The sequence below is a fragment of the Lagopus leucura genome, unplaced genomic scaffold (genome assembly GCF_019238085.1).
Source record: "Lagopus leucura isolate 7727_CA_CO unplaced genomic scaffold, USGS_WTPT01 Super-Scaffold_100159, whole genome shotgun sequence".
Lineage (NCBI taxonomy): Eukaryota > Metazoa > Chordata > Aves > Galliformes > Phasianidae > Lagopus > Lagopus leucura.
The window spans coordinates 12,643,588-12,713,264 of NW_024962335.1; the positions used below are offsets into that span (position 1 = coordinate 12,643,588).

A 69,677-nucleotide genomic window follows, 5' to 3' on the forward strand; every position below is an offset into this window, starting at 1 on the left:
GTATAAATAAATAAGAACGAGAAAAGGGGGAGGGGGGGGGGGCAGGAAGGCAAGCAGAACTTGCAGGTGGCGGCCGAAGGGGGTATGAAGGGGGGGGTCCCACCGCCCCGGGGTAACTCCAACGGGTGCTGCGCGCACCGCTCCCCCCGCCCCGCTCCGCTCCCCGCACCGCCCCGCGCTCACTCACTCACCCCCGCCCGGCGCAGCGGCGGTGCCCGCCGGGCCCCCGGCGGGGCGAGGCTGCCGCTCGCCCCCGGCCCGCCCGCCGCCCCCCGGCATGGCTCGGCGCCGGCACGAGGCGAGGCGAGCCTGCAGCCCCCCGCCGCCTTCCTCCTCCTCTTCAGCCCTCCGCCTCCTTCTCCTCCCGCTGGAACGGCCGCGGGCAAAGGGATGCGGAGCCGAACCCCGCCGGCAGCGGCGGGCAGAGCTGCGGCAGCCCCTTTTGTGCCGCCCTCCCCGCCTGTCTCCTCCCCCGGCGCGCCCGCCCCCCCCCCCGGGTTGCCGCCGCCCGCCGCCCCTCGCCTCCCGCACAAAGCAGCGCGGAGCTCCGCCGATGGGCTGGGGGAGGGCAGCGGGGCGGACCTGCGGTGCCCTGCTCCCCCCCGCAGCATCCCTGCACCGCCGTTATGGTGAGATGCGCCCGGCGACGTGCAGGAAGTTTGGCTGCGGTGCCAGAAATAGAGCTTTGCGTCTGCTGACTCTCCATCCCGCGCCCCGACCGCAAAAGCTGCCTTTACTCAGTTCAACTTTTCCCTGCGTTCTTCCTCATTCAAGGCCGGTTTGGGGAACGGGAAGCAAAGCCAGGCAGAGCCCGAACAAACCTGGCTGCAAATACAGCGAAACATGGGCGTGGGATCGCACCCCTTGCAGCCGAGAGCTATAGAGGTCAAAAGGAAGCAACACTAGAAAACACCCTTCCTTGTGAGTTGCTGGGAATTTAGAACAACAGCGTGTTCAAAACAAAGTATTGGTGCCAGTGCCCCTCCAACTCGCCATTATCTGATGACTGAGCCATGCTGTGTGCCAGTACAGGTGGCCCTGACACCATTCTTATGGGAACTCATTGAGGATCTACAAGAGATCAGAGAATTATGGAATCGCCAAGGTTGGAAAAGACCTCCAAGATCATCGAATCATAGAAAGGCTTGGGTTGGAAGGGACCTTAAAGATCATCTAATCTCAACACACCTGCTACAAGCAGGGTTGATCATCAAGTCCAACCTTCAGCCCATCCCCACCATGCCCACTGACCACATCCCTCAGTGCCACATCCACACGGTTCTGGAACACCTTCAGGGACAGTGACTCCACCACCTCTGTGGGCAGCCTGTGCCACTGCAGCATCACTCTTCCAATAAAACCATTCCACTTTAACGCTTAACAGAAAGAGGCATCCGGTGGCAACCAAGTACTAAGACAACCCAAGAGGTTCCTCACCTACAGGGCTCAACACTCAGCATCCATATGGATAACAGCAGTCGAAGGGCATGAGGAAGAAAAGGCCTAAACTGTTCAGCCAGCACCAAAATCTTCCTTGCCAAAGGGCTGTCCCAGTGCTAAGGCCAATGTTGAGATGGTCCTGGAGGCAAAGAGCACAAGTGAAGGAGAACTTTCCCCTCTACAAACTCAGCTGGAGGATGACTGAAGGCACTGGGGGGTGAGCTGGGTTCTGTAAGACTCAGTGGCTCTGCAGAAGTGCTGAGAGAAAGGAATGAGGCTGGAGGAGGAAGGAAATGGTACAATAAGTAAAGTTCTTGCCGTATAAGAAAGGTGATTTTGTGGCAGAACTCAATGCCACACTAACCAAGTCCTTGAGGAGCAGCACATTGGTGAGAGCACACCTCTGAGGTGACACCATTTCCATCCCCACGTTTGGAATGACATCGCCCGTCCACTGGAGGATGCTCCTGAGGACAGCCCAACTAAGAGCTGGGCTTGGATGGGCAGCTGAATTTCCATCAGATCCATGACAGCTTTGAGTGATGGCAAGGGATGATGCTAGTTTCGCTTGCAAGGGTGATTTCAGCTCTGAGAGTACAAAGCCCATTAGGGATGGGCAGCAGTCTCCCATTCCTTTCCCACAGCCAGCGAACACCCATCACAGAAGGGGAGGCTGGCACTGATGGGAAGAGAACAATGCTGGTACCCTGCTCCCAAGTGGGACCTAGCTTCCAAACCCCTGTGGTTCTGGGTTTGTGGACCCAGAGAGCAGAAAAATCTTTGTTTTTTCCTTTATTATTTTTTCATGGTCTTATGTGCTTTGATGGCAGCAGACTGAGGCTCAGATGTAGCATCCAAACGCCTCCTGGTTTTTAATTTACGTAGCCACCGTACCCTCTCCCAAAGGTAAAACCCCCAAACCTTTAGCTCTATTTTACATAAAAGCAACTGAGGATTAAAAAAAATTATGTGATTTGCTGGAGGCCAAACAGAGAGTCTGTGGTAGGGTTGAAATTTGACTGTGGCTCCCAAATTAGCATCACAACCATTGCTGTTCACTAGCGTTTTCTCTCTGCTTTGCATACTTCAGTCTGAGACATGCTGGACAAGCTGCCTTAGGATGAGGAGTCATTTTTAGCCATGTTTCTGCAGAAATGAAACTCTCACCATCACGTTGTCTATCTGCCTGTCTATCAGCCACCCACGGCATGGTGTGAATCCACTGGCCAATTCCAACCATGCTGCAGGGAATGGCAGATCTTCCCACATCACCACTGGGATGCACTCGTCTATAAGTGGTAAGAGGAAGGGAAAGCAGAGGATGCTCCACTGGAGATTGGGGTGCTGAGCTCCAGGCATGATACTCAGGGCTGGGAAGAGAGCTGGGACATCCAGCAAGCGTGGTCGTGAATAAGACAGGGAATGTTTGTCCCACACTCACAAAGCAAGTTTTTTTTCCCTAACCCCCAAGGGCTGCTCCTGGGGGAAGAAGGCAATGAGTTCACCTTAAATGGTCTAAAACCCAAACCTCTGTAGGCAAATGAATTCTGATGAGATGAGCGAGATGAAGCACTGCCAACCCTGGCTCAGCTCATTGGCTACCGAACACTGACAGCAGTCCATGCTCCTTGGCAATGCGTTCAGCCCCACAAACATTTCTGCCTTCCCCAGCCCCATGCTACAACCTCGCCAGGTGCAAAGCTTTCAAGCAGAACCATTTCTGGTTTAGGTGGCCCTGGTTTCTTCCCCTTGGGCAAGGGGACGGGGCCTGCTTCTTCGCTTCTAGGGTTGGCCTTTTACAGCAATGCCTAGCGCCCATCACCTTGCAAAGAGGAATTACGAGCGCTTTCCTCCCCATCACTGTTACACAAGCATTTTCTACCATGGGGCCATTGCTGATAAGGGCTGCTCTTGGGCTCCACACATGCAAAGAGCCTAACGCTCGGTTAACTCCTTCCCACTGACCCACAGAGCCCTACTAATGACCCAACTTTCACTGCATAATGTCTCAGAGAGGTCGCCTCATTTCGCCCTTTGGGATTCCAGCCCTTATAACGCCCTTTCCAGTCTGACTCTGCAAACAAAGTGCTCCTTTGAGCAAGGCGCTCCTGAAATCTGATGCCCTTATTCGTATTGAGCTGCTGGTGGCAGGGTGGAAAACAACAAAGTGACATTTCTATTGCTGGTCACCAAGAAAGTGGGGTAGGACAAGGGTATTTCTCTCTTCCTCAGATCTGAAAAAACAACAGTCGCTGGCAACTGCCGTCGCTAGCAATCAGGGTACAGCAAGAAAATGAGATGAATAAACCCCTGATAGAATGCTCAGGGACCAGAACTAGCAGGACCCACCCAGAAACAATGCTTCATGCACGGGGGAAACAAACAAATGCCGTTTAACTCTGCTGTGAAGTAACATAAAACTCTGCCAGATAAGGATTGTTTGCTCTCACTGAGGGCAGCCCTGCTCCCTGGGCTGTTTGCTGAAATGCATTTTTTTTGTTTTGATTTGGCTTGGTTTAATATTCTTTTCCTATTGGCGATGTTAAAGACAGAAGTGGGGTTTCATAAAGCACTCACAGATCATAGAATCATACAGTCATTAAGTTTGGAAAGACCACTAAGATCATCTAGTCCAACCATGATCCAACCCATCAACCGTCACCCCATCAATCCAACTGTGAGCCCATCAGTTCAACCATCAGTCCAACTGTTCTCACCCCATGAATCCAACCGTCAACCCAACAGTTCCACCATCAACCCATTAATCCAACCATCAGTTCAACCATCAACTCACCACGAGCACCAAACACTGCAAGTCCTGATGTTACTGGGCGCTCTTACTCCCAATAGCCTTTTCTGAGTATGACAGCCAGCCCCACAAGGGGAAAACCCACGTGTGCACTCAGGCTGGCAGCTCTGCCACCACATCATCATCTCACTGGCCTTTGTCCCATCCATCCCCTCCTGCCTGAGCTCCAGTGCCACCTGCAGGGTGACAGCAGCTCCTTCCCCTGAGGGCCTGTGGAGATTTTTGAGTTAAAGCACTCTGGAGCGAACATATCCACTAGGGTCGTATCAATTTCCCTGGCCCCTGTGAGTGATACAGCATGTCCAGATGGGGAACTGGAAAGAAAACAGCCTCAAAACCAATTTCATTGTAATCGGCGCCAGCTGCGTGTGTTGATAAGGCCCTGATAACACTGCAGAGACGAGATATCGATGTCAGACAGCCTCACAGCTCTGCTTCTGGCTGGAGGCAGGTACCAGTGAGTGCCCCAAAATCATCCCCCACAGTAGTGGCCAGGCAGCCAGGAACTGGTGGGAGCAGAGCCTTGCAAAGAGGCTTCAGCAGTTATACATGCCCAAGAGTGCAAAAAGGCAGCAAAAAGAAGCCTCCTGTGTCGCAACGTGTGCTGGAGCAGAAGAGGGGCTGCTGTTGTCTCCAGATAGAACTTTAGCTTCCAGCCATTCCTATTTGTCTTTGCTCCTTGCATGTTGTGAATAGATATTAGCTCGAGCTCAATGGGCTCCACGCAGGTCTTGGAGCCAGATGATTCAAGCTGGGATTTGTTCCACATCTCGGGTTTCGCGTGTTTTCTTTAGCTGCATTTTAATTGTGGGGTTTTCCTTTTCATTCGGTGAGCCGTGCAACACAGGCGCCGCTGTAAATATCTCAAATAAACGCTATGCTCTGCTCACGGCAGGGTGGGCAAGAAGTGCCCTACAACAGGACAGGTTGAGTTTTTATCACAGCTCTTTGTCTGGAAGGCCATTGGGAATGTGTCCACACAAAATGCCTGATGCTGGTCTGGAAAACAGTGCATAATGTCAGAAGAGAGAGGAGTGTAACTGGTTAAACAAAGCCAGGCTGGGCTTTAGCTCACCTTCACTTCCACCTTGAAGCTACAAACCTACGAAAGGCAGCCCAGCTCAGTGCCCAGGGAGAGAAAATTATTGCTTCCCATTATTGTTCAGTGGTCAATCCCAATAGGCTGCGTTGCATCTTGAGCTGGCTGCCAAAAGTGAGGTGCTCTCATCCAACACGGACCCACCAAACTTCATGCAACCGATCCCCATTTCCTGCTGCTGAGATCCTACATGGATCCACCAAACTGATCCCCATTTCCTGCTGCTTCCAAGCACTGGACAGCTCTGTGCTGTGGTGCCTGAGGGGCAGGAGAGGGGCTGGTGGGACGTCAGATGGGGTATGTGGGAGAGCTCCCACCCAGACCAGATATGTAGGACCTCTAGGAGGTCTGGTGCACAGCTGCAGGCGCACATTTGAGCACCATCCCCGTGCCAGTTTAAATAAATAAGTGGCTACGAACACTTCGCCTGGCTTCTTATTCAGCCACTCAAGCATCAAATACCTCCGGGATTCTTCGGGTCTTAATTTGCAGAACTATTTCCTTTCTGAGTGCTCTTTTATTTTCTTTTATTTTCCTTTTTTTTTTTTTTTTTCTTCTCATTCAAACCTGTTTTTCCTGTGGCGAGCGATCCTTGTGGGTGAAGGGAGGCGGCGGGGCTCCGGTTAGAAAAGGGTTTTGGTGGCTGCTGCTTCACTGGGGACGAGCGTGGGTCTGAAATACCACAGATGCCTCAAGGACGGAACAAGCTGGGGCCTGATGGAATGGCCTCACACGTCAGCATGAGCGGGGAGGCAATGTGCAGCCCCCCCCGTGCTACCCACACTGCTTTTCAGGTTGCTTCAGGCATTGGGGGCTGCGGGGAGACGCCTGGAGAGGCCCCCGAGGCACCTCCAGGACTGCAAATGGAAGGAATGGAACGCAAACGGAAAGGAGCCAGCGTTGTTTTCTCTTTATTTTAAACCAGAGATGAGAATATTAAGGGATCTGATTCATAGTGTTTGAACACCTGGGAGTGATACATAGCACAGCCTGTTTGCAGGCACGAGACCTTCACTGGGTGTAATCTAAAACAAATGTCATCCCAGCCAATCTGTAATCAAGGCTTCGTGGATCAGTGAGTAAGTATCAGGGCTTAACAGAATCAGTGAGACCTGTGGTGGTGGTGGTGAGGACTTATGGCTGCCTCCTTCCTTCACCCACGTACCCCTAAGACAGACCTTCCCCTCTGGTCTCCATGTGTCTGCTGAAGGTGTCCCACATGGGTGCTCTTTAATATCTTCATCAATGACAGCAGGACCCTCAGCAGTGTGCAGGATGACACCAAACACACTGAGCTCCTCAGTCAGGATGTCAAGGTCTGGCTAGGTACTTCATCCCCCGGCACTTTCTTAGGCTCCACACCGTAGATAACACTCAGCCACTTATGGCGGGTTGGCTCTCCAGCAACTTTTATTCAGAGATGCTGAAATAGTTATTCTCTCTGCTGAAATATCCCATCGACCTGCCACGCATGCACCAGCCGCCTCAAAACACAGATTGTCACAACATACCCTCTTCTCATCCCTTGATGTGCTCCAATGGGGCCACACCATTTGCCTTCCTCATCAGACACAGAGCTGGAACACTTCCTTCTGCTGGAACTGCAGCCCCACGTGCTGCCTGGGTAAAGAAGTGGCTCTAATTAGAGGAAAGCACGCCGCTCCACCTGCTTGGAGAGCTGCAGGTCCCCAGCCTCCTTACAGCTCGGTGTAGGGCCATTAGCACGACAGCGCATCTCCCAGCACTGCGCACTTGCTCGCGCTCTTGGCCACCTGCCCACCAGATGCCAAGGGGAGGTGCCAAGCACAGCAATTAGCGGGCAATGTCAGCAACCGGCTGCAGGTTGAGCTCCGTAAGGGTGACAATGAGGGTCCCTTGATGGCTGCAAGACCTGCTGATGTCCCCCAGTGAAGGGCACCAGCGGGTAACGTTTGAGCAAAACTGCTGAATATTGCACCGTGCTTTGCTCTGCTCATCTCTAACTGGAGCTGCAGGCAGGCAGCAGCCTCACCCAGGTCCCAGCAGGGAGCCTGCTGCCATCCTCGTTTGCAGCACGGGTGCAGCCGAAAGCTGCTCTATTAGTCCTTAATTACATCCTCGCTATCCCAAATCCTTAAATTCACCACTAAAGGCAGATCGAAATAAAAATGTCACACTTTTGCAGCTCAGATATTTGCAGCCATGAATAATACACTCGCACACTCATTTACTAATGGATACACTTCTCTTCTAATTTCTTTTCCCCTCCAGACATTTGCAGAAGCTCTTTTCATTCCCATCACACCTTTAGCTAGCAGTAAGATATTCTCTGTTTGGTGCTCTTATCTCTTCCCTGAAAGCTTTTATTGACTGCCCGTTGTTTTTTTTCTCCTCACCTTTTCCATTTCCCATGCAGCTTTTTTTTTTTTTTTTTTTTTTCCTGTTGTTGTTTCAAGCTTCAGATCTCTGAGCAGTCCCTTATGTAGCTATTTTGGAGATCTCACTCTGCAGCAGCTGAGAGCTAACACCAGGAGCCATGAGGGAGTGCAGATCTGGCACCAGAATTTCAGGGGATTGAGGGGCTCTCAGTAGATCACAGAATCATGAAATCATGATGGTCTGAAAAGACTTCTAAGATCATAGAATCTCAGAATGGCTTAGGTCAGAAGGAACCTTAGAGATCACCCAGTTCCAATCCTCTGCCATGCACAGGGTTGACCACCTTGTCCAACCTCCAGCCCATTTCCATCATGCCCACTGACCATGTCCCTCAGTGCCACATCCACATGGTTCTGGAACATCTCCGGGGGTGGTGACTCCATCACTTCCATGGGCAGCCTGTTCCAACACCTGAGCACTGATAGATTTGCCTGTTTTCTGTCATTTCTCCAAGCACAGAAGAGGATTTAGGCATTGAAGAGGATAGGAGAAGAGCATGGTGGAGAGCCGTTACCTGCTTTGTTTCTGCGGCCAGCTGCTGTTGGCTGGAGTGAGGGACTTTCCAAGCTACTGATGCATGAAACCACTAACAGCTCAGCTTTGATCCCGCTGCTTTGAAAGCAGTCCTGAATTGGCCAACACCACCAGCTCCAGCTGTAGCTTCATGCTATGTGTTGAGAAATGTCTGGCCACTTCTAGAATCCTGGTGTTGGATGGCTGGGAACCAGCCACAGCGACAACCCCAGGTGCCTTCAGAGAATCATTATGGTTGGAAAAGACTTAATCACCTGGTCCAACCACCAGTCCATCCCCACCATGCCCACTAACATGTCCGTCAGTGCCACATCCACACGGTTCTGGAACACCTCCAAGGATGGTGACTCTCCCACCTCTGTGGGCAGCCTGTGCCACTGCAGCACTGCTCTTTCTGAGTTTTTCCTAGTGTCCAACCTGAACCTCCCCTGGTGCAACTTGAGGCCACTACCTCTTGTCCCAGCTTTGATGGCTGTTTGCTGCTCAACAACTGGAAGGTGCTTGATGGCTCCAGATCATCCTACCCAGCAGGGTGCACTTCCCCTGCAGCATGCTTGGGGACCCCTGGCTCTCATGGCTGAAAGCAAAGCAGCTGATTTGCTCTGCAGAAAGGGGCTGGTGCTGATCCCCACCACCACGCAGTTTTTGCAAGGCTCAGAAAAGCTCTGCTCAGAAGAAATGCCGAGTTTCTAGGTCATGCTGTTCTTGGGAGACAAGACAGAAAGCAGGTTAGGAGAGTCAAAACAGGAGAGGAGGATGGGACCAGAAGCCCAAGTCATCTCTTCCAACCCTGCAAACACCATGTCCAAGCCGCTTCTTGCTATGCCCAAATCCTGGTGTGGGCTCCTGCAGCAGGTGAGGAAAGCAGGGAGTAGAGATGCTGCACCCGCCCCGCCTGCCCCGTTGCTCTCTGAGGGCTGCCCAGCCCTTTGCTTTCCACGCTCTGCTGACGGCTAATCCTGCATGCCGGATCCTTTGCGCTTCCCGTGCTGATTCCTCCCGGGCAATCTGCTTTCTCTTCCATTCTGCTCGGCAGCCTGAACTCGGTTGCTCTAATCCCTCCATCTTCAGTCGCGTTCGCAGCTCCGCATAATAAATATTAACAGCTTACATGTACCTTGGGGTTCTTATGCAAGGACTCCAAACAGCTTTACAGTTCGGATGTGCATGGGGATGGCTTTATACAGCCACTGATGAGACGGCAGTTGTTTAGCAACCTCTAGCAACAACACACAATGGTTAAGACGGGAAGCGGAGATAAATATCGCATCCACTTGAAACTCCGGGAGGGGATTGGAGTTGGCAGAATATAAGCACTCGTCTTGAATTTTAGCCAGAATACTCCAAACAGCATTCCTATGCTTACAGAGAGAGCTGTAGGATTTAAAATACCTAACCCATCCCCAGTGGTTTATTTACAACTCGCATTAGCAGCGCTGACATTTCAGGATGCCGGAGATGCTCTTTGCTGGAGAGAGTTCCTCCAGCAATGAGCTGCGCTGGGTTCCTCTAACGCCCTTCTTCAGAATGTCTGTGAAGGAACAAACGGACCCTATTGGCTTGAGAGGGGTTTTTTTCCACTGTTGTTGCACAGCTCCCTAAGGATAACATTAAATCCTGACATCTGCTTCTGAGCCGCTTTCCCCCATACACACTATTTCTGTGACCTGGACTCCTAAGCCATGGTATATTGCATGAACAGAAAACCTATTTTCCTCTTCTTCCAGTGGCCATAAGGCTCTGTATGCTTCTACTTCAATTTTTTGTACCTAGAGAACCAGGATCTATGTCAAAGGAAAAGTTTGTTTTGTGTGAGCTGCTCTACATAGGGCGTTTGGCAATTCTTAAACTTGGTCTGGAGCATCTGCGTGCTGGAATATTTCCCATTTGAAGTGTTCTCAGTATAAGTTAGCAAATACCATAGATGGATGAGATAGGGCAGTAAGCAAGAAAGACTTGTTTATACAGCTCTTGAAATCCGTGTCAGGTTGGGGAACACAAAACAGGATAAAATATCTTCAACTCCATTTTAGTCTGCATTAGGATGGCACCATCCTTTTTGGGTTGGAAAATAGGAAAAACTTCTTTTCAGGAAGAATGATGGTGCAGCAGCACAGGCTGCCCAGGGAGGCAGTGGAATCAGCATCCCTGGAGGCGTCCCAGAACCGTGTGGACATGGCACTGAGGATATGGTTATGGTGGGGATGGGTTGGTGGCTGGACTGGGCGATCTCAGTGGTGGAGAAACAGAGCATCTGTGGGCAGCCCAGTAGCCCTGCTCTGCTCCCAGGGAAGTCTGCAGGGTGTGGGCAGGGCCTGGGAAGGCAATGGCAGAGAGCCAGTCGCGGATGTGCAAGGGATTCCTCCTGTACCTTCCCAGGAAGCAAGCACTTCTCACGGCTTCGACCCTGCCCACATAGTTCTCAGTAAACTCTGATCTTGCCCTGGGGCACTCCATACTATTTGATTTATGGGGAGGGAGAAATCTCCCTCCACCCTTCCAAAGCCAGCATGCCACAAGTGCCTCGAACCTGCACACACCAGAGTTCACTGCATGCTGGCTTCCACTGCAGCAATGCTCTGCTCCTTCCCTTCTTCCCTTAGTCACGCCAAAGGCTTCGCCGCATTGCTTACACCTTTCCCCAGCAAGGCAGGCTGCAGCGGGAAGCCTGCAGCAGGCAGGAAAGAGGCACGCTTGCCGCCTGCTGTCAGAAGCCTGAACTGAAGGGGAAAGTTGCTGCGATTCTGACACCTTCCCCAGCCCCTCCAGGCTAATGCTCAGCTGCACACCTTCTCTCCTTTGCTGCCCACTTCTGCTTTGACACGAGGATGAACTCCAGCACCTGTAACACAACTGCACTGCAACACAACACCTAACTTCCTTCTGGACGTTAACAAAAGCCTGTTAAGAAAGATGCATTACACTCCACCCTCTACAAAATCTGGATTTATGTTTTAGTACCAGTGCCAAAGTTTTGCCAGTAAGCATAGGGCAAAGGCTACAGAGGCTCTGAATCCACACGCAGAGGCTCAGGATGCTTCTACAACTGAAACCTGCTTGCTGCAAGTTGCATTGCTGGGGGCTGAAGGTTTCCAGTGGGAAGAGCTGTCAAACTCGCATCCTTTTGATTTAAAGAAGAGAACAAGCCACACAGGTGCCAATGAGTGTAGCTATAAGTTATTTATTCTGCAAAATAGAGGTATCTTCTATGGAGTTGAACACTGGAATCACAGCATTATGAATTGTGGAAACATTTTGACAGCGCGCACACACGCAGGCACACACGTACACCTACACACGCACACACAGCCTTTGTACAGGCCTCTACTCTTGCATTATCCAGGAGAGAGCCCTCTCTGCAACTTTATTTATGAAAACCTGCAGCGAGGGTTGCATTCAAGACCCCTTCCCTTGTTCACCGGGCTTCCAAGGGAAAGAGGTCAGTCAGGATTAGGTGCATTGCACAGGCAACACGTACGACAAGAGCACAGCAGATGCTCCCCAGCCCAGTGTTCAGCACATCCTGGATAGGAGTTAACTCTTGGCAGAACACAGAATGGAGCTGGAGCGCTCTTGCTCCCTCCTCAGTCTTTTCTCACACAGCTGAGCACCTGGTGGGTGGAGGAGGCCCATTTCCACATTAGGACACAGTCAGTGCTCCCTGCTCACCATGGTCCATGTTCCAAAGCCGGTAAAACTCTGCAAAGTCCACATAGGGCTCTACGCGCCCGTCTTCATCTGGCTGGAGCGAGTGGGAAGGGCGGGAGCGGAACAGACCCCCATCTGAACTTGAGCTGCTACTCTGTGTGTGAGTGTTAGTGGACTGGAGAGTCACAGTGGGGCTTTGGCTGGGGAGAGAGAAAGAACAAAAGCAGCTTTATTTTTCCACATCCACAACCTTGCACGAGGCACCAGAACAAGTGCCAGCTTCTTTAAGGATTAAGCTACCAGGTAAAAGAAGTTACAGATCCTTGCTCTGTCACAGCATTAGGTGTGTTGAGAACAGCACGCTACTGATGACTGCCAAAGATACCTGCCTCACCTTTAACTGGACAGCTTTAAGTACAACCAGACATCTGAGAAACAAAGGAGAGGTAGCAAAGAAAAGAAAAATAAAAAAAGAGGGATACACTCTGCTGGCTTCCTCATACCCATACAGTACGAGCTTTACAGGAAGAGTCTGGCAGCAGAAAAGCTATTCTTGCGTGACCCACACTACAGCCAAAGCAGCTCTGGTTTGTCAGCCTCATTGTTTCTGGAGCTACCAGAACACAATAAGCATAGAGCTTCTTCGCTTTGCAGAACGTACACACTCCACCCCGTGCCAAAGGCTGAACTCAAATCAGAGCCATCAGTAGGATCCTGCACAGTAGATTCACATGGGATCCAAGTCGAACCTTTATCTGTTCTTCTACCCTAACTTCTCTCCCCTGAGCAAGCTGACCCGTGCAGCACAACCTCTTCAGCAGCCTCTGTTCAATATTAAAACAAAGGGCACCCACTCTCCCTCCATGCACAGCATCCAACATCCAAAGAGCTGCTTTGGACTGCCAGTGTCCTCTGGTGACAGCAGCAGATGCTTCTCACAAGGCATGTTCCCAGAGCTGGCTTCAGAGCCGCTTGCTTTGCTCATTCCCACTCCTCACATATCACTTTCCAGCTAACAACTTATGCTGGCTGTCAATACTGCAGTCAGGAGGGCCATGCTGCAGATAAGGGAATGAGTGACAGGTGTGCCTTTGCTTTTCAACCACTTCACACAGTGTGAGCTGCAGGGGACTGCGGGATATCAAGAGAGCAGCATATTTACTTAGTGAGGGTGGGGGTGGCTTCATCCAGAGTTGAGCTGCTGTGGGCACCGTTGACCATCTGGCCTTGGGAAGGCATGACAAGAGACAGCGTGACGCTCGTTTTGCTCGTGCTTTGGGAGCTGGAATATGGCACAGAGACTGGGTAGACACGGCCCCCTGAGAAGGAAGAAAACAGAATTCCATGTGCAGGTGAGACATGAGTGACAAGGGGTGCAGAGCATCAAAGAAAGGTCAAAGGAATGGTCGAAGATCCCAAGGAAAGAATTTATATTAAGTTTCCTTTCTTAGATGCAGTAATGCATCACCAAGTTGTTAAGGACTCCAGATCTCAGAAGCCAATAATCCTCCTAATAACAAAATTCCCTCTACACTGAAGTATCTACTCTCCCAACATGAGGTCAATGCCAGATCAAGGGCTCTTATCTTCCACCCTCTATTCCATTTCCTTCTCTCTGCAGCATACCTTGTGTTGGTGTTAGTGTGGGCTGACTCATCTCACCCAAGGGATAGCCAAAATTTCTCACAAGCAGGGTCATGTCTTCATGGCGGGGACAGAACTTGGACCGTTCCCCACCGCTGGCAAAAGTGTCACAGTGGATCCGTTTCACCCGGTCCACTACAGCTTGGGCCACAGCATCCAGTGACGTCTGCTTGGCAAACTCTGTGGCTATCATGGCTGCAATTTCCTAAGCAGAGGAGGAAATAAATGGAACAATGTTTAAGAGATTCTAGAAGAAACCTTTTCCAGCCACGTGACCTAAGCTTTACCGCAATTTATCTAGCTATGGTTCTTGCCAGTCTCACTTGCTGATACGTGCTTTGCACCTAGAATCATCCCATCCTCTTTAACAGGCTCTTTTAGGCTCCTCCTAAAAGGAGGGGAAGGTACCTGGATGAACTGGCTTGGCAAACCAGCTCCCACATTGTTACTAACTGGAATGGGGTGGCATGGGCATCCAGTTCAGGTAGCACTCATGCGACAGATGCGAAGGATGGCCCATATGAGAGCAGCCAACACCCCTGAAATAAGTCAGTAGCTGAGAGAACAACTCCCATGTAAGCACTCACCTGGTTGGCCTGCCCAGGCCCGTGAGCTGCTTCCAGAGCTTTGTAGAGCCCTTCAGACATAAGCACCAAGAAGCCAGTCACTCCATCCAGTGAGTGCCCTCCGTGGATTTCAGGCTCTGCTATAATAGGCTTAGATTTAGCAGCACTGGAAAGAGACAGTGTTTTTAATAACCAGTGGTGTCACAGTGAGTGAGAAGAAAGGGTCACAAAAAAAAAAAAAGGGATTGAAACCACAAAGTTGAGCTTTCCTGACCTGAGGAGTTCAATATCAGTATAGCCATATTTGACTTTGTAGTCTCCAATGCGCCGAGTGCTTTCCTGCCCACGGATAGTTCCCACTTGTTTTATCTTCCCTGCATCCAAGCCTGCCAGATTGAAAAACAAAATGTAAGAGAGTATGGGAAACTTGAAGGACTTACCACAGTTGCGCTATCAGGAAGGAGAAACACAATATCCACAGCTGAAAAAAACCCAGCTACAGTAGGACAAAATAAGAAGCCAAAGAATCATCCTTCCTCACAGGAAGGAAAGAAAGAGCAGTTTGCTCCATTTCCAAAGGACACGTTCTCATTAGCTGTCATCTGGGAGTGAGGGAGAAGGAGCAAGATGCACACAGCTCAACACTCCCACTCTGAACGCAATGGTTGGCCCTGGGACAAAGTCCACGTCTTGGTCCAAAGCCACCGGTGGCAGCTGGCCTGGGAGCACAGGCATTCACTGAAAAGGCAGTGGAACATCTGTGCCTGTCAGCTCAGGACCATGTGATGGGAGGAGGAAAGCAAGAAGAGGGAAAATACACGTGAAGGATTCTGCTTCTTCTTCCAACGATTATTGATCCCTGTTCCTAAATTCCATATGACAATTTCAGTAATATGCTAACTTAGGAAATCAGCAAGAGGCACTGAATTTATTCAAGTGCTCAGATTGGTGCTGGCTACTCCTAAAACAAGGACAGTGAGCAAGCAGGTATTTAGTTTAAGTTTAAGAGGATAACTCAAACCTGTCAGCTGCTAGGGAGGGATCTTATCCTGAAGAAGGTCCTAACAGAGACCATCTGCAAGGGGCTATTCTTTGAGGCAGGACTCAGAGCAGATGAGTCACTTACCTGGTCTGTTCTGGCAATCCCCCCCATCCTGGTTAGATGTAGAGCTAACAGGCAGGAAAGTGTTATTTTGAGATTTTTATCTAGGGATGACTGTCCTCAGTACAAGGTGAAGGCAGAGGTCCAACTGAAACTCTCCCCCTGAGTCAAACCAAGCCTCACCACACAGATGGCTCCACACCTACCCCAGCAGTAAGATACAACTCTTGCCATCTGCTGCAGACCAAAGCTGACTCATCAACATGGCCTGGCTCATTTGCCAGCTCCTGACAGGGGGATACAAGCTAACGACAGACACAAACACAAGGAGCACACCAGAGAGCTCGTGTCTAAATCACAGTGATGGTCCAGGAGCACTGAACAAGCTGACATGAGCAGGGTGAAGAGCCAAGCAGGTGTAAGACCTCTCTCTCTCTCCCTTTCCCCAGGACAGGTGAAAGATGTATCATGACAAACACCATCCCTGTGACTTCTTAGCACTGTGCTTCAACTTGGGCCTACAATAACCTCGGGCATGGCCCCAGAACAGCCTGTACACACTAGCTTACTCCACAGGCTCTTCCTTCCATTAACATTGCCAGTAGGAGAACCACTGCTGCACGAGATGAGGAAGGTCAGCATACCTAGCAGAGAGTCCTATCCCACTATAGACCACAGCTAAATTGAACCTAGTGTTTCAGGCAGTAGAAAGGCAGTCAAAGCCTCTTTTTCCATGGATTCCTATGTCACAGCACACAACACTACAGCAGGAATAAGAAACAAAAAATAAAAGAGAAAGGAATAAAATAAGACCTAGCAGCAAAAAAAGTTATCATACTGACAGCCTCCCCAGATAAGAACACTGATCAGGTGAACCTAATGAAGAATGCCAAATTACATATACCAGAACAAAGGCACAGAATACAAGTATGTCCATATGAAGTTTGGTGTTAACAGCCACACAAGTGGCCTGGCCTAGTTCCAGACAACGAAAAAAAAACACCATGTCAAACATTGTAAAGGAAAAGGGAAATTGCCTGAAGCAGGATGTCAGTATAGGTACAGTTCAATAGTTACTGATGTAAGAGCACTAAATGCCAGAGTTTGGTCTGCCCCTGTCTGAAGTGTACTTGCTGTTTTGCAGCAGCTTGTACACAGGCAAATCAAAACCCACCATCCTCAGGGTGTGGCATCATGCAGAACTTAACCCAGACTAACCCTGGTTTGCCTCCAAAGGGGCAGTCACACTCTGCCCACCCTGCTTCTGCCCTCTGGCTGCATGTCTCTGTTCCTGCCTTCCTATCCACTCCAGCAATCACACAGCTGCAGGGCAAATCAATGACAGCATGGCAGTGGGACACAAAACTAACTCTCAAAACGAACAGAAAAGGAAGAAGAAAAGGACTGTTTTCTGTTGGTTCAGCAATCTGAACACTCTGTAGTTTGAGTGGCTAGGTATGCAGAAAAAGAACTCGTTATTTGAAACCACAGCCCACAGAGAACTTCTTTCTGTTGTCACTTATTGTTTCCAGGGGCTTAAGTCATTCCTGGTGCCCCAGGTAAACTGGGGCGTGAGACACTCTCAGGTAGGAACATGAAATTGAACACTCACCCAGCTGAGAGAAGCGAAAAAGTTCATCCTCATTCTCTGTAGTATGGTCCACGTTTAGCTGAGTCACCTGCAGCCCATCCACTGTGGACTTACACAATAGTGCACGATTGGTACCTGCAGCAGGAGTAGTGAGATGAGGCACCAGATAGCTCTGCCGTTAAGGGGAAGAACATATCCAAATGGAAAAGGAACAGGAGAGGGGAATAAGGACAGAAAAGAAGAGAAAAGCTCATGTACTCTCTCTTCATGATCTCCTAGAAGTAGACTTGCTTACAGCATACTAGGCCTGTTAGGCAGCTCTTCACTCAGCCTTGAGCCAGTACCTCACAAGACAGTTCTTCACTTCCCAGTGAACCTCCACTACCTCTCAACCCATTTTCCCCTCTTCTTTGGTCATTAAACATTGCATCAGCCAGTATCTGCAGAGATAATGACTTGGACTGATTTGTCCATCCTACAAGTAACAAGCAAATCACTCCTTGACCAGGGAAACTGTCCCCAACATTCAAATTGCTTCTGCTTCCTAGAACTTCCTAGAACTGCAGCCACCCTCACAAACACCTGAACTGGGATGCTAACAAAGAAAAACTCACCAACATTGGCAATATAGAGCTTATTGTTGAGAACAACAGCCACGATGGCCATAGCTCCTCCAGAGATCTCCTGCTCTACAACCTTCAATCTCTCCACGATCTTCTGGTATTGAGGAGGCAGCTGGTGGTGAGGAACACCCTGGAATCCAAGATTATGGAGGAGGCTTAAACACTTAGTCAACAACACTGAAACCACAGCTAGAATCAACATTTGTATAGAGAGAGAGGCCTCATTTTGACAGTCTTGCCTTGAGGCCAAGATGTGCAAGTCATACAATTATTTGTTCAATCCCAACAAACTACATGGGTTTGATAAGACTCTGGAGATGACACTCCAGTTCACCTGAAGACCAGAATTCACACCTGCCCATGTACCAGGCAAATTTGAGGCCTTGCCTACCATCCACATCATATGTCTTCGTCCTGGAAGAGCCATAAGTACAGGGCTGAGCACCTTCCCACAGTACCTTCAGTTCTTTACTAAAAAAAAGCAATGATAGCTCTGGTAGTAGTACCAGTGGGAACTCTGCAGAACAGACCATGGCACTTGCTTCATTTCACATTGGCTCCCAGGCGAGAACTACAGGAACACAGATTTCAGTTACAACCTCCTTTGGACAACACTGACCAGTAGCCCAGTTCTTAAGGCTACATTACCTCTGGCAGCTGGGACTGCAGGCTGGCCTTCTCTGCCAAAGCATCATCGATAGACTCCAAGAAACTTCTTTCTACCACATCAAAAGCCTAAAAAAGACCATAAGAAAAACTGAGCTCTTATCCTGTACTTAGAGAACTTCGAAACTACCCATCCCCACCTCCGAAGACTAGTTCATAAGAGCAGCTGATCACAGTTCATATAGATATTAAAGGATCACACATCATACTGAAATGCAATTATTTTAGTGCAATTATTCTTGTTAATAGCTTGTGAAAGCAATCTGCTAGTACTCAAAACAGGAGACAAAACACACAAGTTACAAACCCAGCAATGTCAGAGACCTATTTGATTTTGTACGTTAATTGTAAAAATACTCATCCATCACTCAAGAGAGTGAACTTGCACATGCATCCCCCCACGCCTTAATTTCTCCCTTTCACTCATTGTCATCTCCTTCTCAGGCTGACTTGCTCCTACACGTCCAGTGAAGGCTGGCTGCAAATTCCTGGAGAGCTGTCAGCAGCACACTGACAGCCAGGGAGACAGATGGGTGAGAGATGGAAGTAAAACAAGCAGCACTGCAGCTGCTCAGGATAAGTGCAATCACAACCACTGGCAGATGTTTCAATCCTCTCAGAAACCAGACGCTGCTCCCCAGTGGCAAAAAGTGAGAAGAAGCTGTTCCCAGTCGAAGCGGCTTTACCTGCAGCAGAACACGGCGCACATCAGCATCACTGTGATCTGCGTGCAGCTGGCCCAGCAGCAATTCTGCAGACAGCCTCTGGCCCACAAAGTTGGTGACTCGGTTGCCATCATAGCCATTGAAGACACCATAGAGGTAGCAGTTGTTCTCACTCCTATCAGAGAAGGCAAAAGAATTCACAGATGTCTATGATATAAAAACACACATAACAAGTTTCTCCAGAATCTTGTATGCTCTGAGTCCTCTGTGAAAAACTAAATTTCACCTGTAGACAGAGGCAGGTAAAGGAGACTGTGACCCAGGCACAATCAACCTACCTGAATTTCAACCAGTTATCTTCCAAGGGGTGACCCTCTGTACCCTTGCCATCTGCACTGTAGGAACGGTTTGGAGCTGAGCCCACCCCAGAGAGATGGCAGGATGGCAGGTCATCTGTCCAGCTGGGCTGCTGTTCCTGAGAGACACAAAGAGGCCACGTAAACCCTGAGGTGATAATGCTGCTTCAGGATGAGCTACAGGTTCATTCCCACCCTCTCTGCTACCAGGGCAGCGCACCTACCAGAGAACTTCACGTTCCCTGCTGCAGAGCTCCATCACTTACCCCTTGCTTTCCCTCTGAAGCTGAGCTCTGGCTGAACCTCCGGCTCTTTCTAACAAAAAACCAGAACTGACACTCGCACCCGAGCCTGACACACGGCACAACACTAATGGCGAGTTCGACGGACGGGACCCTCGCACCTGGAGGACACCCGCTCAGAAAACAGGGATTCGGGACTGCCAACACCGACAGAGGGCCCCTGTGCCCATACGGGCAGGCCCACAACGGCTGACCCTCACCCCTCAGGCAGGGCCCCAAAGCCCCACACAGGGCTGCGGGCCGGCCCCGGGGTAGCCGGGAGCGGAGGACACCCACCTCCCCTCACGGCGGGCACCTCCCCCTTCCCGGGCAGGAGGATGAGGAGGAGGTGCGGGTCCCTCCTCGCACACACAGAAGGAGATGCGCGAACGGGGAGAGGGGGGACGGTGCCACTCACACTCTGCAGCAGACTCCTCCTCTGCGCCGCCATCTTGCAGCAGCAGCGCCCTCCTCCCTCCAGAGCAGACAAATCTGCCGGGCAGAGCGGCCGCTCCACACGACCCCGCCCTCTTTCCCCTCACGCAGAGAGCAGCGCTTGCAGCCAACGGGCCGCTTCCGGCGGTTGCCCCGCCCACACGCGCGGTTTGGCCACGCCCCCTTCCGTCACCCCGCCCAATGGGGAGGTGGCGGGCTCGGGAGCGCGCCCGGGTGGCTGCGTTGGCCCCGCCCCTGCGCGTAATTGGGGTGATGCGGAGCGTGGCTGGTGTCCTTCAAGGCGCGGTGCCTGCCCTGCTGTAGTTTGCGGTGTTTTGGCTCTGGAGGGCACTGCGTGGTTCTTTGGGTCCACCAGAGCAAAAGATTTTTAAATTTCCTTCTCCCCACAGCTATTTTAGAGAGAATTGAGGTGTTTCTGTGACTTGTCTTGAGGCTTCTGAGAGGAAGGAGCACCCTTTGGCCACCACAGGGAGGGAAGTGTGGCAGAGACTTGAGGGATCCTATGAAATACTGTGAGCTGAGAGCAGTGGCCCTATGTTGAGATTGTTTCGTAGCACCATGATTCTATATTACGGTTCTATAAGTCAGCCCAAGTGGCCAGCTCTCAGCTGTGCTGCCAGTACCTAAACATCACAAGCCTCCTCCATATGTATCAGCCTGGAGTCTGTAGAATCATAGAATAGAATCACAGAATCACTGAAGTTGGAAAAGACCTCTAGGATCACCTGGTCCAACCACCAGCCCATCCCACCATGCCCACTGACCACATCCCTCAGTGCCACATCCACACGGCTCTGGAACACCTCCAGGGACGGTGACTGCACCACCTCCCTGGGCAGCCTGTTCATCTCCCACTGAAGTAGCCCAAGGTCTTTCCAGCCCTCCTGTGGACTACGACATAGGCCAGGGCACTGTGAATGTGCCTTCAAGCCAGTCATCACTTGAACTTTGTCAAAGAACTGTGGAATGGTTTGGGTTGGAAGGGAGCTCTGGATTCATCTGGCTTATAAGTGACATCCAGAGCAGGATGCCCAGGCCCACATCCAGGTGGCTTTTGAATACCTCAAAGTAGAACTCCATAACCTCTCATGACAACCTGTGCCAGCGCTCAAGAATCATTCCCAGCATTTTCTTACACTGTAAGTCAGCAGAAGAACCCTGCAGTTTGTGTGAGTGGCATGTCTTGCACGGTGTGATGACAGGCAGACAGGGAAGAGCACAGTTCTCCCTGTGAACCCAGGCTGAAGGAAGGGGCTCCAGTGTGAGAGATGTGTGTAGCAAAGCAGTCATGATGAGAGATGGGTACTGAGTAGTCTTGACTTCCAGCAGTCATTTGATACTCTTTTAATGACATATTTGTTTCAAACATATTAGATTCAGATGTACTTCAGAAGTAAGTGCTCATTAATTAACCTCATTATATGGAATGATGGGTTTTGCTGCAGGGGATCCTGTCCGAAGATTCCAGCTCCTTTTCCTCTAAATCCTTTGTTTATTGTTTTGTTGCTTCTCTTTCTTCTGAATCTACAAAAATTTCCCACTCTTTCCTTTCACACAAGACTGACAGAAATTCAGCCATTCTGGCAGCCTTAGGTATGCAGGCTTTTTTAAAAATTATTTTTAAAGATTATACTGTTGAAATACGGAATAAAATGCTAGATTTACAACCTCAGTCTACACACAGGTTTCTACACGTTTAGCTTTGTATCTAAGCTTGGTTTCAACAATGACATATAAAATATTCCTGTGGGTAAAACTGTAAGTCGGTAGAAATAATTCCAGGAAGGGTGTTCAAATCTGCATTAAAATTAAAAGTGGAGTGGATGGATTTTGTACTAATAAAGATCTGTTTTCTTACAGGGTCAAGAAGAATTCCTTATGCTGCTGAAATCCATGTAGAACAGCTTTGTCTGCACTGCTCAAACACAACAGGCAAGTTCATCTGCTTTAAAACACAATGTCACTTTTTCAGCATTGCAGCAAAAGCTTATGCTTATTTAATGACATTCAAGGTTGCAGTCATGCACTTTGGTGAGCTCAGGCAGCCCCTGTCCTTGCACAGAGCACCACTGATATCAGCAAGGCTTCCAGTGTGCTCAGTGACCGCCCGTGTGTATCACATTGCAGGACTGGGGAGTTAAGAGTTATTGCTGTGCTCTTGTATTGTTAAGCGTGTCCTGAGACTAACAAGAGTGGAGTCTGAACGTTTGTCCTGTTCCTAATTTAAATGTCTGGCTGCAACTCATGGTCACTGACCATTGTCATCCTGTTTTATTTTCTCCTCTGTGTTTGGGCTGGAAGGCAGAGCTGATACAAAACATTTTGTCTTGGTGAAATTATTTGTGTCAGCTTCAGGATGTTCCTGTGGCACTGTCACTGAGCCTCCACCCTAACCTTGAACAAGGCCCTTAACTACTTAGTCTGCAAAATGAGAACAGTAGGATTTGCCCAAGAAGGCGGCTTGCAATGCTGAATGCATATCTGTCCAATCTTTTGCAATCTTCCAAAGGAAAGTGCTGCTGAAGCTCGCATGCTGCCTCATGAATCCCTGCTTGCAGAGATCAACAGCTTTATGCAGCACTCACAAAATGGAATAGTGCAACAGTTTTTGCTGCTGTATTGATGGAGCTTATTTTTTTTCTCGTTTTATTTATGTTTTATACCTTCAGTAAATCTTCTCAGAAATTACTGTGCTATATTTTCATGCAGCAAAAATCTCCCCAAGCTCCGATACAGACCGATAGAGAATATTGGTCACTGAACCTCATCCATGCACCAATGAACAAATGGCATGATTCAGTGAGTACCAGATTTCTAGCTCCCTATCCCTCATTAAACTCCCGTATTTCTCATCCCTCCCTCTCTCTCTCTGTCTCTTTGTACTTATTGTTTCTCATGCTTTTCTGTTCCCAATGACAGGGATTATATGCACAGTATTTCTAGTGCCAAGCCGTACTACTGCCTTCCTGTTTTTACAAATGTTTTCTCTGCAGAAAGGGAAGAAGCATTCCACCAGTCACTCTGCTGGGTTAGCAGATAAAAGATGAGCAAACAGTATTGACCAATGTGCTGTGGAGAGCAGGGAGCAAGGTGCAGCCCCATCGTGGTGCCGTTGTAGGCACTCAGAGACTCCCCCAATAGAGAGAAAGAGCTGTCACTGCAAAAGAGATTCTGTGCAGAGCTTTAAGCTTGGTTTTGGCAACATTTGGTCTCATCAGTTGTTAACTCTTCTTGTCAAGACATTTGCCTTTCTGGGGGCATGGCATCTCTAGTATTGTCTAGAACACTTTCACCCCCAAAAGTAGGATGGTGGGAAAGAAGGGTCTTTGTCCAAAGAAAGAGTTGGCTGGGTATATCAATACATTTAGGTGTACACTTAGATGCAGCTACAGGGTGTATGTCTCAGCTGTGTACCCAAGAGGGGAGACAGTCTGGAAGACTGGATGCTGCCAGTAGATCATCACGTGCCTGTGCTTACTGTCCTCAGGCTACACAAGGGTAGGCACATTAGACATCTGGGTACTCAGGTGATAGGTGCATTAAAAGGGGATGAGAAGGAGGCTCTATCTAAGCACTGGTGAAACATAATAGTTTGAATTTTATTTTGGTCACAGAGGAAATTGCAATGATATCCTTTTCAGTGTTGAGCTATTACTGAAACCCAGTCAGCAGTGTCTTGAGAGTTCTTGTTTCCCAGTAGTTGATTATGTTTTGAAAATGTGTGCTATGCTAGACACCCAAGCAATGGTCACACAGAGATAAATAGAAGACACATCAAAGTAATAAACAGATCTTCTTCCCTGGGTGTGAAAATTGTGATGTTTATTCTGTATTCTTTCATGTCCCCCATCCATACCTTCTATGACTATAGCTGTCTCACAATAACCCCTAATGCAGTACTTCAAGCTCCTTCTCATGTTTTCCTCCTGATAAGAGACACTTGATGGTAGGTGTGATTTCAAACAAGCCAAGCAGAACAAGCCACTCTTAGCACCTCCTCAAGTGTCTCTCTCAATAAGGGCAGCTATTTAGGTCTCTCTGCACTGATTTTCACTAAACCTGGAGGACCATGTATCCTGGGTTCAAATGGAAGAAGTGTTGCATGGGCAGTCCTGTTCCTTGAGGTGCCCCAGCTTGTATCCCAGCTGCAGGAAGGCCTCCCAAGACTCTCTGGGGCTAGAAAAGCCATCCAATTGCCAAGAAAATCAAGACCAATTTTTCATATAATTTCATTATTTTGAATGTTGTAACTTTATTGAGACACCAGTAGTTACCACCTTCACTTTGTTAACCACAAATATATAGGATATTGTAAACACGTGCCGAGGTGGCGGGGTTTGCTGTAGTTGAATTTGAGGACGGACTGGGACGAGGGGAGGAGGGGTGAAGGTACACTCAGGCTTAGACAAGACCACTCAGGGGATCCTGTATGCGGCAGGCCATCCGTGAGTCATCGTATATACGTATATATGTATAGCTTTATATTATACATCTTTTAAAATATATATATATATATAATATATACTATACACAGGCAGTAATGTGTCAGGGGAAGGGGCAGGGCAGCCCAGATGGTGTGATGGATGCCACAAGGGCAGCAGGGAGGTGTCTGGATGGATGGTTTGGACTTGCTGCATGAGGATACATGCATACTTGCTGCCTCGCTGGGTTCCCTGCCTTGTACCTGCTCTGGAGAACAGAGTCAACGCTCCAATGGAGACTGTCCCACTACACTGCCTTCCTGGGTCCTCCTCAGTGCTCCTGAATGTGTGGAGACACACTGCCCTCCTGCCCTGAAGGGACTGCCAGGACTAATACAGAGGGGACGGGTAATGAGTAGTGTGTAATGAGGTGATGAACAAGATAGCAGGGACGTAGGTGAGCAGGGATGGGGGGCATGTCAGGATGCTGAAGCCACCGGTAGAGGTGGAGCAAGGTTTCATTACCCCTTTGACCTTTGCAGTCCCTGCTATCATAAAAGTACCTTATTTGGGGACTCGGCAAGATAAGACATCAAGGGGCCATTGCTCCCAACAGGGGACGCGTAATCCTCTGTAATCCGGACAAATGGCACAGCGGGGAAGAAAGCCTTCTTATCGTTTTGCTTATGCAGCCTTCCCTCTGATCTCCTAATCCCTAGAGTGGGACTGATCTCACACTCATTTAGGATTTAAAAGGGACGTGTTCCAGCCAGGTGCCCATGCCTTCATATGATTACCAGCAGCCCCTTATCAGAAGTTCCCAAGATATGATAACCAACCCCTCAGATAGGTCCATCTCCTCAGAGCCAGCCATATGCCACTGAAACTGCATTTTCAAAGGCAGTGTGCTAACCAGATGAGTACCACCCTCAAGTTTGCCACCACCAACCCTCCCTTGCAAAGGCTCAAAGGAAGTCAAGCCAAGAAGAGTACACCTTCTCCCATGAGCAAAGACAAGAAGGTGCCCAAGCATCTATTGTTACAGTGTCCCCTGCCATACCAATGCCTCTGTCATAACACAAAGCAAGGAAGAAAGAGACAAAGATGGGCAATAGCCCAGCGTGAAGCTACCTGGCTCATGTCCCACTGAAGGGTTGGCTGAGGAGGAGGCTTGTCCAACCTCAAAGCCACTGAAGCCCACCAGCTGGTTACATGAGGGAAGCAAGCAAAGGATAAAGAAAAGCTTTGTCATGATCACCCCCACATGATGTTTAGCCATCGGTGTAGCTCCGCTGGGGGAAGGGGCACTGATGATTGTTCCGTGCTACACCATCAAAGACACCCCAGGTAGACCCCCCTCCCCCGCATTCATGGCCTGTACTTCTCATGTGCCTGGACTCAATGAGATGGGACAGGTGATGGGCAATTCCCAGCAGCCCAGCAAATCTTCATGCTGAGAGCTTGTTATTTATAGCATCCTCCTCTTGGTACCCAACCCACACATCCAAAATGAAAGCATGAAGGATGACACAGATGACTCTGGGTAAGTACAACTAGTTTGTCTCCTCCATCTCACCGTTCTTTCCTTTCTCTCCCCCCGGTGAGAGAGGTGGATTGGAAGGAGCTTCCCCCACACTGAATCTCTCAATAAAGTAACCCCCTCCCAAGCCTAAATATTAGGCTGATCCCATCGAAAAAAAAGCCTGAGGGGCTTCCCTCTGAAAAATATCCCTCCTATGTACAGTATTGCTTTTGCTCAGAGCCACAGAGAAAGGTGTGGAGCAGGCAGAAACTGTGCCTGCATGCAATGGAGAGCTGTCCTTCCTTCCCCCTTGCAACCCGCAACTCTGTGTTGTCTATGTTTTCTACTCTTTCTCCATTGATGTGGGGCAGCTGTAAAGGAGCAGTGCTAGGAGGAGGACTGGTGACCTGGATGAAAGAGGACTGTGTCCTCCAGATGAGGTGTTTGCATGTCCAGACCTGCATCCTGTCCTCCTGGCTCCTAAAGATGCTACAGGGAATAGGCTGAATGCTTGGGGAAAGTACCGGTGGATGCAGGCGATGGATCTGTTCTTGATCTCTGCTTCTTGGGCCAGTGCCACGTGGACCATAGTGGCTACCCAGGGGACCGAGCTCCTCAAGACATAGCCCACTGCTTGTGCTCTGAAAGATGTCTGTGCTGAAGCAGTCCAGCTAGCTACTGCTCAATCTCTTACTTCCAGGCACTGACATTAATTCTATCCTGGAATAAATACTGTGCTTCCAGAGCTGTTTCTTGAAGCAAAATTGTGAGAAGTGTGGAGTAACGTCAATACGAGCTCTATCTGAGATACACTACTGCCACCTAGGTGAGGCTTTAAAGACATGTCAGATGCTGCAGGAGCACTAAGGTAACTAAAAGTAAAGCAGGACCAGTGTTCAGAGCCCACTGTGGCCCCAAACAATTGGAGGGTGGAAATGGAGGGAATTCTCCCATCTTTGCTGACCTTCCCAACTGAGTGGGAGGTGAAGACCACCTTTGGACTCTCCACCACTCACTGCACCCCAATGTGATGCCTGGACACAACAGCTGCATCTCTTTTTGGGGTTCCTACTCTGTTCCCATGTGCACGTTTGGCCAGAAGAAGGGAGGGTGATGTGGCAGTACCCAAGCAGTGAAAACACCTCTGCATGGAGGAGTGGCCCTCATGGCACTACCTCCCTGTTGTGCTCTCTCAAGCCCTCTTGCTTTCATCTACAGCAAAACCTGTGAAAAACACTGGATTTTGATTGTACCCGCAAATATTCCTCTTTCCTATCCCATTCTGTCTCATCAAAACTTCTCAAAACAAAGCATCCCCTGACTCACAGTGAAGAGCACTCTCTCTCCCCATCCCTCCCTCTATCCTCGCATGTCTGCATGCCAGCTCAGCCTGCCCCTTCCACCCTCCCCTCCCTCCAATTCAGATGCTCCTGCAGCAGGGAGCAGCACTGCAGCATGTAGCAGCACCACCTCGCCTATGGATATCCTGCTCCCTGTCAACTCTTCCCTTCCACCTCTGCTGTAGCTCCTCTTTCCTTCTCCCTTCCAAGGAAGACAGAGATGGGGGAAGGGGGAAGCCTTGCTCGGTGCCAGATTTTGGAACAGTTTGGTGCTGGGTAGTTCTGGGGGGAGGAAGGGGAAGAGGCGATGGGGAGCATTTTTTCTTTTTGTTAAAAACAATAAATAAAAACAGATGACCCAGAAGGCTGGAGCATAGCTGAGAGCCACCTCCTGTGCCACTACGCACGTGTCTGGCTTGTGCCTCAGCTCGCTGCCGGCAGTGGGAAAGAGGGCAGAAGGGGAAGGGGAAGGGGAAGGGGCATCGGCGGCTCAGTAGTTCTGCGTTTGGTACCCCTGTGTCTCGGTGTCAAAAGCATCTGCTGCAGGGGGCTGCTGGTACGTCCCCACCGCATCCGTCGCATCCTCCTCGTTCGTGTAGGGAGCGTAAGGCATGCCGGAGTCCTGGCTGGGGTCCATGTAGTCCTGGGAGAAGAGGGCCGAGTCGGCACCCAGCCGGAAGCGCTGATACGCCAGGAACGCCTGGCCAACCTTCAGGAGGATGGAGAGAGATGGGAGGCAGAGAGGGGACGGGAAAGAGAGAAAGGGGAACGTGCCGAGAGAGAGAAATAAACAAAGGGGAGGTTAGTCATGGTTACAGGTTAGTGTGTGAAGCCCATTTGGGAGACAATCCCACAGAAAGCACCGATCCCTTGGCAGGGAGAAGAGGAGGGATATGGGATGGGGCTGTTAGCAGGGGCACGTGGGCACTTGGACTCCAGCAGTCTTCTCAGGGCATCCCCTGCAGAGGTGAGTGGTCTGGCAGGCTATGAGCTGCCCGTGGGGGCAGGGTTTGGGGAATGAAGGCTGGCAGGAATAGAGAAGACACAGCAATGGGGGGCAGAAGGCATCTTCTGGCTGAGACATGAACAGTCATTAAAAGAAAGGCACGAGTGTTACGCAGCATTAGTTAGACTGAGGGAGAGAAGGGGCCAAGGAGGAACACACAGATGGAGCCAAGTGCTCAACAGCTTCCTCCGTCTGCAGCCCTTGTCCCCAGGCTCCTCGTCACTGAGGGGCATTAAGGCAGCAAGGATGGGGAGTTGGGGAATAGTGTGTTGTATTCTTCCTGAAAAGTAATGTCTCTAAGCCGTCGGACAGCCAGAAAGGCAAGGAAGCCCTGTGAGGAGAGAGAGGGGTGGGAGGAGGATCAGTGAGAAAGATCAGAACAGAGCATTTGAATGAAACTGAAAAACAAACACAAAGATCCAGGGAAGAGGATGCCTTCAAGCACACGCAGCTCATGTGTCCGGGAGGACCCTGCAAGTGCTGCAAACACCCCTCTCCAAAAGGGTCCTTGCACAAGGCTTGGTTCCCAACATGCCTTCTGCTGGAGCTTGAGGAATGCTGCTGCTTTCTTTGGCTCTCAAGGTGGGGGTCACACTGCTGTCCCTTGTCTCTACTGCCACCCACCTCGGTGCAGTGCCCAACTACTGCAGTCACAGGTGCAGACTGCATCCCTAGAGATGGGAGAGATGCGACTGCAGCCTCTTGTGGCCACTGAGGACATTTCATGTGAGCCCCCAGCCTGCAGCTCCCTTCTCTGCTTAGCCTCAGTGACCTACAAGTGCTGTTCAAAATCCTTCCATGGACAGGAAAATGCAATGGAGCTGCTGCCCGTGGGGACCTATGCTGGAGCAACTCCTGAAGGATGGGCCTCATACTACAGAGCCATGTTGGAGCAATGCTTGGAAAGCTGCAGCCCATGGGAAGCCCACGTGGGGTCAGTCTGGAAAGGACAGTATTCCAGGGGAAGGCCCATGTGGAGCAGGGGCACAGAATGACAATGGAGATGACAGTGGTATAGACTGACCACAGCTCCCATCCCCACTCTCTGTGCTGCTTGAGGAGGAGGAGGTAGGTGGGTTGGATTGGGAGGAAGGTATTTTTAGTTCACTTTTAGTTCTCACTGCTACAATCTATTATTAGTAGACAACAAATGCTATTAATCTCCATATGCTGAGCCTGTTCTGCCCGTGACTGTAACTGGTGAGTGATCTCCTTGTCTTTATTTCAGCCAAGCAGCTTTTTCCAATGCATTTTCTTCCCCTGTTCTTTAGAGGAGGAGAAAGTGGTATAAAGGAGCCATGCAGCCCGAAACCACCACACTAGGCTTCCCTCCTAACTGCCTCTGCTCCTCCATTTCCTTCCCCAAGGCCATGTCATTTCCAGAAGGAATCACTTATCTTGTCACCTCCCATTCCCGCCAATACAATTGCAGAAGAGCCTCAAACTGACGCTGTGGTTGCTTTACTCACCCAGGTGAAAATGGAGAAGAATGAGAATGTGATGGCTGCTCGGGCTGCATCTCCTCCCTCGTTCATTGGGTTGTCTTCTTCTTTTGAAGCTTGCCACTGGTTAGTCAGAAAGCAGAAGCCAACAAACCAGAGGAATGCCCAAAATGCTTCAGGGGACAGAGATCAAGAAGGTGCGTGTGAGCAGAACATAAACACATCACACTGATCTGCAAACTACAACCCCAAGCAACCCATCATCATGCTGCAAACTGGGCCATGTGTTGGTCATGAGGGCTTTCTAAGCCCAAATGAGCTTGCAGGTTCACTGAGGTATCATATCAAGCTGCGCTGGGTCCCTCTCCTTTTCTGCCCTGTTGGCTGCATGTGGGACTGCTAGGCTAAACATGAACCAACTTGGAAGACAGAAGTCCTTGACAAATTCAGATGCTGTGCTCTTGCTCCACTTGTGGTTCCATCACACCACTGCGGATGTAGGGATCTAGGTAAATTGAGCTAACCTTCAGGGCTGGAGAAGATCCTGCACAGCTATCAGGATGGGGAACGCCAGGGATCTGGCAGCAGCCCACCATCAGCAGCAAGACAGCAAGGAAAGGGCAAAGAAAGCCATTTGGGAAGCACACCTGAGACGCCGATATCTGAGAGCACTGCCTTCTTGCGGTCCTTGACGCTGCTGATCTGTGGGAAGTAGGCATCCAGAGCCAGGTAGAGAAGGCAGCTGAGGAAGGCGAGGACACCCACGGTAATGCCATAGTTGCAGGCGTTGCGGTTGCGGTTGAAAATGCAGTGCTCCTCTGATTCGTCCAGGCGGTTCACATACCCCTCATTGACAATGGAGCCAAACACCACGATGGAGAACACCTGGGGGACAGGCAGAGGGACATCAGCGCAGGTTGCTCTGGATGAGCTCCACGGAACTTGGGTGAGCCCCCATCCCGCTGCCTCTCCTCAACTGTGGCAGTTTAGCACGGGTGGTTTTATTTGATTTCAGAGGACTAGCTTAAAATAGGGCACATCTAGATGGAGTCTGTTCATCCATCTGATCCAAACCAACCTGAAGCAGCCTCAGCCTGGAGGAAGGGCGGCTTCCCACAGACACGCAGTGAGGCGATGCACAGTGTAAATGCAGATACAGCTTGGGTGCGGGTGCCTGCGTGCAAGGGCTCCCAGCAGCAGAAATGCGCTTAGTCTGCACTTATTTTCCCACCCACTCCTTTCCCTTCTAGGAATTCCTTGTCTCACTACACATCTACGCTCCAATTTTATCCATCTGGCTACTGTGCTCCTTTCCTTCTTCGCCTTCCCACAGCCCCAGCTCTTCCTGCTGACCCATAGGCTCCTGCTCTCCACATCTCCTCACACATAAGCCCCCTCTCCCCATTGCCCTGCTTCAGCCCAGCCCATGACACATTCTAACCTTCCCCACAGATTTTGCAGAAGCACCAGGAGTCTTCCCTACCCACCAACAACACTGCAGCAGCGCATTATGTTATATCAGGTAGAATATTTAGAAGGATGATAGGAGGATGAGGCAGAGACGCCATAATCCACACCTGCCAGTTTAATCTTTGCTCATCGAATTAGCCTTTCCTCCTGCTGCATGGCCAGCCATCTCACACAGCAGGAGGAAGAAGTAAGGAAAAGAAAGGAAGACAGAGAAAAGGAAGGAAGGAGAGAGATGAAGGCAGCATGCACAAGTTTCTCTTCGCAGAGTGTCTTGAGATCTTTAGGTCTCAAGACAACCCAAAAAGCAAAGAAGCAGCAGCTTGGTGAGTGCAGGGAAAATTAAGTGTTGATAAACACCAAGCCCATACACAGTCTCAGGCTGCCTGGAGAAGCTGTGGATATCCCATTTCTAGAAGTGCTCAAGCCCATGTTAGATGGGGCTCTGGAAAGCCTGATCTTGTAGGGGGCAGACCTGCTCAGGGCAGGGAGTGGATTTAACTTTAAGGTCCCTTCCAACCCAAACAGTTCTATGACTCAGTGATTTCCCACCGGTGGGGTGGATGTCTCCGGCCCATAGCCCAGATTTCTGCTGTTTGGCCAGTAGCATCCCTGTACTCAGCACTGGTGAGGCTGCACCTCAAGTGCTGTGTTCAGTTTTGGGCCTCTCACTACCAGAAAGACATGGAGGCCCTACAGTGTGTCCAGAGAAGGGCAGCAGAGCTGTGAGGGGTCTGGAGCACGAGTCTGACGGGGAGCAGCTGAGGGAACTGGGGTTGTTCAGTCTGGAGGAAGCTCGAGACCTCATCACTCTCTACAGTGACATGAAAGAGGCTGCAGTGAGGTGGGGTTGGCCTCTGCTCCCAGGGAACAGCAACAGAGCTAGAGGGAATGGCTTCAAATTGTGCCAGGGGAGGTTCAGGCTGGACATTAGGAGGGATTTCTTCTCTGAAAGAGCAGTGCTGCAGAGGCACAGGCTGCCCGTGGAGGTGGTGCAGTCACCGTCCCTGGAGGTGTTCCAGAGCCATGTGGATGTGGCACTGAGGGACGTGGTCAGTGGGCATGGTGGGGATGGGCTGACTGTTGGACCGGGTGATCTTAGAGGCCTTTTCCAACCTCAATAATTCCATGATTCTATGATTCCAAGAACCAGAGGAACCCTATTCACTAGCCCTGACAGCTCTCAACTGGCCACAATGCAGCTGCCAAGCTTGAACAAGTATCTACTGATTCCAGTGTTGTTTTTTTTCACCCAAAGCCTCATCATTCAGTCCCATTTGGATTGCTGACCCTGGGTGTGTTTTTGACAGCAATATGACATAGATGGGGATCCTGCTCCTAACCATTGGGACCCACATGGTTTCTTTGAAAGAGATTTTTATGCTAGGAAATAAAATGACTGATTTGCCCTCCTCCTTCTTCCATTTGAAAATGAAAACTGTTCCTTTACTCAAATCGCCATGAGAAACAAAAGTCAGTAAAAATTATTTCTTCCTGAAGCAAAGTTTTGTCTTCAAAATTTTGGTCTGAATGGTTGAGAAAGGCAGCAAAATTGCTGACAATTGCACACATGGTCTTTCATTGGAAAACCTTGCACACCTTAACTGCCAGCAGGGCTGGCTGATCTGCCTGGCATCATTTGCAGTAGTTGCTTTGTTCCTCTGACTTACAGCAGGGCCATCTCCTGGAGATGAGATCCAGGTGCTCCCAGGGCTCACATGACTATGGTAGGATTAGATGACCTTGGTGGTTTTTCCAGCCTTCATGATTTTTTATGATGCTATGACCAACTAAGGCATAAGCCTCCTGGTACTGGGGCTACAAAGTGGGTGCCTGGTTTTCTGCAGCACTAGGCAGAAAGCATACCTTCTCTTTGGAAGATGAGAACAAATTCCAAAGAGACACAGTCCGGTGTTCACTTTCAGTTTAGGGCTCAAAAACGGTGAAATGCCAATTCTCCGAGTCAGGCCAACCTTTGCAACAAGCTGCATTGAGTCTCTGCTTGTCCATTTTTGGTTGAGTGAACCTCTTACTCCCCAGAGACACTTCTGTTTACTCTGACTCTGCCTTGACACACATCTCTCCTCTCATCTTCGGGTTTGCTGCTGACCTGGAAGGGCTCTCCCTGAGCAAAAGCAGCAGAATTATTCTTTTTTGCACTTGCTCCTTCACAGCTGTCCATGTCAACACTTCCTGATGAATCAGCTGCATGCATGAGACTGAAGGGACTGGTTGGAAAAGACCTCTAAGATCACCTGGTCCAACTGTCAGCCCATCCCCACCATGCCCATGTCCTCAGTGCCACATCCACAGTTCTGGAACACCTCCAGGGACGGTGACTGCACCACCTCCCTGGGCAGCCTGTGCCACTGCAGCACCACTCCTTCTGATAAGCAGCTTTTCCTAACATCCAACCTGAACCTCCCCTGGCACAATTTGAGACCATTACCTTAAGGCCATTCCACAGATTGGGAAGAGAAGCTTGGCAAGATGTCTCCTTACCTTGGTGCCACTCCTCTGGGGACTGAATCCAGAAGTTTTACTGCACACTTAACCCCAGCTGTGTCTTTGGCACAGGTGGTGGGTGGAAGCTCACTGTCTTTGCAAGGCATTTCAGACCAATTAAATACTCAATATTTCCTAGGTTGCACAAGTTGTGCATGTGCCAAGATAATCCAGGCAGCAGGTGCAGTGTGAATGCCTGCCTGGATTATAAACAAAGCACCACAAGCCTGCAAGAATAAAGCGTTTATGTTTCTGTCATCAGCACATCTGCATCACTTAAAAAGAAATGCCAGCCACCCTCCTTCTCCTGTGCACTGCCATTCCTCATTATCTGTTGGACTACAGCACCCTCATTTTCCACTGCGAGTGCCTGGTAGCATCCAGGGAAGCCCAGAGCCAGGCACCTTGTACAGCTGACACAGACAGAGGAACCAAAAAATGAACTGCGTCCCACCATACAAAGCTTTGTTTAAATCCTGCCGGATCTGCTCTGGCTAGGCAGAACCTGCTGAGCATCATGTGAGGTCTGTGCAATGCGCCCATCCCCATCCCCAGGCATCATGTGATGTGCCCCGGCACCCTGAGGGGATTTTCCGGCACCTCCTCCCAGGAATTTGCCACAGTTTCTTCCCCAGAAGACCTATGACAGCCTGAGCAGGGACAAAGCTATTGAGTTAGGGTGTCCTCCAGCCATGAGCCCTGCTGCTTCCTCCCCTGCTTTATTCCATTAGGGAGAGGAAACAGTTCAGTGACATAACATCACCAGTGGGACTTCAAATCCAATCCACCTCAGGCAGAACAAAGCGATGACCTCTCCCATGCTGATCTGGCAGCAATGAGCAAGAATAAATCTATTTAAAAACACGAGGATGAGGAAGAGAGCAAACTGAGGAGATGATGGGGTTTTCATCTGCACTCATTCACCCGCAACACAGCTTCTGGAAAGCATCAGAGAGCCCTGCACAGACGTGGATTATTATTATCATCCCCATCGTTAAATCTGCTTGTATTTAGCTCATTTTGAAGAAAAACACACGCGGCTTTGGGTGCATGTGGGAGCAGCAGCCTGAAAGCAGAAGGCCTCTGTTTAACTCCCAGCATTCTGGTAAGCTCTGATCCCAGAGCACTGCCCACCCCTGTGAATCCCCCCTGCTTTTCTCAGCTCCTGGAGGCAGTCCTGGCCAGCAGCCATGTGGCACCCGCCTCTCAGCTGAGCTGGAGCAGGTGATGCTGGGGGGAGCAGCTCCACATCCCTAATTCCTGCCCTGGGATCAGAGCAAGGCTCTCCCTGCCAGGCAGGTTTTGTTCACCATTAACCCTTCTGCTGACCACCGTCGCCTCTCCTCCATGATGCCGGGACCACATAGCACACTTTTCTCCATCAGGGTCTGGCCCTCAGGACCCTCTGGAAGGATTCACTTTTATTTCAGAGCAACCACAGCCATTTGCTTTGGCTCCAAGATCCTTCCTGGCAGTGTTGTGCTGGGAAAAGCACTACATGCCATACTCAGCCCCAAACTGGCTGCACACATCCACCACCCTTCTGCTGGCACAGCCTGGTGCCCTATTCCCAAAATCCTCATCTCACCATGAGTCCTACCAGCACACAGTGGCCATGGCAGCCAAAGCCATCCAAGGTGCACATAGTAAGGGCAGGAATAAGGTGGGGACCGCAGTTGGCCCCAGACTCATCTGCTCCAATGCTAGGACAGCATTTCAGTTCACACTTTACTTATTTATGGAGTTGGTGCTATGTTCAAAGCCTGAGGGTTGCATCCTTCCGTTGGTGTCGAGCTGCTCTGTTGGCCAGCTCTGAGCAAATCACAAGTGGAAAATTTTGCTTAGCAGGTACTATTTTGGACAAAGTCAGCCATAAGCAAAGAGGCAGTATGGGGAGTAATGCCTTAAAAAAGCCTCCATAGCATCCAAGTAATCTGAGCTCACTGGATGGGCTCTCCAGAATTGCTAGCCTTTGCCACAGCTTAGCATCCTCCTTTCCAAATATACCCCGTCCCTTTCTCCTCTGCCAGCCCATCTGCTCCTGACCCCATGGCCCTCCACTGCTGGCAAAAGCCAGCATGGCCACCTGTTGGTACAACGCCCTACACTCATCCACACCTCGATGTCGCAACCAAGTTTGCTACAAGGCATGACCCAAGCACAGGGTCACTTCCTTGGGAAGCAACCATGGGATGTTCTGCTCCTTGTTAAAGCTCATCACATGAAAGTGGCTACATGGAGCCTCCAGCCTTGAGCATTTGAACTCCCTCCCACAGGGAGTGAGAAGGGCAAAACAACCATGCACTTGTATTTTTTGAGTGAAATTACACCAATTCATGGAAGGGCCTGGAGGTGCTCAAGAACCATGTGACACTGGTTAGTGGGCAAGGTGAGGATGGCCTAATGTCTGGACTAGGTAATCTTAGAGGTTAGAAATAACTTTAATGATTCTATGATTCTATAACGGTTCTGGTGCTAGTCACAACTTGAGACAGGACTTCAACACCCATTAGAACCCTTCATGGTCTCAAGGCTCAAAGACAAATTCAGGACTAAATACATGGGAGGCAGCTTGTGGCTCCCTGGCCAGGAAAAGTAGGTGGAGGAATCCATGGCTGGGGAGAGAAAAGGCAGATGTGCCACTCAGGACCACCTTGCCAGGTCTTGGCTGACCCACAATGGATGTGACCTCCTCAGTACCGTGCAGGGCTTGTGAGCCCCATCCTGTCCTCTGCCAAGGTCAGAACAGCAGCCATAGGGGAACGTTATGGGGAGATGCTGGTCCCCAGAACGTTCTCCTTGCTGTGGGCTCAGGGAGCACTGAGATACTCTGGAGCAGAGCAGGTGCCTAATAAAAATACAGATAACCTGCTCTCTCTCTGTCTCACCTTTGGGAAGCCAGAACCCCGCAGTGCTCGAATGAAGTCATGAAGGAAAAAAAAAAAAAAAAAAAGAAAGGCAGAGAGGGTGAGAGAGAGAGAGAGAGAGAAGGAGAGAGGAAATTCTGCCACAGAGATTAGAAGCGGGAGAGCCTTTGTAGGTCACACTCCGTCCATCATACTCGGGCAGGCAAAGGGATGGGGCTGCGCACCCCATCTCAGCCCCAAGCCTGATGTCAGTGAATCCAGACATACGGACAGATGGATAGACACCTGCATTAATGACATCCTCAGCCATCCCAGGGCTCTACAGCCACCCTCACGTCGCAGAACCCTGAGGGACAGACAACAGCCCCATACCCAGCTTCAATTCCCCATTCCCGCTTCGGTACTTATTTCATTTTATTTCATTTATTTTGCCCCGTGGGTGCCAGCACGCTCGTGCCCTCTCTCCTCCTCCCTCCTCCGCTCCCGACCCAGACCTCAATCTCTCCCGCGCCGGCTCCTGCCGCAGCTCACTGCCTTAATCCCAATGACCTTCGTACGGAGACGCGCGGGGCTGGCAGCCATAGGATGGGGGAACGCATTAGGAAGAGCAGCAGACTGAGAGGGGAAAGGAAGAGGAGGGAGCACAGACTCCCTCAAGTTCACCTCTGCCACTCTGTATACCCCAAGGCATCACCTCCAGCCTGCTGGTACCCCGCATCCCATAAACCCCCCAGCCAGGCAGGAGAACACATAAATCCCCCAAGCAGATGGAGATGGACGGAGAGCCCATCCCAGCTCAACCCATCCCTCCCCAGGGCTGCAGTAGAGCGCTCTCACCCCGCACGGCCCCATGTGTGGCCCTATTGCCCTGCACATCTGCGCACCTATGGCTGTGCATCTATGGGGCTGTATGCATATGGATGGAGCTATGTACGGAGATCGGCACACCTGGAGGCAGACGCGGGCATGCGGAGATATATGTCTATGGATGGAGACGGATCCCTATGGAGACATGCGTGTGCGCGGATATGCCTCTCCAATACATGCGGAGAGCTATGCGTGCACGCACGGATGACAAGCAATACGTGTTACAGCATATATAACATTCAAAGCAACACGATAATCTGTATTATATAACCGCACACACACGCGCGCATGCATGCGAGGGGGAGCAGAGGGCCCCGCCGCTGCGCCCCGCACCCCCGTCCCGCTCCCCCCCGCTCCGTGCCGCGGCCTCACCCAGGAGAGCAGCCGCAGCAACGTGTGCGGCTGCCGGAGGAAGGCCTGCGGATCGAAGGCCCCGCCGGCTTTCCCCGCTCCGAAGGCGCCCCCGTCCATGGCGGGGCCCGCGGTGTGGTGCTGCGCGGGGGGCTCGGCGGGGCCGTGCCGTGCCGTGCCGAGCCGGGCAGCGCCGCGCCTGGCAGCACGGCGGCGGCGGAGGCGAGCCGCGCGCTCCCGCCGCGGGGCCGCGCCGCACGCGAGCGCGCACTCCTCCCCCCCCCCCACCTCCCTCCTGTCTTGCGGCCGCGCGCGGAGCTCTGAAGCGGAGAGCTTACAGAGCAGATCCCACCTCGCCTCCCGCCGCTCCAGCCCGCGTGGGCCCGCGTTTCACGCGGTGATGCGCTCTTAGGCAGTTAGCATTAGGGTTTGGGACGCTTTTGGGGGTGTCCCCAATCGTCAGCCACCTCTGAGGGGAGTGGGAAGAGGTTTAGGCTGTTGGGGGGCATCTGGGAGATGTCACAGCTGTCAGCGAGGTGCCCGCGTTCTCCACTCTGTCATAGAGAATCATAGGATGGTTTGAGATAGAAAGGACCCTTAAAAGCCATCTGCTCCAACTCCCCTGCAATGAACAGGACACCCACAGCTCGATCAGGGTGCTCAGAGACCCTCGAGCCTGACCTTGAAAGTCTCTATGGATGGGACATCTGCACCTCTCTGGGCAACCTGTGCCAGTGCCTCACCATCCTTAACATAAACACCTTTTTCCTTTTATCCAATCTAAATCTCTGCTCTTTTAATTCAAAACCATTTCCCCTTGTCCTGTCCCAACAGACCCTGCTACAGATTCTGTCCCCCTCTTATAGCCCCCCCCCTAGATACTGAAGCATCCCTACAAAATGGTGGCAGGTATGGGGTGGCCCTTCATTGTGTGAAGACACTCTGCACCACATCTCCACTGGGCCAACCACACCTCCAGCTCTTCTGAGAAACTGAGCTCAAAGGCTGATGAAGCAGCATGACAGGTCGGACCGCTTCTGGGCCTGTCACCTCCGGCTCATGCCTGAACACAACCAGTTCCATGGGGAACGTGCTCAGCTTGCTCCAAGCATGGGCTTGTGTTTTTGGCAGAACCTATGAGCCAGCCCTGCAATGTGACCCAGCTGTGCTTTGTCTTTAGCTCTCAGAGCAGGATCTGGCTCTATAGGTCAGTGTTTGCTTCAACTCTTTAATTAATGTTTGCAGTAACTCGGGATAACCATAATGTGCAGCCCTTACAGGTGGCTTTGGCAAGAGGTGTGTGCAGGGAGGAAGTGGCTGGCCCAGGGGACACCACCAGCCTAGAGGATGCTGCCCCAGTGATCTCCCTGCAGGACACTCCTCATGTCTCAGCCACCCAGCCCCAGAATTACAAGCTTTGGGACCTCGATCAAGCTGTTTTTGTCACCTGCCCTGGAGCTCCCTACTCCCTTTGCTTTCCATCTACAGGGTAAGTGTCTTGTGTCTCAACCACGTAAAAAACATGACAGCCACACACTGACCATTGTTATTGCAAGCAGTGACTGGTTCCTTGTGCTTTTACTGTCCAGGTAGCACTTGGGATTAAAGATGACAAGCCTACAACCCCACACCAAGGATCAGAGCCACTTCAGGTCATATTTCAGCCAGAGTCATGTGTCAAATCAGTTATCCTGCAATGGCACTCACACCGTTTCAGGTCTAGGGAAGTCTGAGTTTCAGCAGCCTGGTCCTATCCGATTTCCTGGTGCCCACAGAGGGAAAGTGAATAATTTAGCTTCCATCCTCCATCTCCCTTCCTGTTCAGGTTTCATCTGTGTTTCACCCCTGTGCTGATGTTTCTGTGGAACAGCAGAGCCAGCATCAGCAGTACATGGAGCAAGAGAAATAATGTGTGTACAGTATGAATGATAAGATCTCCAGACAGGTCCCACAGTAAGCCTTATTTTTAGTTCCTCTTCTGAGGCATAACTTTAGCACTTATGTTGTTGATATTGTCTATTACTAATTCAGCAGTAGCACAGAGAGGCCCTAATTGAATTTGGAGTTGCGTTGTACCGAGCACCATGGAAATACACAGTGGGACACAGTTCCTGGAGAACACACTATCTGCTTGAGAACGTATCCCCGCGAGAAGGAATTTATTTGATCTCCCTTGGTGTTTTAAGAGATGCAAATAAGCAAAACGGGTGCCAATGTTAGCAGGAAAACCTATTTTATCTTATGAATTTTTAAATATTGTGTTTCCATTTCTTTGTTGTTCCTCTGTTTCTTCACATTGCCTAGCATCTTTTTTTTTTTTTAAAGTGTGATGAAGATTTGTCAAGCACTGTTTGAGTTACAGATCATTAGGAGATTCATTCAAGAAGTTGCAGGTGTTTTACTATATACTTCTCTTTTTTTTTTTTTTTTAATGAAAATACAACATTGTCTGTATGTGTATACACACGTTTTCAATAAATTCAGCAAGGTATTTAATTTTTTTTTTTTTCATGGTTCTGTTATAGAAGCTTCATTCCAGGAAAGACTTATTTGCTTCAACGCTTTTACCTAAGGCACTCTTCATTGGCTGCCTTGTATATTCAGTGCTGTGGAAGAAAACCAAACACATCCAAAAGTAATTCATAAAATTCAGCTAATTCATATTTCCAAGCTGGCTCAGCAAACTTTGTTATGCTGTGACAACCGTGGGTAGCTTTGCATAAAGCTTCCAGCAGCACAACCCGCCTCTGCCTTGGGCTTTCCATTCTCATGGATGCTGGTGGGCAAGTTACAAACCACCAATGCCAGCAAAGCTCCTGCTGCTCCCTGCCTCATATTCTCCCGCATTTCATAAAATCATTGAGGTTGGAAAAGACCTCTAAGATCACCTGGCCCACTCCCATGATGTCCTCTGACCACATCCCTCGGTGCCACATCCACACGGCTCTGGAACACCTCCAGGGATGGTGACTGCACCACCTCCCTGGGCAGCCTGTGCCACTGCAGCTCCACTCTTTCAGAGAAGAAATCTTTCCTAATATCCAATATGAGCCTCTCCTGGTGCAACTTGCAGCTCCACAGACTGAAAACCTCCCAGCAGTCTGACTGCTTTCTGCTCCTGACACCACCCAACGTGCGAGCAAAGGAGCAGTAGGCTGTGCCAGTGACATTCTTTTTCCAGGACACTGCTATGGGAAAGGTGAGTTGTGCATTCATGGCGGGGTCACCGTCCCTGCAGGTGTTCCAGAGCTGTGTGAATGTGGCACTGAGGACATGGTCAGTGGGCATGGTGAGGATAGGCTGGCGGTTGGACCAGGTGATCTTAAAGGTGTTTTCTAACCTCCATGATTCTGTGGATGCATATGAAGGCCACATCTGCATGTGAGAGGCTGCTACGCTTCTGTTAGGAAAATTTCTGCTGCAATCAGCTTGCTCAATCATCTTTATCAAAAAAGAGACAGAATAGAGTCTTCAGCTCTCTTCATTTGAATAATGAGAACCCATAGGGAGCATCCACTGTGTGTAAGTTTTTTTAACCAGATCCTTGTGACTGAAATTCTTCTTCTCAGCTTTTTCTTTAATTTGCTTTGCAGGGACCTCCTGTCCTTCCTTTTTTCTTCCCAAATTTTATTTGGGAGGATATTCCCGATATTTATTTGGCAAGGACACCTTCTCCTTGTTTTTCCTTCACCCTGCCAAGCCTTACTGCCGCCTGGAAAAAGCAGGTCGACGTGGAAAGAGGGACGCAGACATAGGTGCGTAGCAGCAGCGGGTGAAGAAGACGAGGTGAGCACCTAAGAAATGTCAATGCCTTCTCCGGGACAAGATGGCGCTCGCTATCCCAGTACGAGCCCGCTGCGCCTTCCCCAACCATTCTGACCCCGCTCCCCTCCCGTAGCTCTGCGTTCCCCTTGCTCTCGCGAGATCTCACACGCGGCGTGTTGCGTCACCTGGGGCGGGGCGGTTATAAATACAGCGTGCGCGCAGTACCTCGCTCCTTCCGGCCAGGCGCGGGGACAGAATGGTGGGTGTGCGTTGTGGCGGTGGCTGGGCCCGGCCTTGCAATCCTTCTGGTATCGCTGCCATCCCTGCCCCAGTGGCTGCCAGGCCCTCATCCAGCTGCCCCACCGCCCCTGCGGGAGGTGGTGCGGGTCTCATTTTGGGGCTCTGTCACCGTGGGTGGGCGAGGCCTTAGCGTGGGATCGCGGGCGGCCGGGCCTGGTGCCCGCGAGTGCGGGATTTCTGTCGAGGTGGTAGGCAGCTGTGAGCTCGTGGTCACTGGTGAGGTTTGCGTGCCTCTTTGAGAAGGGGCTGGGGTGTTTTTTCGAGGAACTGCCGGCAGTACGGGCTGCTTGCCGTGATAGCCAGGCCGCGGTGTGCTCCAAGGTCAGGAGTGCCGATGTCAGTGCTTAGAGTTGAGCTTTGTCCCTCTGTTGGCGCCTGCTTGAATGGCGTGGCTGTGGAGAGGAGCCGAGTGCCCGCATAACTACATAACGATTCCTCTTTCAGCTGTGGGATCGAATTGCATGGTGAGGTGTGTCTCTCCCATGCAGTGGTATTGTGTTGGCAGCCTTTAGTCTTACTTAAGAGTCAGAACTACATTCTGGGCCTTGCCACGAGGTTCCCAATCCCAGCAGAAAGCCCTTTTGGAGACTGATATGCTTCTTAATGCAACTTCTGTGCTGGTGCATTTTTTAAAGCGTTTTCATTATTACTGTTTGCATATTGGATATTAGTGAATCTCTGAAGTAAGCATAATATATTTATTTTCTCTTTTTAGTCTCACCGCAAATTCTCAGCTCCCAGGCATGGCTCCCTGGGCTTCCTGCCCCGTAAGCGCAGCAGCAGGCACAGGGGCAAGGTGAAGAGCTTTCCCAAAGATGATCCCAGCAAGCCTGTCCATCTCACTGCCTTTTTGGGGTACAAAGCTGGGATGACTCACATTGTCCGTGAAGTTGACAGACCTGGGTCCAGTACGTATGACTCTTCCCTTATGAATGGCAAAAGATAACCTACTTCTCATAGGTAGCTGTGAATTTTAATCCTGCCTTAGCTTCGCGCCTTGTTCAGTAGGTGATTCTGCTGAGTGGGGTGAGGTATAAAGAAAGCATCCCAAACCATTCCTACTTCATGAATGATATCTAGCAGCAAGATCTGGCACTAGTTGTCTTGTTAGTGGTCCTCTTTCTGACATGTATGACAACTTGCACAGGAGCCTCATGTTTTAGTTCAGCTGTACTCTCGTGCTATTTAAGGATTTTTCTTGATGGACAGGTCTAATTAAATCACCTGCATCATACCTTTGTGAAAGGAATTTGTCTCCTTTAAGCTTGAAACTGTCTGAGAGTGAGGAAGAGCTGCTGCTGCTGGTGTTAACCCATATTTCTGTCTCACTGCAGAGGTGAACAAGAAGGAGGTGGTTGAGGCAGTCACTATAGTAGAGACTCCTCCCATGGTCATTGTGGGCATTGTGGGCTATGTGCAGACTCCTCGTGGTCTCCGCAGCTTCAAGACCATCTTTGCTGAGCACATCAGCGATGAGTGTAAGCGTCGCTTTTACAAGAACTGGTAAGAGAGCAGGACTTTCATTCGTTGACCTATTTTTTCTTCTAGGTTGCAAATTACTGCAGTGTAGCTTCTTGATTCAGCTTTTCCACTGGTGGCATTTGGCCTTAGTGTGAGCCAGTGTAATAATATGGCATGCCAGAGCGGGGCTTCTGGGAAGGTGACAGCATAGCGTTAGTGCTATTCTTGACACGGGGTGACAATCCTAGTTTTGGCCTGAGCTCTCCTTAATAGGCTACATGTGATGATACTTCGACGGGCGGACATAAGGAAATCGCCTTTGGCGTTTGTTGTTGAATGTCGAGTCCTGACTGTAGCCCTGTTTTCTCAGGAAAGGGGAGGATGAATGTTACTTTTGATTACTGTTCCGGGCACTGTTGCTGTGATTTCAAGTATGCACAATTTGCCTGAGAGTGGCTCCAGCGTGTCTAGAGCTCACAGCTTGTTTATGAACTTTGCAGGCAGGGTAAATGTCAGAGTAGTGCGACGATTGTCTCACGGGTGTTACAGTGATGACCTTACTGTCAGGCATGGCTCAGGCTTACGGGGGGAAACTGCGGTGTTGTGTAGCAGATAGCAGTCATCTGACGCAATTGCTTTAAAGATCTGTTTTTCTGTTATTGTTCGACATCTCTCTACAGTCTTTTGTCTTCTGTACTGTGAATATTAATGTGCTTTGGGATTCATGGCAGCTCCGCTCAGCTTTGGCAATCTTGCCTTTGTCTGATGAGCTCCAGGCTCCGCTTGCCAGTGGAAAAGACTGCTTAGAAGCTGGCAATGAGCCACAACTGGCTAAGGTGGCAGCTCCTTCCGCTCGTCCCCTTTCCCTGCGGGATCGATGAAGGGCTTAGCCAAACCTTGTCTCTGCTCTGCTCCTGAAGGCACAAATCCAAGAAGAAGGCCTTCACCAAGTACTGCAAGAAATGGCAAGATGACGAGGGCAAAAAGCAGTTGGAGAAGGATTTCAATAGCATGAAGAAATACTGCCAGGTTATTAGAGTCATGGCTCACACTCAGGTAGGTTTCCAGAGTTCAGGTACACAGTAGGAACAACTGAGATGGCAAGAATAAAGCCTGGTCAGTCTCAGCAGTGAGATTTCTACCCACCCCACAGTGTAATGATAACTGTTAAGCATTGAATCCCAATGGCCTTAATTCTGTATTAAGTGTACACTCACAGTGTGCATGAGTAGCCTTGAGGGGAACCACAGACAGTCTTCTACAGCTGTGCTCAAAAGAGGCTGAACCATAATGGGCACTGCTTGGACTCGGTCCTTGTTGATGCCTGGCTCTCAATTCAGCAGCAGATGGAAATAGACCAGATACTTAACTTTGTGTGGTCATGGAGTTTGAAGCTGTTCTGCAGGGGCTGGAGTTACTCAGGCTTTCAGTGGCTTCTGTGGGGAGCCAGTGGAGGAGGTGTTTTGAATGGTGCTGGTGTCTGCCTGGCTGTCGAGTGTTGTGTCAGGCTTTCTTGAGGTGTAATTAAATCTATGAGTTAGCTATAAGCATAGTAAGATGTCTAATTACAACTTTGCTGACTTTAATAAACTAGTTTCCAATATTAGACACCAGAGACAGCATTGAAGCTGCTGTTAGTAGTCCTAGCAATCCCTCTGTTCTAAATATGGACTATAAATGTGGCTGCTGTTCAGTTACAAAAAAAAAAAGATCAGGCCAGACTGGAATGGTACTGGAATAGTTGATACAAGGTCAATCTGGAAGAACAGAAACTAAATTTCATCCTTTGTTTTCCAGATGCGTCTGCTTCCCCTGAGACAGAAGAAGTCTCACCTGATGGAGATCCAGGTGAATGGTGGCACTGTTGCTGAGAAAGTGGATTGGGCTCGGGAGAAGCTGGAACAGCAGGTCCCTGTGTCAAGTGTCTTTGGCCAGGATGAGATGATAGATGTCATTGGAGTCACCAAGGGCAAGGGATATAAAGGTAATTACATGGAAGCTCTGTGGAATCAGAGTGCGTGTTTTAATAAAATCCTGGCCTTTGGTTCTCACAGCTGAGTGGGCCAAGAGCTGAGGAGGTATTGCTGTCACAGTTCGGTGATGAAACCATGGAATAAGCGCTGGGCACAGCGCCTGACATCCGTGAGGAGTCATTCCATGCTGCCTTCCTTCTGAGAACAACACTTCCTGGGGACAGCCAGGGAGGGGACACGCACAACTTTAGGACGGTGTGCTTCAAGAAAAGCAATTCCTGGAGTGCTATGTCTAGGCTTCCCTTTTGTTGCTCAGGGACAGTGCTCAAAAGGTCTTCTGAGCTCGGTTTGAAAACTGAAGTCATCACAGCTTGACAAGAAACATAAACACTGCTTGGGTTTCTTGTTCCAGGTGTTACCAGCCGTTGGCACACCAAGAAGCTGCCTCGCAAGACTCACAGGGGTCTGCGCAAGGTGGCCTGTATTGGTGCGTGGCATCCTGCTCGTGTGGCTTTCTCTGTGGCCCGTGCTGGTCAGAAAGGGTATCACCATCGGACTGAAATCAACAAGAAAATCTACAAGATTGGCCAGGGTTACCAAATCAAGGACGGAAAGCTGATCAAAAACAATGCGTCGACTGATTATGACTTGTCTGACAAGAGCATTAACCCTCTGGTGAGTTGTAACAGCTGTGTGGAAAGAGTTGCTGTCTTCTGAGGCAATTGGGTGTGGTACAAGATGTGAAACGATTGAATGAAGAGCACTTGAGGAAAAAACTCAGCTGCTGTGGGTGGTGGTGCTGCTGAGTCATTCTCAGTATTGACTTGCGTAACTTTTGCTTACTGCATTTAATAATTGGCAGCTGTATCAAAGGATGCTAGGAATGACACATGTAAATAAGGAATAATTCAGCCATGAAAGCAGTTTTTAAAGGGGTTCTCAGTGAGTGAAGGAATGGCCAAGTTCCAGAATTGGCGCAGGAACCTCAGGCTGTGGGCACATGTAATGGCTGATCTCACTTCACGGTGTGCGCTGACTGTTTTCTCCCTATCCAGGGTGGCTTTGTCCACTATGGTGAGGTGACCAATGATTTCATCATGCTGAAAGGCTGCGTTGTTGGGACCAAGAAGAGGGTCCTAACCCTGCGCAAGGTAAGTAGGGTTGGAACAGCTTCTGTCAGCTGCATTGCCTCTGGTTCAAGTATCTTTGCTTGCTGCTGTGGGGATTCTTAAGATTCTTTGCTGGTGGGGGCTGATCACTGTTTACAAACTATGAGTTGGCTTGTTAGCAAATGCTCCTTGTGTAATAGCAGCTGAAATATGAAGTCAGAGTGACTTAAGTGATGATGAGGAGAAAGTCACCAGCTTTCTGGCAGGTTGAAAGGATGCTGCTGCTGGACTCACCTGGCATCTCTCTTGTAGTCCCTGCTTGTGCAGACCAAGCGTCGGGCCCTGGAGAAGATTGACCTGAAGTTCATTGACACAACCTCCAAATTTGGTCACGGCCGCTTCCAGACAGCTGAGGAAAAGAAGTCTTTCATGGTAAGGATATTTTCTAAAGCTGGCAAGTCTTTTTGTGTTGGCACTGCCTTGGGCTTAAAGCAGCTCCTGGTGGTAGTGTTTGCAGTGGACTGTGGGTGGCATTTCCCGTGTGGCACGCGAGGAAGTGGAGCTGTAGTCCCTGTACTTCTTCAGTGTCAGTCCTCTGCAAGGGCAGTGTGCTGGTCAGCAGCTTGGTAGGTGTACAGGTGCTTCCCCACTAGATGGCACCAATGTTTCTTAAATTTGAAGTCTAATTTGATGCAGCCTGTCAAGTTTGGCTTTCTGCTGAAGCTTTTAGCTTCCAGCAGGTGGCATCATTGAGGCATTTTATTTGTAGTAAGCAGAGAATTTATTTAAAAAAAGAAATATGATGAAACTGCAAGAAGTTAATTGGTTGTGGTTATCAGTGGAATAGACTGTTAACATTTCTTCTTTTTTCTCTTCCAGGGACCACTCAAGAAAGATCGTATTGCAAAAGAGGAGGCAGCTTAATCTGTAGAGTTGTCTTGTGTTCTGCAGCCTGTGTGCTGCCAGATCAAAAAATAAAGATTTTAAAGAATCTAACTTTGTTTCTTGGTTTACATATAGCTGCATCAAGTTGGGCACTCTGGCTGCAGGTCTTATGCATGGGATCAACTAAACAAAAACCTCCCATTCATCAATACCCCAGTTCTAACAGTATTCCTGTAATGAGTAAGGAACTGCCCATTGCTCTCCTCACCCAGAGAAGGTTTTGGTGCAGAGCAGGGCTCTATGTGGTCGTGAGAAGTAATGTAGAATACCTTGGTAGCTGCAAACACCAATCCTCTGTGTGGCAGCTAGGGCTCCTTTGCATTGAACTGTGGTTAGAACTAATGGAACTGTTTTAGGTAGCTGGTACAGCACTGAATTTTGCATAAGTGCCTGTAGTGGGTGGCTGGCACTTCCAAGTGATAAATGGAACTTGTGTAGTAGTCTCAAGCTTCTTGGTGATGGGAAATGGGCCTGCCTGGGAGGAGAGGAGGGTGATATTTTCGCCATGATCCCTCAGTCTAATGCCAAGGAGGGAGCGCTGTGTGTGCTGCTGGTGTTGCATTACCGGCTGGCTGAAAATATGCCTCTGATCTTGGGGGGAGGGAGGGCAGTTTGGCTGCTGTTCCCAGCTGGGTTTCCTTGGTGTAGGATTGGAGATGCAGCTCTTGTGCACAGACTCAGCTCTTTATAGCAGGAGTCCTGACAAGCATTGCGTTTATGGGAGTTGTGGTGTTATACCAAGAAAGGCAGCACAGCCCTGAGCGCCTGGGTGCCTCCAGCCACAATAGTGAGATCACTCGTGCTTTGGGCCATAGCCTGACTGAAGGCTCATGTAAATTTAGATAACTGTGCTGGTGTAGCCTTTGCTGCCCATAATTGGAGAGGAGACTGTGATTAAGGCAATAACCCTCCAGATTTACACACCAAGTGAATTGGCACGTGGATCTGCACTGAGATATATCCAGGGCAGTGCTATTTGCTTTGATAGGAATGGAAAAGGATGGATGTAGAAAATACTTTTCACAGTGATGCGTAAGAACCTTCTAAGAGTTAAAAGGTGGCCAGGAGGAGGAAAAACATTTACCTTGTTTCCCTAGAAACCAGACTCCATGACTGCACAATCTGGCTGGCTCGCTGTCAGCCTCGCTTAACACATGAACCTGTTGGCTGCTTTCAGCCAAGTGTAACAAGAGAGGTCTCAACGACCAATTTTAACTTCATTTTTTTCATAAGTCCCCTCAAATTGGCAGGCAGGTAGAACGAAATCCTAAATTAGTAATTCTCCAGTGCAGGAAAGTGGGATTTCCAACCAGCAGCCATCTCAAGGTGACAGCTTCATGAGCAGCTCTGAAGATGGAGGTTTCCCTTAGAGAGCCTTGCTCTTTTTGGTTGGCTGTGAGTTGACCATTTCACACGTGTACATATGCAGAGCTCTTAGCCAGCCGTACCTGCTGCTGCTATTTGATCAGACCAGCCTGAGGTCTCAGAGGGGACTGGGATTAGCAGTGAGCTGCTGGGGATGAAAACCCATGATGAAATATGCGCTGCTAATTCTGCCTCTTCCAAAATCTCAGAGGCCTTCTCGTTTTCCCAAACTGCAATTGGTGGCAGGGTCTCCAGTGGCAGCTAAGAAGCTGGTGAGTTTATTTCAAAGCAGTAATGACAATGGGGGGAATTTTTGGTCAAATTAGCACCTAATTAAAAAGAAGCAATCCTGAAGAAATGCCATCCGTGTTAGGGATACTCAGCGCCCGTCTCGCAGGAGGAGCTCTTTCATTCAGCTGGGGACCTGGTGCCAAGCTTTCATTAGTTTATGCTTGAAGTGGTGGTTGCTGTTAAAACACCGACTGGGTAAGAAAACAATACTGCAAAAGTATTTTTTAATCCTTTTTCCTCCTGAAAACTTGGGGACAGGAGGACATCCAACGTCAGGAGATGGCGCTCGTCCCTCTCCAGAAAGTGGTGGCAGAGGGTGTCCATGACACTTGTCCCCAAGTCCAGTGGTGCCCCACTGGGAAAAGCCCCACTTGACTGAGATTGGTCACCTAGTGCTCCTTGAAATGATTGGAAGCTGTCTGGTACAAAACACCAGGCTTAGGTGCAAAGCAACTGAGATCATGGCAGGGCCACACGGATGGGAGAAGCTGTGGAGCACCAAGTTGTGCTTCTGTCACATAGGTGTGACTTTCATCTCCTGAGCCTTCCCGCTTCTACAGACCTCCATTCATCCCCCCCTCCATCCACACATCCATTTCTCCATCTACCCCTCCCTCCATCCCTCTCCACTCATCCATCCCTCAATCCATCCATCCGTCCATCCAGGATGACAAGGACAGTCCCCATAGAAATGCTTAGAAGTCAAAGCAGGTCACACATTCGTCCCCCAGCCAGGGGACAAAAGATGGGCTTCTCTTCCCTAGAGCTAAGATCTTTATCATTATTATTATTGCTGTTATTATGATTTTAATCACTTATCTTCACTGTGAGCTTTTTCTATCACTGCCAACCCCAGCCATATCTGTGGGTCAGAAGGTCAGGGAGGATCCTGCATCCTGACGATGCTCGGGGAGACCTGCTTGTCCTTGAGCCTTGGGGAGCAAGCAGAACTGTGGGAACATGCCTGGCCCCAGCTGGATGGCTGGGAAGTGAGGCCGACTTTCACCCCCGGCACCTGAAAGCCCCAGCACTCCCCAGCTGCCGGCAGCACGGGGGTTGGGATCGGAGGGGGGCCGCTTTCACAGCTTCCCGCAGCACATCTGGGTCGGAGCTCTTCCCAGCGCCTTTCCTCACTGGAGATGAAACGAGGTGCAGCTGTGACACTCCAGCAGAGACGTTAGAAGTGTGTGAGGCTGCCCGGGGGGCACGGAGTGGGTTCAAGCTGGGGGTCTTGGCTCTTGCAATTAGCTCCGCAAGCAGCCCAGCTGACACCGCGCCTTTGATCTGAGTGACAGGCTCTGAGCTTCAATCGTGCTCGACATGGAGGAGATCATGAACGTGCCCTGGGGTGGTGAGACTGGGTTCACACAGTGCACACTGAGCCCAGCAGCACATGTCTGTGGGTCAGAGCAGGCAGGTTGGAGGCTGTTGTTCCCCATCTCACTGCCTCTTCAAGTTGCTGTTTGCTTCGTAGGGCCCCTGAGCACAATGGACCCCAGCCCCTAGCTTCACACCCAGCGGAACCCAAAGGGACCCAAAGGGACCCTCAGACAGCAGCACCGCTGTCCCTCCAGCCCCTGATGCAGCACAACTCGCTGGGTGGCATAGGACTTACAGGAGGCCACGTGGCTTTTGGGAAGTCCCCACAGCCATCACCAAGCTGGACAACCAGGCGGTGTTGCTGTGGCAGCCATGGGATGAAGAGAAGAAGACTAAATGCATCCCCCACCACACCACCTTTTTCATAAAGCATGGGTGCAGGGCTGGGATGGCCACCATGAGATCCCCAGGGTTCCTCATTGCCATGCTGGAGCTTGATCCCATCCACCACCTCAAAGAGCTTTTATTATTACCATTATTTTGAATTTACTTCTTGGCACCAGCAGCAGTGGGGACTGAGTTCAAGCAGCTACATGAGTGCGTGGATGCGGTCATTGAGCATCCTCCTGCCTCGGCTACAAGAAGACCCCCTCAGTTTTACTGATGCACATCGCTCTTATCTGCCACCATTGTCTGGTTCTGGATGGAGCCCAAAGCCCATTTGTTCCATTGGGAATGGACAAGCCAGCGGGCCTGGGAGATGCTGCTGGCGGGAGGTGTTTATAATCTTTGTTTAGTTACAGAGAGCCTGGACACCCACTGCCGCTTCCCTACACACAATAGGATCAAACGGCTCCGGGACATTTCCTCGCTCCTTGCAGATGAAATCGCCACATCTGCTGCCCTGCTGCAGCCCCTGCTCCTGGCTTTGTGGGTCCCACACCCCACCAGTGCCCTGGCTCTCAGAGGGCTGTGGGGGATTTCTTGTTGCTGCCATCTCTGCCTCAAAATGGGGCATTTCCTCATTTCCTATCCCTGTTTCTGTTTTCAGAACCTGTGGGCGAGGGGAAGTGGTGTTACTCATGTGGAAGAAATCATGTCACCACCTGCCCCCAGGGCAGAAGATAAAACACCCACCGGTGGTGCCCTGCCCATGTTTTTGGGAGAATGGAAATCTTCACACCTCCCTCCCCTATTGGTGTCAGGCCCTGGTACAGACTTTCCCTGTCCAGACTTTACCTGTTGGACCTCTGCGGATCTGTTCTTGGAGTGGAGCAGGAGCATCCTCCTGGCACCCACCTGCTTCACCATCTTATCCCAACCTCCTCTTCCTCCTCAGGATGCCCTTTTTGCCCTCCCTGGGTGCCACGGAGTTCAAATCCCAATCCCATCTGCTGGTGGTGTGCCTTGGGGAGGGGGCATTTCCCCTATGCCAGCTTTGGGAATACAAAAAATATGAATAGTCCCTCTTCTTGCAGGCAACTTTCTCTCTCCCTTCCATCTCCACCAAGGGTTAAATCTCCTCCTGGGTAAGTAATGTTTAACCTAACCCATTACTAATTAAATGGATGACTTCAGGCAGGTTTTGTTATCGTCTTGGAACACCTGATGCATGTGTCACTGGCAAGAGCTCTGCTTGTCTCAAGTTCACCGGCAATCCTTGAACTCCCGATGCCTTCTCTCTTCCCGTCCCGCTGCAGCAAAGCCCTGTCAGCTGGGGGACCCCCATCCCCACATTCCCTTTGGGGGGACACCACTGAGAAGGACAGGATGGAGATAAAGCATGGGCAGCCCCATACTGGAGGACATCTCAGCCCCACAGAAAGCCTCAGGGCTGGTTGACATCATTCTCATGCTTCAAGGTATAAATAACCAACCTGGTAAACAAAGGAAACTCCCCACGAAGACCATGTAAGGCAGAGCCGCTGTTGTACCATTTATTTATTAGCTCACCATTGCTATTTCCTGCCTCTGTTGGTCAGAGACCTCCTATGTTGGCCAAAAGTCAACTTTTCCTCCCCCGCCACGAATTTACAGTAACCCTTGGCTTACAGCTCGGGCTCTCAGGGGGTGCACCAGCATTTGGTCCTGGTCCTAAGGAGGACCAGCATCTCTGGTGGATCTTCCAAGCCATAGGTCTGGGGGATCATCACTCAGGAGAGCTTTATCTTGCAAGTCTTTGCTGCGGGAGGCAAAGGGAGCACTCGGTTAAGGGTGAACACACACCTGCAAGGGGGCTGGGAGTTGCTCACTCAACAAGACAGAGCGAGGCCATGCACGCGTCCTCTCCAGGACCCAGCTGTGCTCCCACTCCTCAGCCTGTCACTGCCTTCAGAGCTGCCAGTAGATTGGTCCGTGCATGTGCTTCCCATCTTGCTGCAGGCAACAGCAGTCAGGTTCGTGTGGGCCCCTTCTATCCTTATATCAGATGTGCACCAGCTGGTTTGCATGGAGAGAAGCTGGAGGACACTGGGGAGTGGTGCAGAGTACCTGGGGATGGATGGGAGCTGCTCCAGATCCACAGCTAAATCTGGCTGAGGATTTGGGGCCATGGGAGAGGATTGTCCACGTTTTGAGGATGCTAAGCAATTCCAGCTCTCATTTGGGAATGCCCAGGGTGGAGGGACAGAGCAGCAGATCCAGGATCATCGGAGTACCTGTGGGCATCTGTATCCCTCCATCCCAAACTGAGATCTGCCCATGGATCTTGGGTGGGCTTCTGTGGAGCCAGGGAGCTGGACTCAATGAAAGATCTGGAGCAGAAGTCATACAGGGAGCGGCTGAGTGAATGGGGTTGTTCAGTCTGGAGGCTCAGTGGAGACCTTATGGTTGTCTACAACAGCCTGAAGGGAAGTTGTGGTGAGGTGGGTGTCAGCCTCTTCTCCCAGGTAACAGCAATAGGATGAGAGGGAATGGCTTAATGTTGCACCAGGGGAGGTTCAGGTTGGATATGAGGAAATACTTATTCTCTGACAGAGCTGTAATACAGTGGCACAGGCTGCCCAGGGAGGTGGTGCAGTCACCATCCCTGGAGGTGTTCCAGAGCCGTGTGGATGTGGCACTGAGGACATGGTCAGTGGGCATGGTGGGGATGGGCTGGCAGTTGGACCAGGTGATCTTAGAGGTCTTTTCCAACATTCATAATTCTGTGATTCTATGGCCCTTATGGGTCCATTCCAACTTGAGATATTCTATGATTCTGCGAATCACCATCTATCTTGGCTTCTCCTTCCCTTAGAAAGGAAGAACATGGCTTGGTCCTTGCTAGCTGCAGGCGGGCTTGGAGCCATGGAGGGACAGTGCATTTGCTTTGCCATTGTGGGGATGAATGGAGCTGCCAGTAGGCTTGGGGGTCTCCCTGGATTTCTCCTTTCTGGCTGCTCATTCCCTACCCTAAATCCATACCTTAGGGCTGTTCAGGAGCAGGGAGGTGGTGTTCACCCCATCCAGTGCTGTCTCCTCTGTCATTGTTATTAAGGCAATTCTCAAGCAGCTTGGATCCTGTTTTTGTGCTGATGCTGCCTGGCCCTACAGGAGAGAGAAACACAGGAAATGGCTGCGACGGAAGCAGAATCATCTCCTGGAGAGAGCAAGGAGCAGCCCTTGCAGCCGCTGAGGGAACAAAGAGAGGGATTCAGAGGGGCTGTGTTATTGCCAGCCCCACTGCCAACCCATGGCTTCCCTCCACCCCAATCCCCTGGGATGAGCTCATGGACACGCTGCCTTCATGGAGGGCACAGCAGTTGTGCCCTTTCCCCGTGGTTAAACAAACTGGGATTTCTGCAGAGCTCTGCACTTGGATCCTTGCAGCACCACGGCTGCGTGGGCACGGGTCTCACTGCCATCCCGGAGCTCTGTCCCTCCTCCCCAGAGTGCTCCTGTGCACACAACAGGCCCTCTGTCCCGCAGGCACAAAAGGAAACGTTGAGCCAAAAGGCCATTGGGAGCGTGCGAGAATATTCCTCGTGGCCTCATGGGCTGTCCCAGCCCTGTCCCCAGTGTGTCCCAGCACACGTCCTCTTCTCTAGGTGCTACTCATCCCAAAGAACAAGGACATCTCCCTATTCCCTGCACTAAGACCATATCCAATGGGACTTCTGTCCACATGGCTCCAGTGCAGGAAAATGCTGCTGCACTCTTGTGCGTCCCAGCCCTGGGAGAGCAGCATGGATCATGGGGATGTGAAGGCACCTAAGGGGTGGCACTGCTGGGGGAAGCTTACAGCACTTCTACCCTAAAGGCCAGCAGCTGGAGGGCTTCCATTGCTGGGGAGCGCAGCAATTCCCAGGCTCTGCCTTTGTGCAGTGTTTGTGGCTGCAGCATGAGCGCCAAAATGTCATCGGCCCCTTATCTGCAATGTATCCGGGTCCTTTTGGTACCCACACAGCCTCCAAAAATAGCCCCAGCAGAGGAAAAAAATACATCCCTAAAATAGCACTGCCATTCAGGCTGTCCAGCACCAGGCTTTACACCTGGTCAAGTGCCATTATGACTCTGCAAGGGGACGGTGGCTCCGCTCCCCTGTGCTTTCCCACTCTTCCCAAACCAGCACTGGGAGCTCTGGGACACACCAGGACACTGCCACCAACTGTTCCTTGCGTAGGTTCTGTGCAGCCTGAGCCAGGTGTCCCCCACCACGGGATGCTGACACTGCTGCAAGAGGAGTGATCCTGCTGAAAGTCTCTCCTGAAAAGGAGCGCTGGTGAAGAGGAGGAAGCCAAGAGGAAGGAAGGCCTTGTTTGCCTGTTCCCAAAGCACCGCAGGAACTGCTATATGAGGCATTACCTGACCTCACTTACAACTCCGGATACCCTTCTCCTGCTCCCCGCTGGAGCCTCCCCCAGCTCCCACCACCTTGCACTGTGCCACTCCTCCAAGCTGCCCTGACACCCACAGCTGCTTTCCGCCAAGCTGCAAGTCCTCTTCCGGCTCCTTGTGCTCCAAATTTATCTGCACCTGCTCTTCCTCACGGATGGACCAGGTTCAGTCCCTGCGCGTGGACGCAGGAGCATCTGATGACCCAGGGCAAAGCTGTTACGCATGGTGGTCCACGCAATGTGGGCTTCCAGTTCTGGGGAGGAGTGGTTGTGCTGCTTTACATGAACACAGCTTGAAAACTGGGGGCTCGGGAAGAGGGAAACCACGGCTCTGCATCTGTCACTGACACATATTGGCTTCGGTACCATATTCAGCCAGGATGGATATTAGGAAATTCAGTTCAGGTTGGATGTTAGGAAAGATTTCTTCTCAGAAAGAGTGGTGCTGCAGTGGCACAGGCTGCACAGGGAGGTGGTGCAGTCACCATCCCTGGAGATGCTCCAGAACCGTGTGGATGCGCCATTGTGGTCAGTGGGCATGGTGGGGGTGGGCTGGCTGTTGGACTGGGTGATCTTAGAGGTCGTTTTCAACTTAATGACTCTATGATTCTATATCTCAGTTTGCTCCCTGCCTCCTACAGTGCCGTGCAGCTGGACTTGTCAGTGTCCACAAAGGGCTAACAGACAAGACCACGACACAAAAGCTTCATGCTCTTTGTAGACTATTGCTTCCTCTGACGCCCTTCAGAAGAGCTTGGAAAAGATGTTTATGCAGAACACAAAAGGTCTGAGGATGTGAATTGGATGCGGAGGGATGAAGCCCAGCGTGACATAAATGCTCTGCAAGTTGAATGTTCCCATTGATCAGCATCTTCCGCTTTGTCTGTGGGGATGCTTTCCACCACGGATGACCTATTCATCCAGGGACTGCTACAGTTGCAACCTCACAGCACCTCACCAATCCCTGGTTAAAATTGGGGCTGGAGGAGGAGGAGGAGGAGGAAGGGGGTACATGAGTCAAAGCAGCAAAACACAGCAGCCTTGAGGAGGATGATTTCAGGACTGGAAAGGATCCTCTGAAATAACAGGTTATTTCCAGGCTTAGGAAATGAACCAAGCAGCCCACTGGCCCAAAGGGGACCATGGAGAGGTCTTGCATCCCTGTAATCAACAACCCGGTGAGCGAGCTGAGGTCACCACTCGTTCCAGAGGACAGGAACTCAGGGAGAGGAAGAGGGGACCGGATGCTTGGCCAAAATACCTTAAGAAGTGATGTTAAGGATATCCCCTCTCCTCCCGAGCCAAGCAGTGACGGTACATTCCTGGGGCTCCTCTGGGAGCAGTAGTGGGGGGTGGCTTCCATCAGGTGCCCCCTGGAGGGGTTGCCCTGCACCTCTTCCCACTACATTTCTCCTAGCCTTCCTCCACCCATACTGTGTTTCCACCTACCCACCTTCTTCATTCTGAAAGGAGAACCAGCGACAGAAAGATTCCAAATGCACACAAACAGGATGCAAGCGGATTGTGACCCAGTGGGGAGTAGAATGGGGCAGAGGCATGAAACTGCTGACCAAGGAGAGGCCGTGGGGAGCGTGGCTCTGGGGGGCTGAAAGAGCAGGACACCAGTGTGAATATCACCTTTGCCCTCATTTATCTACCAAGGACCATAAGAGCACAAGCCCATTCATTACCACTGCACTGTTCAAGTCAATTGTGAGCCACAGTGGTGCCATCCCAAGGTGGCACGATGAAGCTCTGCCAGTGTGGAGATCAGAGGTCCTAGGCAGCCATGCTCACACATCTTCATCCTCTGTCCTGCAGTCACTGTTCCAAGCTGAAGGACATGGGTCACCTTGTGCAGGTGTCACTCTCCAGGGTCCCTTGGCTCTCTGGACTGACAAGAGTGAATGTCTGAACTTTAAAACATTCCGTAAAGCCTTGTTGGTTGCTTGCCAACAGTTATCCAAAAAGGATGTGTGTATGTGTGTGAGGTTGTGAGTGGAGATGCTGCAGACCAAGGGGAGAGATGCACAGCTTCTGTACCTGGGGGACCATGTTGTTCAGATCATGTCCCCAGAACAAAGCACGCCTTATCAAGGGCCGAGGGGTTCCCAGAGTAACCAGACAAGCCATGTGCAGCCCCGCTTTGCTCTGTGGGCTGAGATCTGATGGAGGCCCAGCTTAGCACAGGCCGTGGCAGCTGCGTCATCCTTCCCCTCTCCCCACCCCCTTTTTCCCCTGAAAAAATCTCTAAGAGATTTTTTTTTTTTAATTGGCATTGTCCATTGGATCTCTAGTTCCTAGCCAGGCAAAACAAGGCATGCATCTTACTGGAGACAGGATAGAGGACTCTTGGAGTTAATCGTTTTCTCCATTGTCTTTCCAATGTGTGCTGAGATGTCCGTGGCTGAGGAACCCATTGTGCTGCCTTCCTGCTTGTTTTTCTAGCAGTCTCCAGTGAATAAAAGCAATGCAGGGCTCGTAATACACTTTCCGTGACCTCTAATCTCGCTGTACGATCTATCTCAATGCTAGGTTGCATACAGTATTCATTAACAGCAGTTCCACCTCCGACCCACTGACTTCTCCAAATCCCAGCTTAGAATCATAGAACCACAGAATGGCTTAGGTTGGAGGGGATTTTAAAGCCCACCCAGCACCAATCACCTGCAGTGGGCAGGGCTGCAGCCTACCAGACCAGGTTACCCAAGGCCCCATCCAACCTGGTTTTGAACACCTCCAAAAAGCTTCCCCCAACTTTCTCAAGCTTCCCGTGTCTGGAGCACTACCTCCTCTATTTCCATCTGCTCTCTCCTTGGCCAGCAGAGCATGCCTGCCAAGGACCATCCCACCACGAGCAGATCGGTGTGATGCAGTGGCAGTAATGCAGCTCCCTCCCTGTGTCAGCAGCAGCACGAGGAGCCAAAAGGCTGGAGGCAGTTTTGGGGTAGACAAAGCCTGCAGGTTTGCCTTCCCACCCTGGCTATGAGCTCATTTTGCCACACGGGCTTGATGAGATTCCCAGATGCAGAGGCACAATGAGGCAGGGAAGCCCTTGTTATTCGGTGGTTATTCCGCATGGCTCCTCTGGGAATATTTGCTTTTCCTAGCTTTTTCCTGCCACGCCGGAAGCCCTCAGGTGTCCCTGGGCTAGGACGGCCACCTGGGCTTCAGGCCTGAGTCATCCCGTCTTCCCTCAGCCTTCCTTTTTGCAAGTAGTGGTGAGAAACAACAAGAATGAATCACTCAGAGGAGGAGATGGCTAAGGCACCGGCAGCCCTATCCAGGTGCCCTGGTACATGGCGTCCCAGTCCTGGCATCACAGGGGACCACAGTCTAGGCACCATGCATCACCGAGTGACAATGGGCTGGGGACTGCAGGGGACAAGGAAATCTCTGAGTCATCTCACTGGAAGCTGTGATCACAAGTTCCTCCCTAAATGGACTGAGTTCAGTCTTTCCCAGCTCGAAAGGGCCATTCTTAGAACCAGAGCCAAATCCCACTTCAGGGTTTTGTGCTCAGACCTGGCTCCAGCAAAGAAAAAATGCCAGCTCCGTGTTTATCATAGAAGCACAGAATGGTTGGATTGGAAGGGACCTTAAAGCCCACCCAGTCCCAACCAGTGCCTTGGGCAGGGCTGCCTCCCACCAGTTCAGACTGCCATAGAGCCCCATCCAAACTGGCCTCTTCTCCTTGTTTTTTCTCTCCTTTGCTTCTTCACACCAAGCAATTACGGACAAGACCCCAGCCTGCCATGTCTGTGCCCACCTTGAAGAACCTGTGCACCCTTTCTCTCAAATTGCCAGGGCAATCTGCCTGCTGTTAGCAAGTGGGCACAGGCAGCACAGGGAGGCGTGGAGCTGGGACACCACCACAACCCATCTCCAGCCAAACTCACACTCCATGTTTGTCAGCCACATCTGCCACGGAGGCAACCAGCAAGTCTGTTCATGCTCTGGGATTCCCAAGAGCTGTGCAGCTGAGCTTGCTATGAGAAAACTGGCAATAGGTTGAGCTGTGCTGGGTCTGGCTGTTTGTGGATTCTCTGTTCTCTTCCTAGGTCCCAGGGAGGTTACCCAAGCTGGCCACTAAGCACATGGGGTGCTTGTATCTTGCTGTTTCACGCTGCTAGGAGCTGGCCCTGGAGCCATCACAACCACAGTAATATGGCCTGGGGAAGGGCTTGGCAAGCCAGAATATTTAGACTGTGCCATGCGTGGCTGAAGAAAGAGGAGGAAGAGGTCAGTTGTTGTCTTTGTATTTAGGAAGGCAGTCTGGAGATCAGCCTCATCTGAAGATGGTTCGGGCAGTTACAGAAGGGACTTATGGTTTGGAAGAACTGCTCTTCTGAATGAGATCAGACATGGCCTCTTCTGCCAGATAACAGCAACAGGATGAGGTGCAATGACCTCAAGTTGTGCCAGGAGAGGTTCAGATTGAATATAAGGAAATTTTTTTTTCCCAGGAGGAGCAGTGCTGCAGTGGCACCAGGGAGGTGGTGCAGTCACCTTCCCTGGAGGTGTTCCAGAACCATGTGGATGTGGCACTGAGGGACGTGGTTAGTGGGCATGGTGGGGATGGGCTGGAGGTTGGAGTATGTGATATTAGAGGTCTTTTCCAACCAAAATGATTTTATGGTTCCATTACTCTACGAACAGACGATCATCGTGCTGTGTGGCTTGAGGACTGTGAGGGTCAGTAGATATCGATTTTCCTGATGCCCAAGGCAGGCCAGAGACAGCTCCCCCTCTGACAGACCCATAGTGAAACACTGCCCAAACATTCTGCCATCATTATCAGTCTTGGCTGTACTGTTCATAATCTCATTTCTCTTTTCCGAGCTGCTCCTTGGGTTACAGCTCCTGGCAGTGACCAACCGGGGGGGACATGGGTCAGCTGTGGAGGTAAGGACTGGGGGCTGTGGCTAGGCTGCTCCCCTCACAGGGCACACAGAAGGTGTGGGTGCTGCTGGGGGTGCTGGGGCTGCCCCTTCTTGCACTGGCCTCCAGGTAAGCTGCCTGAGCCTTGTGTTATCTCCGATGAAAAGCAAACAGGGGAAAGTGAGAAGGAATTCCTCATTCGAGAGGGCTCTTATCGCCTTTCCGCTTCCCGTGCCCCAGAGAGATACGGTGGGCTCAATGCTCCCTTGTTCCCCGGGTAGCCTCTCCACCCCTGTCCCCAGCACAGCATGGATACGATGAGGTCGGGTCTCACTGCTCTCTCATCATCTCCCATTGTACCTTCGTATGGGTGTTGCACACATTGGTCCTCCCTGAGCACCCACCAGCACCCTTCTCACCATTGGGGGGTCCCTCCAGGAGATGAAGGCCATCTGCTTGGGTTTCACTCCAGTCCCCCAGGCGGTGGTGCACAGTGGCCCCAGCCACGTGATGCTGACAGAGCTCTCCACAATCTTGAGCAGCAGATGTAATTGAGGCCAAGAAATCAGAACGAAGGTTGTTATCAGCAGTGCAGTGACCAAAGTCACCGGAACCTGCTGGCTGCGGGTGGAGGAGGTGTGGAGGTGTTCAGATGTCCCTCCAGCAGTGGGGAAGCAGAAGTAATTAAATAGTTCATGTGGCCACCTGTGGGAGAGGCAGAGATACTGGAAACCCATCCTCCATGCTGGTGGCAGCAGGAGGAAACTACTGGTCAACACCATCATGAAATGGCAAGGCTCCTTCCACTCCACTCATGTAAGACGAGAACTTGGGAATGATTTTACGCAGCATGCCAGCTGCCAGGAATGGAGAAGCTATTGATCATCGGGTTACAGAGCTACCAAGTGAAACTGTGTGAATCCCAAGAGTGAACAGATGGCCAGCCCGAGTGGGGAAGAAATTGTTTTGTCGCAGAACTGACAAGCAGCTCAACTCAGTGCTAGCGCAGGAAACTGGGTTGGGTTTGGCAGAGAAGACAGAGCGCCTCAAGGCTCAGCAGTGCCACAGTTTTCTCAGTGCTTGGATTTTTATTCATCCTGGAGTTGTTTCACTTGAGTTGGGGATGCACTCACAGCTCACTCAGCAGTGAGTTGAGGTAGTTGCCCAGATACCAGCATCCAGTTTGGCTTTGGATGAGGTGGTACACCCTGCCTGGCCTCCTGCTGCTGCTCTGAAAGGGTGTAGATCTCCAATAAGTCCTATGGCAAGTCATAGAATCACAGATTATGTTTGGAAAGGACTTCTAAGATCACCTAATTCAACCATCCACCTACCACCAGTATTGCCCAGTGAAGTCCACCAGCATCTTACATACACAAAGGTACCTCAGATGGCTTTGTAGCACAGACAACACCCTGACAGAATGTTTATAAGGCAACTAATAAAAAAGATTTTGCTTATCATGGGGTTAAGGGACAAGATTTTTGTAGAGTGAAAGCAACAGGAAGCACACATATCTCCAAACTCTTGTCACACATTGGAGGCTGTGGGTGCTGGATTCTCCTCTTGATACCTGAGGTCTCCCACAGCAGAATGTCTCTGGCAGGTCTTGAGAGTCATGGAATCATAGAATCACCAAGGTTGGAAAAGATCTCCAAGATCATCCAGTCCAACCATCTACCTATCACCAATATTTACCCAGTAAAACATGTCCCTCAATACAACATCTAAATATTTCTCGAACACCTCTGGGGGACAGTGATTCCACCACCTCCCTGGAAGCCTGTGCCACTGCAGCACTGCGTTTTCTGAGAAGACATTTTTCCTTATATCCAACCTGAACCTCCTCTGGCACAGCTTGAGGCAATCACCTGTCATTCTATCACTGTTACCTGGGAGAAGGGACTAACCCCCACCTTGCTACAACTTCTTTCTGAGATGCTGTAGAGAGCAATAAGCTGAGATTCCTCCAGACTGAACAACCCCAGTTCCCTCAGCTGCTCCCCATCAGACTCGTGCTCCAGACCCCTCACAGCTCCGCTGCCCTTCTCTGGACACACTCCTGGCCTCCAAGTCTTCCTGGTAGTGAGGGGCCCAGAACTGAGCACAGCACTTGAACTCAGTACTCACAGTGCTCAGTCTCATAGTGCCAGGTACAGAGGGATGGTCACGTTCCTGCTCCTGCTGGCTGCACTATTTCTGATACAAGCCAGGATGCTGTTGGCCTTCTTGGCCACCTGGGCACACTGCTGGCTCGTGTTCCATTTTGGAACAAAACTGAACAGAAATCATAACTGCAGACTAAAGAAGAAACATGCCAAATAGAGGAATTTTGCCCCAGCAGCAGAGCTCCTTGCAGCGTCAAGTCTGGAGAAGGCAGAGGGATACGGGTAGCTCCGAACAGCTCACTCTCAGAGCTGTCTCATTGTGGTACCACTGCAGCAGGATGTCTGGGAAAGTCCCCTTATTTTTTCGTTGAAGAGGAGCTGGTGCCAACCTCAAGAAGCCTGGCAGAAAGCAGGGGCAGGTTCCAGCAGGTCCAGCCAGGGAAGCAGGGCTCTGCAGGCTCTGCCAACTTGGTGCAGGCAGCGCGGCCCAGCCTGCTCTCTGGGGCCTGCCATTGGCAATGGGCTTTGGTGGACCTCACTTTGCTGGCAACAAAAGCAAAATCAGTTCTGGTTTCTCCTCGGCTGGAGAGGAAGGGCAGGGAGAAGGCTGGGATGCAACATTTTGGGAAGAAGGATCCCAAAGCAGAGGAGACTCCTGCTGACCTGCAGGTGTGTGGGGCATGGTGAGGTTCCACAGGGTCTGGGGCAGAAACCAGCTCTGTGATCTCTTCCAAATGAGGATGGTTCCTAACGTAATGAGCTGGGGCTCTCTCAGTGGGCACCCGGGGGCAAACTGCTCTTGCTTTTCTTTTTCCCCAGCTGCCCTGCAGCTCATCCTGGGCATGTTACCTGAATTACAATTAAACACATCCCTAATTTATCTCCATTCTGTTCTCCCTGGAGAATGATTGTCCCAGGGCGATCTCTCCGATAATGAGAACAGCTTGTGAAAATTAACAAAATACTTGTTACAGAAACCCCAAAACCAAATACCTTGACATTAACAGAGGCTGTAAAACTGGGTGGATGCAAATTTGCAGAGACTAGCAGCTGTTCACGTGCAAGATGATCACCCAGTTCTTCCAGAGCATTGACTGAAGCCCTACAGAACTATGAATAGATTAGGAAAATATGCTGGCAGTGGCTCTGCTCTGCAAGTGGTTCCATGGCTATAGGGAGGCACAAGGCAGTGGAGCTGCACACCCACCCTTGGGCTGCTAGGGGCTGTGATACAGACATTCAGTGGTGAAAAAAGGAGAAATATTTGTTACTGAAATTCCAGTGAATTTTCCAGAGAGAGGGGATGAGGGAAAAGGAGACGACTGCCAGGACGGCCCTGGTGCTACAGTGCAAAGCATGACATGACTCGCCAGGCTGAGGGGTGTAAGGAGAGATGGACTGGGTGATGCTGTTGTAGTGGTGGTGCTAAAGCCATTAGAACCTGGAGAACAGAGTGTGGCCAGTTATAGGAAAAGCAGATCTCCACAGGGAGCCCTCAGTTAGACATTCCCAGAGAGGCTGTGCATTTGTCATTTACTCTGGGAGCTGTGGGTGCCCCCTCCCTGGAGGTTCAAGGCCAGCTTGGATGGGGCTCTGGGCAGCCTGAGCCAGTAGGTGACAGCTCTGCCTGTGTTGTGGGATGGTGGCTGGGTGGGCTTTGAGGTCCCTTCCAACCCAACCATTCTGTGATTCTATGATTCTGTGATTCCACACCATGGGTCTGGGTGCTGCCCACACTGACACAAAGCTCCATTCTGCGGAAACCAGCCACACTCTGCACAGATCCACCCAGACCTCCTCCAACCCCTGTCCCCTGTTGTCCCCATGGCCACCCCCTGCCCTCATCCCTTCCCCATGCCCAGCTGCTCCAGCAGAAGCCTCACACTCTCTGCCGCCCGCTCAGCTGACCTTTCCAGGACAATGCATGCTATTGAAGCCGACGATGACACGGAGCTGCGGTCCCCTGGCTGCAGAGAGGACCCTGCCCAGCCCCAGCACAGCTGGCCATGGGGGAGGCTGGCCTGGGAAAAGGGCTTCAGGCCCTGGCATCTCCCCATGCACGATGGCTTTGTGTGTCACGCAGATGGCTCGGCGTTTAGACGCGCAGCTTAGCCGAGTTAGTCCCACTGCAGTGTGCCAGAGTGCAGCACTGAGCCCAGAACGTGACCTCGGGAGCTTGTGGCAATAGTGAATGCCTTCCTGTGTGCCCACGCAGGGAAGAAATCATCTCAAATAGTTTTGGAGAGATGTACTTTGATGTGCTGTGTTGGGCTGTGCTGAGATGGCTTAGAAGCAACTTACCGTGGCAAGGTTGGTTTCTCAGCAGACACTGATCACACCGAGCCTTCTGAACATGAAACGAGAGGACAGGAACCGATTTATCGACCGAACCCCTCTCTGGAGGGGATATCTGCTTCCCCACGTCTGCCATGGGCTAACAATTCCTCCCTGTCTCACCCGGGAAAAGAAATGAGTCAGTGCGCACGCAGAAGCTGCAAGATGGAAATTGATATCTGAGAGCTGTGATGATGATGAATATTACTATTGTTGCGATTTTTCCTAGTTCCAGACAGGGCTAAAGGATCTGTTCTGTGCAACTCGTGCTCCCTCCCCCCCTCCCACCCCCCCAGCTCCCTCTCCTGCCTGCATTTTTGCTGAAACACCAGCCCCAGTCTGGCATTCCTACCCAGCACCATCTCCAGGCAGAATCATAGAGCCCATCATTATTTCCCTGTCCAGAGCTGGAGGAGGACTGGGGAACACTGTGATGCCACTGGCTCCTGATAAAGCCAGAATCTCTGCAGAATGAGGGACCAGATCACCTAGCACAACTATCAGCCCATCCCCACCATGCCCACTAACCACGTCCCTCAGTGCCACATCCTCACAGATCTGGATCACCTTCAGGGACAGTGATTCCACCACCTCCCTGGGCAGCCTGTGCCACTGCAGCACCACAGTCACACATTAACCTTCAGACTGGTTATTTTCCATCAGTGTTAAAGGCAAATAAAAGATGTCTCTGGAAACAAAGGCATTGCAAAATGCCCTGCTAGCCCAGAACCAGCAGCTCTGACTCTGATGCACATCCCATCACCCCCAGTGCATCCCCTAGGGCGCTGCATGGGGTCAATGTCCCTGCTCTGTGCCAACCACCCACTGCCCCCAGCCCTCCCCGCTAGGTTCCCATGGGTGTCCTTGGGAATAGGCTTCCTTTGGAACCAATAACACATCCCTAGTATTTGTTTTGCCATTGGGATGGTTTCCCTGTAGAGGGAGGAGGAAAGGGAGGGCTGGCTCAGGGTTTCATTAACCTGAAAGCTCATTGCAACAGCGACTTGTCCTAGTTAGGAACTGTGTCAGGGAACAGGCTGGAGATGAGGCAGAAGACCTGGAGATGCACACACCCCATAGAGCTTCCTGGCAGGGAGAGAGGGGGACTTGGTGTGGATGGTTTCAGGGCTGCTGTCAGATTCTGCCACCAGCAGCCAGCAGTGAAGCTGGTGCCTCAGTCCCGGCCATGCTGTCCAGCTTCCTTGCCAACAGGGCAGCAAGGTGACACCGATCCACCTGAAAACGACCTCCGTAAGAAAGAATAAACCCCCCCAAACATCCAGAGGGAATGCTTTGCCAGAGGGAGAGGGGTGCAGGAGGAGAGCCGCTTTCTCCAGAAGCTTTTTCCAAGCGGCTCACGCCAATTCCGAAACCACACCCTCGGTCACAGACAGAGATGTAAATGTGTCTGTTCCTGCAGCGCCAGTGCACCCCTCCTCCCCAAAAGCCCCCGTTTGGCTGCTCTGTATGGCTGGAGGACAGGAGAGGATTTCTGCCCAGGGCTTGCTGGAAGACCTTGGATGTGGATCTAAGAGTGCACGAGAGCTGCAGAGGTGGAAGGATGGATGTGGGGAGGAAGGAAGGAGCTATTGTCACTGTGTGGGCTTCATGGGACCGGTGTTCCTGAAACCTCTGTGGCTGCAGGGCTGTCCTGGCAGGGGAAGGAGAACGAGGCAGGTTGGTCAGAGGTGTTGCGTTGTTCTTGGAGCTTTGTTTTCTTGAGATAAGTCTGACCTATTTGCCAGACTTTACGTCTGACTTGACCTTCTATTGTAGCTCAGACAGCGATCGAGTGGCTTCCAAACTTCAGGATCCACAACCATGGGCAGTGCAGGGCTGCACATGGTTCCCAGCTCCAAAGTAGCATATATCCAAAACCCAGGTGTTGAGTGGGGCTTTCGGTGGGAAGGAAGTGTGGTTGCACCTTGGAGCATGAGTCCAGCAAAAAAGGACCCTGGGGTGCAGGCTGGGTGCAAGGGGTTGTGCAACATGAGTGTTACAGCTGTGCCACACTCTTCTCCTTTGTCCAGGTTCTTCATTTTTCTATTCTCAGTCTTCCCTCTGCCCAAGATAATGGAGAGGCAACAGAAGTGGCATTTTAAACTCTTGGCTCCAACCATCCACAATCAAACAAAGCAAAGAGGCAGGATGGGAGAAACTGCCTCTCTGGAAACTTCAGTTTGATGGCGTGGGGTCACACCCCCACAATGGAGCTCAGAGTCGGGGGTCATTTTACATCTGCCTTTGAGGAAGAATGGTGGGAAGGGAAATTTAGCTTCGATGAGCTAATTAAATATATATATAATTTCCACTCTGCTACCAAGAAGAAGAAAAAAAACACACACACAAAAAAACCCTCAGAGCAGCTGCTAGGTCATTGTTTGTGAATTTAAAAATAAAAGCTTCTTGGCATAGGTTGCTGAGGTGGAGGCAGCATCTTGTGCTGTCATTCCAGAAAGGGAGAGCAAGTGAAGGAGGGACGAGGCCAGGCGAGGATAGCTCATCCCGGCTACGTGTTGCTCAGGTGTGTCTTGGCTCTGAAGCCTCTTTTCCCTCTGGCTGGCTTAGGTAATCCACATCCTGCCCAGATGGTGTGCCTCACCAGGGACAGATTTACAGGCCCCACGCCCTGAAGAGCTGGGAATATCCTACCAGGGGATGGTGAATGGTTGTTGGCACCCCAAGGGCGGCAATGTGACTCTGTGGCCCCAGCCAGGCTCTCCTTGCTTCCTACTGCTCTGCCCAGGGACATGGAGGTCTAGGTGAGCTCAGGTGCTGCTGCTGGCCTGGGCCATGCTATGACTGGTCTTAGAATCAACCACAGAATCATAAAATCATTAAGGTTGGAAAAGACCACTAAGACCATCTAGTCCAACCGCCATGCCCACTAACCTTGCCCCTCAGTGTCACACCCACGTGGCTCTTGACAACCTCCAGGGACAGTGATTCCACCACATCCCTGGGCAGCCTGTTCCAATGTGTTACCTTGTCCCCTGCTGTCCTGGTACCCTCATGGGTTGTCCTGGATGGACTCCATCCTCTAAGCTGCTGGTAGCTTTGTCCTCAGGATGCACCTTGGACCTCCCGCGCATCTCCTGTTGGGGCCTGGGCCTGACTCATCAACAACCATCAGCCGAGGAATTACCCTTTGAGCCCAGGTCTCCATAATGTGTGAGAACCCAACCTGCTGGTCATCAGGACCCTTGGTGTACTACTGTTCCATGTGAGCCTCAACAAGACCCACCTGGGACTAGCTCTCATAGCCCCATTTAGCCCAAGCTGTGCTGTAGGTGCATCCAAAACCATGCTTACTGACTGGTTTTCCCACATGGGCTCTTAGAATCACTTTGAAATGTGGCATCATAGAATCACAGAATGGTTGGGTTGAAGGGGACCTCAAAGCCACCTCAGCCCCAACCCTGTGCCATGGGCAGGGCCATAGCCCAGCAGCTCAGGCTGCCCAGGGCCCTATCCAACCTGCCCTTGAACTGCCAGGGATGGGGCTTCATCTCTGGTCCTGTCTCTGTCTCTGTCTCTGCTCGGATGCTGTGGGACTGCACCCAGATCAGCAGGGTCACAGCCTTGGCTGGTGTCACCTCTTGGGCTGGGATCTCCCAGCTCTTGGCTTGTTCCTCTCTTGTGCAGTAGCCCCACATTTGCTTCTGGTTGCAGGCCAGCTCATGGCAGGCGGCCTCATCTCCAGCAGCCTTCAGTGCTGATTTTTCCCTCCCCGCCCTGCTGCATCCATTAGCCTGATGCTTTCTGGCACCGGCTACACGTGGGATGGGAGACCTGAACTTTTCCATTCCCCCTGCCCCGGTGGGTGCAGCCCCACTCTGTTTTTCTGCCCGCTCACATGGTGTTGGCTGGGGCTGCAGTGGCCGTCCCCATCCTCGTGAACATCCAGCTCTGCTCCTTTCCCCTCCTGTCCCACGCCTGGATTGCTGTCCTTGGCAGAGGCGAGCATCACTTCAAAGAGCTGCCCCTATATTCTTGGCAAAAGAGAAATAAGAATTAAAAAAAAAAAAAGAAAAAAAAGGCTTGTAACTCCCCCTGCCAGATTACGCAGCCAGGGAAAGGGAGCGGAGCGTGGGAGAGCCTGGCTGCCTTCAAAGCCCTGCTCTATCCACCTGCTCGCTGCTCCAGCACCCAGCTGGAGGGATGGTCTGCCCAGGCACCCCCCTGCCCACCTGTGTCCCACTGTGGGAACAGAGCTCTGCACCTCCAGACACCCCACTGATGCACCAGCGCACTGCTCCTGTCCCTCCGCTGGCAGTGCGCAGGGCTGTCCGCACTCACATCCTGGGCTCCTTCCTCCCCAGGAGCAGGACAGAGAGGCTTCCCAAGTGAGCACTTCAGACAAGGCTGTTCATCAAGAGCTGTTGGCTCCCTCCTCACTGCGCTTATGGGAAGGCCTTTTTGTTTAAAAAGGAAAACAGATGAATAGATTTCCCTGACACCCAGCTTATCAGGCATGGGCCCAAGGGAGTCCCTTGTTTAAACATTGGGAGTGCATTGCTGGATAACACCCTCTCGGCCTTTTTTTTTTGTATGTGTGTGCGTGTGTGTTATTGTTGTTGTTGCACTGGGGTTTTTTTCTGCCTCTATCTGCTCTTTTTGAGCCCATTTCTGCTGTGCCAGATCCACTCAGGAGAAGCAGGAGGATGTTGAGGGCCCTTTACCATGGAGCTGTGAGGGGTCTGGAGCACAGGTCTGATGGGGAGTAGCTGAGGGAACTGGGGTTGTTCAGTCTGGAGATGAGGAGGCTCAGGGGAGACCTCATTGCTCTCTATAATGACCTGAAAGCAGGCTGTGGTGAGGTGAAGGTCACTCTGTTCCCTGGTAACAGCAATAGGTTGAGAGGGAATGGCCTCAGGTTGCTTCAGGGGAGGTTCAGGTTGGATATGAGGAAGAATTGTAATTCAGAGAATTCTATTCTCAGAAAGAGCGGTGCTGCAGCGGCACATTCTGCCCAGGGAGGTGGTGCAGTCACCTCCTGGACATCCCCGGAGGTGTTCCAGAACCATGTGGGTGTGGATGTGGCACTGAGGGATGTGGTCAGTGGGCATGGTGGGGACAGGCTGGCCGTTGGACTAGGTGATCTTAGACACCTTTTCCAACTGTAATGATTCCATGATTCTATGATTCTATGATTCTATAAGCCTTGGCATGAGCGCTGGAGCAGCTCTCTTCAAGGGGAAAGCCTGGGGCCAAGGATGGCTGCAGGTAGAGATACCGGGATGGAGCATAGGGACACCATGACACATTCCCACAGGCTGAGGTGGGAACGTTCGCTTTTTCCTGACCTTAAGTCTCCCTCCC

General features: G+C 51.0%; 3 protein-coding genes and 1 non-coding gene across 5 annotated transcripts; 2 read left to right on the forward strand and 2 right to left on the reverse strand.

Moving 5' to 3' along the window:
• Positions 1-11,461: 11,461 nt before the first annotated feature.
• TAB1 (TGF-beta activated kinase 1 (MAP3K7) binding protein 1) lies at positions 11,462-19,971 on the reverse strand. Its single transcript, XM_042889727.1, has 11 exons — positions 19,861-19,971; positions 19,144-19,280; positions 18,827-18,980; positions 18,123-18,209; positions 17,466-17,604; positions 16,873-16,986; positions 14,433-14,544; positions 14,180-14,324; positions 13,575-13,797; positions 13,111-13,267; positions 11,462-12,148 (listed from the first exon to the last, which is right to left on the reverse strand). Exons 1-11 carry the CDS (start codon positions 19,891-19,893, stop codon positions 11,941-11,943), a joined length of 1,509 nt encoding a protein of 502 aa, XP_042745661.1. The 5' UTR covers positions 19,894-19,971; the 3' UTR covers positions 11,462-11,940.
• A 4,159-nt stretch (positions 19,972-24,130) lies between these two features.
• SYNGR1 (synaptogyrin 1) lies at positions 24,131-37,839 on the reverse strand. Of its 2 annotated transcripts, none has more exons than XM_042889729.1 (4): positions 37,708-37,839; positions 30,277-30,514; positions 29,657-29,802; positions 24,131-27,890 (listed from the first exon to the last, which is right to left on the reverse strand). In XM_042889729.1, the coding sequence occupies exons 1-4, from the start codon at positions 37,804-37,806 to the stop codon at positions 27,672-27,674; spliced, it is 702 nt and encodes a 233-aa protein (XP_042745663.1). In that variant the 5' UTR covers positions 37,807-37,839; the 3' UTR covers positions 24,131-27,671. The 2 variants fall into 2 exon arrangements, with proteins under 2 accessions (XP_042745663.1, XP_042745662.1); XM_042889728.1 differs by lacking the exon at positions 24,131-27,890 and adding an exon at positions 27,899-28,518.
• A 3,834-nt stretch (positions 37,840-41,673) lies between these two features.
• Positions 41,674-47,290, forward strand: RPL3 (ribosomal protein L3). The gene is made up of 9 exons (XM_042890393.1): positions 41,674-41,710; positions 42,467-42,659; positions 43,086-43,254; positions 44,133-44,268; positions 45,010-45,196; positions 45,598-45,860; positions 46,241-46,336; positions 46,607-46,726; positions 47,174-47,290. Exons 1-9 carry the CDS (start codon positions 41,708-41,710, stop codon positions 47,216-47,218), a joined length of 1,212 nt encoding a protein of 403 aa, XP_042746327.1. The 5' UTR covers positions 41,674-41,707; the 3' UTR covers positions 47,219-47,290.
• On the forward strand, positions 45,302-45,394 carry LOC122190522. Its single transcript, XR_006182166.1, has one exon. It is a non-coding gene; the product is annotated as a small nucleolar RNA U83B (small nucleolar RNA).
• Positions 47,291-69,677: the final 22,387 nt, after the last annotated feature.

Excerpts from the sequence above, each read along its gene's own strand:
- TAB1 (XM_042889727.1), bottom strand. The coding sequence starts at position 19,893 with ATGGCGGCGCAGAGGAGGAGTCTGCTGCAGAGT. Across the intron at positions 14,545-16,872 it reads TTTTCGCTTCTCTCAGCTGG|GCTTGGATGCAGGGAAGATA; the intron begins GTGAGTGTTCAA and ends TCAATCTGGCAG. Across the intron at positions 12,149-13,110 it reads GCCACCCCCACCCTCACTAA|CCAAAGCCCCACTGTGACTC; the intron begins GTAAATATGCTG and ends CTCTCTCCCCAG.
- RPL3 (XM_042890393.1), top strand. Across the intron at positions 45,197-45,597 it reads CAAGGGCAAGGGATATAAAG|GTGTTACCAGCCGTTGGCAC; the intron begins GTAATTACATGG and ends TTCTTGTTCCAG. Across the intron at positions 46,727-47,173 it reads AGGAAAAGAAGTCTTTCATG|GGACCACTCAAGAAAGATCG; the intron begins GTAAGGATATTT and ends TTTCTCTTCCAG.
- SYNGR1 (XM_042889729.1), bottom strand. The coding sequence starts at position 37,806 with ATGGACGGGGGCGCCTTCGGAGCGGGGAAAGCCGGCGGGGCCTTCGAT. Across the intron at positions 30,515-37,707 it reads TGCTGCGGCTGCTCTCCTGG|GTGTTCTCCATCGTGGTGTT; the intron begins GTGAGGCCGCGG and ends CCTGTCCCCCAG. Across the intron at positions 29,803-30,276 it reads CTCAGATATCGGCGTCTCAG|CATTTTGGGCATTCCTCTGG; the intron begins GTGTGCTTCCCA and ends TGTCCCCTGAAG.